Here is a 60,948-nt window from a genome sequence, read left to right as displayed (position 1 = left end):
TTAAATTTTTTTTTTGAAAACAAAGGAGAAATTTTTGAAAATTTTTTTGAAAATAATTTTTTTGAAAAATTTTTGAAAATAAAACAAAAAGAAAATTACCTAATCTGAGCAACAAGATGAACCGTCAGTTGTCCAAACTCGAACAATCCCCGGCAACGGCACCAAAAACTTGGTGCACAAAATTGTGATCTCAGGCAACGGCGCCAAAAACTTTGTACGCACGTCTTACTAAATCGTTTTTCATTCACAACTTCGATACAACTAACCAGCAAGTGCACTGGGTCGTCCAAGTAATAAAACCTTACGTGAGTAAGGGTCGATCCCACGGAGATTGTTGGTATGAAGCAAGCTATGGTCATCTTGTAAATCTCAGTCAGGCGGATATAAAATAGTTATGGAGTTTTCGAAAATAAATAATAAATAAATAGAAAATAAAGATAGAAATACTTATGTATATCATTGGTGAGAATTTCAGATAAAGGTATAGAGATGCTTTCATCCCTCTGAACTTCTGCTTTCCTGCTGTCTTCATCCAATCAGTCTTACTCCTTTCTATGGCTGGCTTTATGTAAGGACATCACCATTGTCAATGGCTACTTTTCATCCTCTCTGGAAAATGGTCCGATGCGCTGTCACTACATGGCTAATCATCTGGAGGCATCACCGTGGTCAATGGCTGCATCCTATCCTCTTGTGAAAATGGTCCAAATGCTCTGTCACAGCACGGCTAATCATCTGAAGTTCTCGATCATACTGGAATAGGATTCACCCTCCTTTTGCGTTTGTCACTACGCTCAGCACTCGTGAGTTTGAAGTTCGTCACAGTCATTCAATCCCAGAGTCCTACTCGGAATACCACAGACAAGGTTTATACTTTCCGGACTCTCATGAAGGCCGCCATCAATCTAGCTTATACCACGAAGATTCTGATTAAGAGATCCAAGAGATACTCATTCAATCTAAGGTAGAACGGAAGTGGTTGTCAGGTACGCGTTCATAGGGAATGATGATGATTGTCACGTTCATCACATTCATGTTGAAGTGCGAATGAATATCTTAGAAGCAGAATAAATTGAATTGAATAGAAAAACAGTAGTACTTTGCATTAATTCATGAGGAACAGCAGAGCTCCACACCTTAATCTATGGAGTGTAGAAACTCTACCGTTTGAAAATACATAAGTGAAAGGTTCAGGCATGGCTGAATGGCCAGCCTCCAAAACGTTATCACAGGATCAAAATTACAATCCAGGATCTTCCAAAGATTTCCAATACAATAGTAAAAAGTCCTATTTGTACTAAACTAGTTACTGGGTTTACAGAAGTAAGTAATTGATGCATAAATCCACTTCCGGGGCCCACTTGGTGTGTGCTTGGGCTAAGCTTTAGCTTTCCACATGCAGAGGCTTCTTTTGGAGTTGAACGCCAGGTTTAACGTATTTCTGGCGTTCAACTCTGGTTTGTGACGTGTTTCTGGCGTTTAACTCTAGACAACAGCGTAGAACTGGCGTTCAACGCCCTTTTACGTCATCTAAACTTGGCCAAAGTATGGACTATTATATATTGCTGGAAAGCTTTGGATGTCTACTTTCCAACTCAATTAGAAGTGCGCTATTTTGAGTTCTGTAGCTCTAGAAAATCCACTTTGAATGCAGGGAGGTCAGAATCCAACAGCATCAGCAGTCCTCCTTCAACCTCTGAATCTGATTTTTGCTCAAGTCCCTCAATTTCAGCCAGAAAATACCTGAAATCACAGAAAAACACACAAACTCATAGTAAAGTCTAGAAATGTGAATTTAACATAAAAACTAATAAAAACATCCCTAAAAGTAACTAGATCCTACTAAAAACATAATAAAAGCAATGCCAAAAAGCGTATAAATTATCCGCTCATCAGGCAGCTATGGTAAATTATATATCAAATCGAAGTCCCGGACGTTAGCTTTCCAACGCAACTAGAACCGCATCGTTTGGACCTCTGTAGCTAAAGTTAGAGCCGTTTGAGTGCGAAGAGGTCAGGCTGGACAGCTTAGCAATTTCTCCAACTTCTTGTATTGCTTCCACTTTTGCATGCTTGTTTTCCATCCTCCAAGCCATTCCTGCCCTATAATCTCTGAAAGCACTTAACACACATATCAAGGCATCTAATGCTAATAAGAGAGGATTAATAATAAGCAAATATAAGATCAAAGAAGCATGTTTTCAATCAAAGCACATAATTAGGAAGGAAAATGTAAAACATGCAAATAGTATGAATAAGTGGGTAAAGTGTTGATAAAATCCACTCAATTGAGCATAAGATAAACCATAAAATAGTGGTTTATCAAGCACCCCCATGAGTAAAAGGTGGTGGAGTTCCCTCATTGTCCTATCTTTTTCAAGTTTTAAATAAGGAATTCTGCCTTTAAGTTTGCATTGCTTAGGTCTATGCTTGCTAGTCTAATGTCACTGCTGCATTTTCACCTTGCTTACTTGCATGCTTGTCCTTTTAAGTCGAATAAAAAGGGATGTTATGAAAAACCAGAGTGAGGTTCAAATTGTGGAGTAAGTTCTTAAGCTTGTGGTGAAGTAATTACTTAGCTAAGTTGGTTCACCAACAAGGTAGGAAGGCAACTATCTGTCCTGAATCATATGCTTGAAACACACCCCATGAGACTAGCTAAATAACAAGATCCTAATAAGAAAAGGGGAAAGAAAAATGAAAGTTGAGAAATAAAGAAAAAGAGTAAGAAATAAGGCTAGGCACCAAGGGTTGAATCTTAAGGCATGTGTCTGTGGTGCTTCTGTGTAAAGGATATACTTGGATGAATAAGCTCTCAAGGGTGCCTTATCACTTGGTAACCTGGGTTAACTAACCCGGGATTATTAGCTGAAAGTCCACTATCAAGAGTAACCTTTGCTATAGAACATTTAGTAACCCAAAGAGGTGCTAGACACCAAGGTCTCAAGAAGAAAAAAAAATAACAAACCATGTACCTGTGGTGTGTATGTATGGGGGAAAGAGACTTGAGGGAGTAAGTCCTTAGGGGTGTCTTAACACCCAGCACCTTGGACCAACTGGTTCGGGAGTGCTGACTGAAAGCTTATCTTAAAGAGTCGCCCTCTCACAAAGCACCTAGTCTAAGAACACAATTAAACCTTGAAAAGACAAAGGGATCAATGAATAAAAGTCTCATAGGGTGGAATCAAGTAAGTATTCCAGGGCATGATAAAGGTCTGAAAGCTAGTAAAGGAATGAACCTAAGTTGCTATGCATGAAACCCCATAAAACCAAGGATATGACTTCCACAATAATGACTCATTTCTCTTGTCATTTCATTCATCATTCTCATGTTTCAGTACTTGCTTAGGGACAAGCAAGCTTTAAGTTTGGTGTTGTGATGCCAGGACATTTTGGCCAGTTTCACTGACCTTTTCTTTACTGTTTTAGGGTAGTTTCATGCATTTTCTTAGTTAATCACTTACATCTTGATTCAAGCAAACATTGTGACTTTTATATGATTTTATGAGAATTATGCATGAATTGAATGATAACATGGATGATGCATGATCTCACGAGTTAGAACCTAGCTTTGATGCACTTTACTTGCTTGATTTCAGAACAAAGAAAGCAAGGAAGATGCCACGTTAATAGCCACGTTAGTCTAACTAACATGACCATTAACGTGGAATGGGAGCTAGCTTGCAACGTTAATGAGAAAAGTGATCGCCAATAACGCCTTCGTGAGCCATCATAACCTACGTTAGTTGCCACGTTAACTACATTAACGTGGAAACTAACGTGGAGGAGAAGTAAAGCTCCAACGTTAGTGGTAAAAGTGAATACCACTAACGTTGGAAAAAGGGGCACACTTAGCCACGTTAAGAGTCACGTTAATTATATTAACATGAACTCTAACGTGGAAGGAACAAAGAAGTGCCAACGTTAGTGACACTCACCTTTGTCACTAACGTTGGACCAAGCCACTATTAGCCACGTTAGTTGCCACGTTAATTACATTAACGTGGAAGCTAACATGGAGGAAAGAAATGATGAGCCAACGTTAGTGACACTCACCTTTGTCACTAACATTGGAGATGGCAATCACTACCACGTTAGTGGCCACGTTAATACAATTAACGTGAGGCACTAACGTGAGAAGGGGCGTTTGGAGCGTTAGTGACAAAGGTAAGTGTCACTAACGCTCTCGAGGCTGAGGCATGCCCACGTTAGGGGTCACGTTAGCTACACTAACGTGGACTCTAACGTAGGGAGGAAGGGCAACAAGCAAACGTTATTGGAAAAGGTGAATGCCAATAACGTTTGCGAAGGACCAAGAGGCAACGTTAGTGGTCATGTTAGTGCCACTAACGTTGAAGTTAACGTGGACCATCTTGGGTTAGAAACGTTAGTGAAAAAGGTGATCGTCACTAACGTTCTCGAACCCACATTTTCACTTAACGTTAACACCACTAATGTTCTAACTAACGTCCATGCCTAACTCACACTTTCTCTGCAAGCAAAGCTGAGCCCACTGAATACTGCAACTGCTTCAACTAAAGACCCAAAGGCCCATATTCAAGACTTGAAGAGCCAACTAGAAGATCAGAAGAGTAGTATATATAGGAGTAGTTTTGAACTAGTAAGGGAGCTTTTGGCATTTTGGAGAACTACACTCTGTATATTTTACTTTCTCTGCAACTTCTAGTTTTAGTTTTCATAATGTACTTTACACTTACGCTTTCCATTCCCATAGCTATGAACAACTAAACCCCTTTCATTGGGTTAGGGAGCTCTGTTGTAATTTGATGGATCAATAATAGTTTTCATTATTCTTCTTCTTTCTTTTCTCTTGATTTTACTAGAAAGCTTTCAATCTTCATCCTATTGAGTAGTTATCTTGGAAAAGAAGCTATTCATACTTGGATCTCTTCGGACCTTGGAAGAGGAATGAAGAGATCATGCTAGAAATGCTTTCTCATGTTGGACCAAATTGGGGTTTGGATGGATATGATGACATATAATCCTACCAATACTTTGATTTGGGAATACATGTGGTATAATCAGTGACCATACTTCATCTCTTCTCATGAGCAATTAGACCAAAGAATTGGCTATTGATCAATATTTGAGAGATTGGGTTGCCAAGGAATTGGAATCCAATCACTTAAGATTGCCAAGGAGATCAATGAATGCATTGATTGAGGAAGAGATGAGAATGAACTTGATCCGGAGAATACAACATCTCCTGAGCCCAATGAATCCCCCATTTCTGATCTTACCCATTCTCTTTACTTTCTGCCATTTACTTTTATGTTCATCTTCCCCTTTTCCATTTAAGATTCTGTAATTTACTTTCCGTCATTTACATTCAGTTCTTTATTTCCAGCAATTACATTTTCTGCCATTTACTTTCCCGCCATTTAATTTCCTGCAATTCTCCAATCAAATTCTACTTAGCTCAACTAGAACATTCCTCCAATTAAAGTTGCTTGACCAATCAATCCCTGTGGGATTTGACCTCACTCTATTGTGAGTTTTTACTTGATGACAATTCGGTATACTTGCCAAGGGAAATCTGTTGAGAGACAAGTTTTCATGCATTACGTGTACGCGTCCCATGCAAGTTCGCAGTATAAATAAATGGGACCGAGAGTCGCGATGGAGATGCGCGGGAGGGGTGCGTGGGGCACAAGCCACCCCACGTGTACGCGTGCTGCACGCGTACGTGTCCCCTAAAAATTTTTCAACCCACGCGTAAGCATCAGCGACGCTGATGAGTGGATAATTTATACTCTTTTGGCATTGTTTTTACATAGTTTTTAGTATGATTTAGTTACTTTTTATTATATTTTTATTTGTTTTTATGCAAAAATCACATTTCTAGACTTTACTATGAGTTTGTGTGTTTTTCTGTAATTTCAGGTATTTTCTTGCTGAAATTGAGAGACCTGGGCAAAAATCTGATTTAGAGGCTGAAAGAGGACTGCAGATGCTGTTGGATTCTGACCCTCCTGCGCTCGAGGTGGATTTTCTGGAACTACAGAGCCCCAATTGGCGCACTCTCAATTGCGTTGTAAAGTAGACATCTTGGGCTTTCCAGCAACGTATAATAGTCCATACTTTGCCCGAGATTTGATGGACCAAACCGGCATCTAAACGCCCACCAAAGACCCTTTTCTGGAGTAAAACGCCTAAACTGGCACCAGAACTGGAGTTAAACGCCCAAATTGGCACCCATGCTGGCGTTTAACTCCAAGAATGGCCTATGCACATGAAAGCTTTAATGCTCAGCCCAAGCACACACCAAGTGGGCCCCGAAAGTGGATTTCTGCACTATCTGCACTTAGTTATTCATTTTCTGTAATCCCTAGTAACTAGTTTAGTATAAATAGAACTTTTTACTATTGAATTAGGGGATTATGATATTATCATCCTTGGACTTGAAGGCTGGCCACATGGCCATGCCTAGACTATTTTCTCTTATGTATTTTCTACAGTAGAGTTTCTACACCTCATAGATTAAGGTGTGGAGCTCTGCTGTTCTTCATGAATTAATGCAAGTACTATTGTTTTTCTTTTAATTCACGCCTACTTCTTCTCCAAGATATACTCTTGTACTTAATGAAGTTAAGTCAGAATGAAGGGGTGACCCGTGATAATCACCCACTATCTTCATTACTCGCTTAGCCAAGATCCACGTGCCTGACAACCACAAAGCAGTTTACATGATGTTCAACGTAGTCATTGGACGACAGCCGGAGTATATTCTCTTGGGTCTCTAATACACGGACCAAGTACGTGAGATTAGGATCTTCGTGGTATAGGCTAGAACCAATTGGTAGCCATTCTTTAGATCCGGAAAGTCTAAACCTTGTCTGTGGTATTCCGAGTAGGATCTGGGAAGGGATGACTGTGACAAGCTTCAAACTTGTGAATGTTGGGCGCAGTGACAGTGTGCAAAAGGATAAGGGTCCTATTCCAACGCAAGTGGGAACCGACAGATGATTAGCCGTGCGGTAGCTGTACCTGGTATTTTTCATCCGAGACGAAAAATCCGACAGTTGATTAGCCGTGCAGAGATCGTACCTGGTATTTTTCATCCGAGAGGATCATACAACTTGCCATGGAAAGGAGCACGCATGATTGGAAGAAGACAATAGGAAAGCAGATGTTCAGAAGCAACAAAGCATCTTCACACGCTTATCTGAAATTCCCACCAATGAATTACATAAGTACCTTTATTTTATTTTATGTTTTATTTATCTTTTAATTATCAAAACCTCATAACCAATTGAATCCGCCTGACTGAGATTTACAAGATGACAATAGCTTGCTTCAAGACGACAATCTCCGTGGGATCGACCCTTAATCACGTAAGGTATTACTTGGACGACCCAGTGCACTTGCTGGTTAGTTGTGCGGAGTTGTGAAAAGTGTGAATCACAATTTCGTGCGCCAAGTTTTTGGCGCCGTTGCCGGGGATTGTTCAAGTTTGGACAACTGACGATTCATCTTGTTACTTAGATTAGGTAATTTTATTTTATGTTTAAGCTTTTATTCTTTTATTTTCAAAAAATAAAAAAAAATTAGCTTTTGAAAAATTCAAAAAAAATTTCAAAAAAAAAATGTTCTTCAGAGTTTTTAAGAATGAATTCTAGAGTTTCATGAGATATGTTGAAGCCTGGCTGGCTATGAAGCCATGTCTAATCTTTTGAACCGAGATTTCCACTTTCCATTGGAGAAAGGACATGTCTGTAATTGTTATGCTGAAGCTTGGCGGGCCATTTGGCCATGTCTAATTCTTTTGGACCGAAGCGTTAGACTAACATTGCACAAATCCTGGAATTCTTATTAAAAAATTTGAATTTCTTTATTTTCTTTTTCTAAAAAATTTTCGAAAAATACAAAAAATTAATAAAATCATAAAACCAAAAATATTTTGTGTTTCTTGTTTGAGTCTTGTGTCAAATTTTAAGTTTGGTGTCAATTGCATGTTTTTAATTTTTCTTAAATTTTCAAAAATTCATCATGTGTTCTTCTTTGATCTTCAAATTGTTCTTGATGAATTTCTTTGTGTGATCTTTACATTTTCATGTTGTGTTTGGTATGCGAAATCGTGATCATTCATTCCTTGGTAACGGCGTCAAAAGCTTTATACGCACGTTCATAATCTTAATTCTTTGTCACAACTTTGCAAAACTAACCAGCAAGTGCACTGGGTCATCCAAGTAATAAACCTTACGTGAGTAAGGGTCGATCCCACGGAGATTGTCGGCTTGAAGCAAGCTATGGTTACCTTGTAAATCTCAGTCAAGCGGATTCAAATGGTTATGGTGAATTGATAATTAAAATATAATTAAAATATAAAATAGGATAGAAATACTTATGTAATTCATTGGTGAGAATTTCAAATAAGCGTATAGAGATGCTTTTGTTCCTCCTGAACCTCTGCTTTCCTGCTGTCTTCATCCAATTATTCCTACTACTTTCCATTTTGAGTGCAGGGAGGTCAGAATCCAACAGCATCTGCAGTCCTTCTTCAACCCCTGAATCTGATTTTTGCTCAAGTCCCTCAATTTCAGCCAGAAATTACCTGAAATCATAGAAAAACACACAAACTCATAGTAAAGTCCAGAAATATGATTTTTATTTAAAAACTAATAAAAATATGCTAAAAACTAACTAAATCATACTAAAAACTATGTAAAAATAATGCCAAAAAGCGTATAAATTATCCGCTCATCACAACACCAAACTTAAATTGTTGCTTGTCCCCAAGCAACTGAAAATCAAATAGGATAAAAAGAAGAGAATATACTATAAATTCTAAAATATCAATGAAACTTAGCTCCAATCAGATGAGCGGGACTAGTAGCTTTTTGCCTCTTGAATAGTTTTGGCATCTCACTTTATCCATTGAAGTTCAGAATGATTGGCATCTATAGAAACTTAGAATTTAGATAGTGTTATTGATTCTCCTAGTTCAGTATGTTGATTCTTGAACACAGCTACTTTATGAGTCTTGGTCGTGGCCCTAAGCACTTTGTTTTCCAGTATTATCACCAGATACATAAATGCCACAGACATATAACTGGGTGAACCTTTTCAGATTGTGACTCAGCTTTGCTAGAGTCCCCAATTAGAGGTGTCTAGAGTTCTTAAGCACACTCTGTTTTTGCTTTGGACCTCGACTTTAACCGCTCAGTCTTAAGTTTTCACCTAACACCTTCACGCCACAAGCACATGGTTAGGGATAGCTTGGTTTAGTCGCTTAGGCCAGGATTTTATTCCTTTAGGCCCTCCTATCCACTGATGCTCAAAGCGTTGGATCCTTTTTATTACCCTTGCCTTTTGGATTTAAGGGCTATTAGCTTTTTGCTCTTGCCTTTTGGTTTAAAGAGCTTTTGGCTTTTTCTGCTTGCTTTTTCTTTTTCTTTTTTTTTTCACCAATTTTCTTTTCTCTCTTTTTTTCTTTGCAAGCTTTTGTATTCACTGCTTTTTCTTGCTTCAAGAATCAATTTTATGATTTTTCAGATTATCAAATAACATTTCTCCTTTTTCATCATTCTTCAAGAGCCAACAATTTTAACATTCATAAACAACAAATTCAAAAGACATATGCACTGTTCAAGCATTCATTCAGAAAACAAAAAGTATTGTCACCACATCAAAATAATTAAACTAGTTTCAAGGATGAATTCGAAACCATGTACTTCTTGTTCTTTTGTTTTTAGAACAGTTTTCATTTAAGAGAGGTGATGAATTCATATGACATTCATAGCTTCAAGACATAGACACTTAAACACTAATGATCATATATTAAAGACACAAACATAAATGAAACATAAAGCATAGTAAACGAGAAACAGGAAAATAAGAACAAGGAGATTAAGGAACGGGTCCACCTTAGTGAGGGTGGCGTCTTCCTCTTCTTGAAGAACCAATGGTGCTCTTGAGCTCCTCTATGTCTCTTCCTTGTCTTTTTTGCTCTTCCCTCATAGCTATTTGATTTTCTCTAATCTCATGGAGGATGATGGAGTGCTCTTGGTGCTCCATCCTTAGTTGTCCCATGTTAGAACTTAATTCTCCTAGGGAAGTGTTGATTTTCCCCCAATAATTTTGTGGAGGGAAGTGCATCCCTTAAGGTATCTCAGGGATTTCATGGTGAGGAATTTCCTCATGCTCTTGTTGAGGTCCATGATCTCTTGTTTGCTCCATCCATTTCTTGGTGATGGGCTTGTCCTCATCAATGAGGATGTCTCCCTCTATGTCAATTCCAGCCGAATTGCAGAAGTGACAAATGAGGTGAGGAAAGGCTAACCTTGCCAAAGTGGAGGACTTATCAGCCACCTTGTAAAGTTCTTGAGGTATAATCTTATGAACTTTCACTTCCTCCCCAATCATGATACTATGGATCATGATGGCCCGATCTACAGTAACTTCAGACCGGTTGCTAGTAGGAATAATTGAGCGTTGAATAAACTCCAACCATCCTCTAGCTATAGGCTTAAGGTTCGGTCTTCTCAATTGAACCAGCTTGCCTCTTGAGTCAACTTTCCATTGAGCTCCTTCTACACATATGTCCATAAGGACTTGGTCCAACCTTTGATCAAAGTTGACCCTTCTAGTGTAGGGGCGTGCGTTTTCTTGCATCATTGGCAAGTTGAACGCCAACCTTACATTTTCCGGACTGAAATCTAAGTATTTCCCCCGAACCATGGTAAGCCAATTCTTTGGATTCGGGTTCACACTTTGATCATGGTTCCTCGTGATCCATGCGTTTTTATAGAACTCTTGAACCATTAAGATCCCGACTTGTTGAATGGGATTAGAGAGAACTTCCCATCCTCTTCTTCTAATCTCTTGTCGGATCTCCGGATATTCGCTCTTTTTGAGCTTGAAAGGAACCTCAGGGATCACTTTCTTCTTGGCCACAACTTCATAGAAGTGGTCTTGATGGACCTTTGAGATGAATCTATCTATCTCCTATGACTCAGAGGTGGAAGTAATTGCCTTCCCTTTCCTCTTTCTTGAGGTTTCTCTGGCCTTAGGTGCCCTTAGTGGTTAGGGAAAAACAAAAAGCAATGCTTTTACCACACCAAACTTAAAATGTTTGCTCGTCCTCGAGCAAAAGAAGAAAGAAAGAAGGAAAAGAAGAAGAAAAAATGGAGGAGAGAGAGAGAGGTGTGTATTCGGCCAAGGGGAAGAAGAAAGGGTTGTGTTGTGTGAAAATGAAGAAGGAATGAGGGGTTTATATAGGAGTGATGGAAGGTTTAGGGTTCGGTCATGGGGTTGGGTTTGGGTGGGAAATGAATTTGAATTTGTAGGTAGGTGGGGTTTTTGGGGAAGAGAGGATGGATGTGAGTGGTGAAGAGGTGATGGGGAAGAGTGATTGAGGTGATTGGTGAAGGGTATTTGGGGAAGAGAGTTATGAAAAGGTGTGAAGAGGAGAGAAGAAAAGGTGGGGATCCTATGGGGTCCACAGATCCTGAGGGGCTCCTGTGGGTCCACAGGTCCAGAGGGGTCAAGGACTTAGTATCCCTGCTCCAATTAGGCGTGCAAAACGCCCTTAGAATGCATGTCTGGCGTTAAACGCCAGCTTGGTGCTTATTTCTGGCGTTTAACGCCACTTCCATGCTCTGTTCTGGCATTAAACGCCAGTCTGGTGCTTGTTTCTGGCGTTTAACGCCAGCTTGATACTTCTTTCTGGCGTTAAACGCCAGTTTGATGCTTCTTACTAGCGTTTAAACGCCAGTAAGTTCTTCCTCCAGGGTGAGCTATTTTTAATGCTGTTTTTCATTCTGTTTTTTTATTTTTCAGTAGTTTTTGTGACTCCACATGATCATCAACCTAAAAAAATATAAAATAACAATAGAAAATAAATAGATATAATTAAATAACATTGGGTTGCCTCCCAACAAGCGCTTCTTTAAAGTCAATAGCTTGACAGTGAGCTCTTATGGAGCCTCACAGATGTTCAGAGCATTGTTGGGACCTCCTAACACCAAACTTAGAGTTTGAATGTGGGGGTTCAACACCAAACTTAGAGTTTGGTTGTGGCCTCCCAACACCAAACATAGAGTTTGACTGTGGGGGGGCTTTGGTTGACTCTGCAGTGGGAGAAGCTTTTCATGCTTCCTCTCCATGGTTACAGAACGAGAACTTTGAGTTTTAAACACTAGGTTGTCCTCATTCAGTTGAAGGACCAACTCTCCTCTGTCCACATCAATCACAGCTTTTGCTGTGGCTAGGAAGGGTCTTCCAAGGATGATGGATTCATCCTCATCCTTTCCAGTGTCTAGGATTATGAAATCAGCAGGGATGTAAAGGCCTTCAACCTTTACTAACACGTCCTCTACTTGTCCATAAGCCATTTTCATGGATTTGTCTGCCATTTCTAATGAGAAATTGGCAGCCTGTACCTAAAAAATTCCTAGTTTCTCCATTACAGAGAGTGGCATTAAGTTTATGCTTGACCCCAGGTCACACAGAGCCTTCTCAAAGGTCATGGTGCCTATGTTACAGGGAATTAAGAATTTACCAGGATCCTGTTTCTTTTGAGGTAATTTCTGCATATCCAATGCATTCAGTTCATTGGTGAGCAAGGGAGGTTCATCTTCCCAAGTCTCATTACCAAATAATTTGGCATTCAACTTCATGATTACTCCCAAATATTGAGCAAATTGCTCTTCAGCAATGTCTTCATCTTCTTCAGAAGATGAATAGTCATCGGAGCTCATGAATGGTAAAAGGAGGTTCAATAGAATCTCTATGGTCTCTAGATGAGCCTCAGATTCCTTTGGTTCCTCAAAGGGAAACTCCTTATAGGTCAATGGACGTCCCAGGAGGTCTTCCTTACTAGGATTCACGTCCTTCTCCTCCTCTCTAGGTTCGGCCATACCAAGTAAGGTTATGGCCTTGCACTCTCTTTTTGGATTCTCTTCTGTATTGCTTGGGAGAGTACTAGGAGGAGTTTTAGTGACCCTTTTACTCAGCTGGCCCACTTGTGCCTCCAAATTTCTAATGGAGGACCTTGTTTCATTCATGAAACTTAGAGTGGCCTTAGATAGATCAGAGACTATATTTGCTAAGCTAGATAGATTCTGCTCAGAATTCTCTGTCTGTTGCTGAGTGGATGATGGAAAAGACTTGCTATTGCTAAACCTATTTCTTCCACCATTATTAAAGCCTTGTTAAGGCTTTTGTTGATCCTTCCATGAGAAATTTGGATGATTTCTCCATGAGGGATTATAGGTGTTTCTATAGGGTTCACCCATGTAATTCACCTTTGCTATTGCAGAGTTCTCAGGATCATAAGCTTCTTCAGAAGATGCCTCTTGAGTACTGTTGGATGCAGCTTGCAATCCATTCAGACTCTGAGAAATCATATTGACTTTCTTAGTCAATATTTTATTCTGAGCTAATATGGCATTCAGAGCATCAATTTCAAGAATTCCCTTCCTCTGAGGCGTCCCATTACTCACAGGATTCCTTTCAGAAGTGTACATGAACTGGTTATTTGCAACCATGTTAATGAGTTCCTGAGCTTCTGCAGGCATTTTCTTTAGGTGAATGGATCCACCTGCAGAATGGTCCAATGACATCTTTGATAATTCAGACAGACCATCATAGAATATGTCCAGGATGGTCCATTCTGAAAGCATGTTAGAAGGACACTTTTTGGTCAGTTGCTTGTATCTCTCCCAAGCTTCATAGAGGGATTCACCTTCTTTCTGTTTGAAGGTTTGAACATCCACTCTAAGCTTGCTAAGGTTTTGAGGAGGAAAGAACTTGGCTAAGAAAGCCGTGACCAGCTTATCCCAAGAGTTCAGGCTATCTTTAGGTTGAGAGTCTAACCATATTCTAGCTCTGTCTCTTACAGCAAACGGGAAAAGCATAAGCCTGTAGACCTCGGAGTCAACCCCATTGGTCTTAATAGTATCACAGATCTGCAAGAATTCAGTTAAGAACTGAAAAGGATCTTCTAATGGAAGTCCATGAAACTTGCAATTCTGTTGCATCAAAGAAACTAATTGAGGCTTTAGCTCAAAATTGTTTGCTCCAATGGCAGGGATTGAGATGCTTCTTCCATGTAAGTTGGAATTTGGTGCATTTAAGTCACCAAGCATCTTCCTTGCATTGTTGTTGGGTTCGGCCATGTCTCCTTCTTTTTCAAAAATTTCTGTCATATTTTCTCCAGAGAGTTGTGCTTTAGCTTCCCTTAGCTTCCTCTTCAGAGTCCTTTCAGGTTCAGGATCAGCTTCAACAAGAATGTTCTTATCCTTGTTCCTGTTCATATGAAAAAGAAGAAAACAGGAAAGAAGAGGAATCCTCTATGTCACAGTATAGAGATTCCTTTATGTGAGTAGAAGAAGAGAAGAATAGAAGAAGGAGAAGAGAAAAAAATTCGAAAATAATTAAAAAGAAAAGGAAAATATTTTTGTTTTTTTTTAAATTAATTAAAATTCGAAAATTAAAAAGAGAAATAAAATTAAATTAAAATTTAAAGCAATTAGTTAATTAAAAGGAATTTTGAAAAAGTAGGGAGGAGTTTTCAAAAATTAGAGAGAGAGAATTAGTTAGGTAGTTTTGAAAAAGATAAGAATCAAACAAGATAAGATTAATTGAAAAAAAGATTTGAAAATCAATTTTGAAAAGATAAGAAGTTAGAAAAGATTTTGAAATTAATTTTGAAAAAGATGTGATTGAAATTTATTTTGAAAAAGGTTTGAAAAAGAAATTTAAAAAGATTTGATTTTGAAAATTAAAGTTGATTACTTGACTAACATGAAACAAAAAGATATGATTTTAAAATTTAAAGATTGAACCTTTCTTAGTAGGCAAGTAACAACTTAAGATTTTTGAATCAATCACATTAATTGTTAGTAAAGATTTTGAAATTATGAAACAAAATAAGAAAAGGATTTTTGAAAATCAATTTGAAATTTTTGAAAATATGAAAGAAAAAGTGAAAAAGATTTGATTTTTGAGAAAGATTTGAAAAAGATAGAATTTTTAAATTGAAAATTTGATTTGACTCATAAGAAACAACTAAATTTTAAAAAGTTTTGAAAAAGTCAACTCAAATTTTCGAAAATTTATGAGAGAAAAGGGAAAGATATTTTTTTATTTTTGAATTTTTAATGATGCAAGAGAAAAACAATGAAAAGACTCAAAACATGAGAATTCAAGATCAAAACACATGATGCATGCAAGAACACTTTGAATGTCAAGATGAACACCAAGAACACCTTGAATGTCAAGATCAACACCAAGAACTTATTTTTGAAAATTTTTAAGAAAAGAAAAACATGCAAGACTCCAAACTTAGAAATTTTCAAACTTTAGACACTAACAAATTGAAAATGCATATGAAAAACAAGAAAAGACACAAAACATAAAAATGCAAAGATCAAACAAAGCAAATCATCAAGAACAACTTGAAGATTATGAAGAACACCATGCATGAGTTTTGAAAATTAAAGAACAATTAAAAAGATGCAACTGACACCAAACTTAAAAATTGACACAAGACTTAAACAAGAAACACAAAATTATTTTTGGTTTTATGGTTTTAAAAGTTTTTTGGAATTTTTTTTTCGAAAATTAATTGCAAAAAGAAAAATAAGGATTTCAAAATTTTTAATGAGAATTTCAGGAATCATGCAATGTTAGTCTAAAGCTCCGGTCCAGGAATTAGACATGGCTTACTAGCCAGCTAAGCTTTCAGTGAAAGCTCCGGTCTAAAACACTAGACATGGCCAATGGCCAGCCAAGCTTCAGCAGATACAAATCAGGCATATAACAACTGATTAGATGAGAGTCCAAGGGCTCTTACCATGATAAGTGGAGGCCTCAGTCCAAAAATTTAGACATGGCTTGACAGCCAGCCAGGCTTCAACAGATCATGAAGAAACTCTAGAATTCCTTCTTAAAAATTTTGAAGAACAGAGAATAATTTAAATTTTTTTTTGAAAATTTTTCGAAAATAAAAAGAATAAAAACAAAAACTTAAAATTAAAATAAAATTACCTAATCTGAGCAACAAGATGAACCGTCAGTTGTCCAAACTCAAACAATCCCTGGCAACGGCGCCAAAAACTTGGTATGCAAAATCGTGATCGTTCATTCCCCGACAACGGCGCCAAAAACTTGGTATGCGAAATCGTGATCATTCATTCCTTGGTAACGGCGTCAAAAACTTTATATGCACGTTCATAATCTTAATTCTTTGTCACAACTTTGCACAACTAACCAGCAAGTGCACTGGGTCGTCCAAGTAATAAACCTTACGTGAGTAAGGGTCGATCCCACGGAGATTGTCGGCTTGAAGCAAGCTATGGTCACCTTGTAAATCTCAGTTAGGCGGATTCAAATGGTTATGGTGAATTGATAATTAAAATATAATTAAAATATAAAATAGGATAGAAATACTTATGTAATTCATTGGTGAGAATTTCAGATAAGCATATAGAGATGCTTTTGTTCCTCCTGAACCTCTGCTTTCCTGCTGTCTTCATCCAATCATTCCTACTCCTTTCCATGGCAAACTTTATGTAGGGAATCACCGTTGTCAATGGCTACTTCCCGTCCTCTCAGTGAAAATGGTCCAAAATGCGCTATCACCGCACGGCTAATCATCTGTCGGTTCTCGATCATACTGGAATAGGATTCAGTAATCCTTTTGCGTCTGTCACTACGCCCAGCACTCGCGAGTTTGAAGCTCGTCACAGCCATCCCTTCCCAGATCCTACTCGGAATACCACAGACAAGGTTTAGACTTTCCGGATCTCAAGAATGACCACCAATAATTCTAGCCTATACCACGAAGACTCTGATCTCATGATCAGGAGGCTAAGAGATACACATTCAAGCTTGTTTGCATGTAGAACGGAAGTGGTTGTCAGACACGCATTCATAGGTGAGAATGGTGATGAGCATCACATAATCATCACATTCGTCATGTTCTTGTGTGCAAATGAATATCTTAGAGAAGAAATAGGCTTGAATTGAATAGAAAAACAATAGTACTTTGCATTAATTCATGAGGAACAGCAGAGCTCCACACCTTAATCTATGGTGTGTAGAAACTCTACCTTTGAAAATACATAAGTGATAATGGTCCAGGCATGGCCGAATGGCCAGCCTCCCAAAGAAGGTTCAATCATCAAAACATGATCAAAAGCTCCTCAAAAGATGTAAATACAATAGTAAAAAGTTCTATTTATACTAAACTAGTTACTAGGGTTACAGAAATAAGTAATTGATGCAGAAATCCACTTCCGGGCCCAGCTGGTGTGTGCTTGGGCTGAGCATTGAAGCTTTCATGTGTAGAGGTCTTCCTTGGAGTTAAACGCCAGTTTGTAACCTGTTTCTGGCGTTTAACTCTGCTTTGCAACCTGTTTCTGGCGTTTAACTCCAGAATAGGGCAGAGAGCTGGCATTGAACGCTAGTTTGCATCATCTAAACTCTGGCAAAGTATGAACTATTATATATTGCTGGAAAGCCCTAGATGTCTACTTTCCAACGCAATTAAGAGCGCACCATTTGGACTCTTTTAGCTCCATAAAATCCATTTTGAGTGCAGGGAGGTCAGAATCCAACAGCATCTGCATTCCTTCTTCAACCTCTGAATCTGATTTTTGCTCAAGTCCCTCAATTTCAGCCAGAAATTACCTGAAATCATAGAAAAACACACAAACTCATAGTAAAGTCCAGAAATGTGATTTTTATTTGAAAACTAATAAAAATATGCTAAAAACTAACTAAATCATGCTAAAAACTATGTAAAAACAATGCCAAAAAGCGTATAAATTATCCGCTCATCAGTGTTTTTTGTTATTTTTCATATGCATTTTCGAATCCATAGTGTCTAAACATTAAAAATTTCTAAGTTTGGTGTCTTGCATGTGTTTCTTTTCTTAAAAATTTTCAAAAATATGTTCTTGATGTTCATCATAATCTTCAAAGTGTTCTTGGTGTTCATCTTGACATTCAAAGTGTTCTTACATGCATTATTTGTTTTAATCTTAAATTCTTATGTCTTGTGTCATTCTGTTGTTTTTCTCTCTCTTCATTAATTCAAAAAAAATAAAAAATAATATCTTTCCCTTATTTTACTCATAAATTTCGAAATTTTGGGTTGACTTAGTCAAAAATTTTCAAAATTTAGTTGTTTCTTGTTAGTCAAGTCAAATTTTCAATTTAAAAATTTTATCTTTTCAAATCTTTTTTAAAAATCAAATCTTTTTCATTTTTTTTAATATTTTTGAAATTTTTTTAAATAAATTTTCAAAATTTTTTTCTTATTTTTATTTCATATTTTCGAAAACTTTACTAACAATTAATGATTTGATTCAAAAATTTCAAGTTTGTTACTTTTCTTTTAAGAAAAGTTCAATCTTTAAATTCTAGAATCATATCTTTTAGTTTCTTGTTAGTCAAGTCATCAATTTTAATTTTCAAAATCGAATATTTTTAAATTTCTTTTTCAAATCTTTTTCAAAATAAATTTCAATCATATCTTTTTCAAAATTTAATTTCAAAATCTTTTTCTAACTTCTTATCTTTTCAAAATTTATTTTCAAATCTTTTTCAATTAACTACTTGACTTTTTGTTTGATTTTAAAAGTTTACTACTTCTTATCTTTTTCAAAACCACCTAATTACTTTTCTCTCTCTAATTTTCGAAAATCACTAACCACTTTTTCAAAAAAAAATTTAAATAACTAATTGTTTTGAATTCTAATTTTATTTTATTTCTTTTAATAAATTCGAATTCTAACTAATAATTAAAATAAAAAAAATATTTTTCTTTTCTTTTAAATTAATATTCGAATACTCTCTCTCATCTCTTTCTATTTATTTTATTTAATTACTAACACTTCTCTTCTTCTTAAAATTTGAACCATTTCCCTCTCTCTGTATTCGAATTCTCTTTATTCTCTCTCTACCTCATTCTTCTATTCTTCTCTTCTTCTACTCATATAAAGGAATCTCTATACTATGACATAGAGGATTCTATTATTCTCTTTGTTCTCTTCTTTTTCATATAAGCAAGAACAAGGATAAGAACATTCTTGTTGAAGCTGATCCTGAACCTGAAAGGACTCTAAAGAGGAAGCTAAGAGAAGCTAAAGCACAAAACTCTGGAGAGGACCTAACAGAAATTTTCAAAAAAGAAGTAGAGATGGCAGCCGAAAATAATAACAATGGTGGAGATGCAAGGAAGATGCTTGGTGACTTTACTACACCAACTTCTGACTTCTATGGAAGAAGCATCTCAATTCCTGCAATTGGAGCAAACAACTTTGAGCTTAAGCCTCAATTAGTTTCTCTAATGCAGCAGAATTGCAAGTTTCATAGACTTTCATTAGAAGATCCTCATCAGTTCTTAGCTAAATTCTTGCAAATCTGTGACACTGTTAAGACCAATGGGGTTAATCACGAGGTCTATAGACTTATGATTTTCCCCTTTGCTGTAAGAGACAGAGCTAGGAGATGGTTAGACTCACAACCTAAAGAAAGCCTGAACTCTTGGGAAAAGTTGGTTAATGCTTTCTTGGCCAAATTCTTTCCACCTCAAAAGTTGAGCAAGCTTAGAGTGGAAGTCCAAACCTTCAGACAGAAGGAAGGTGAATCCCTCTATGAAGCTTGGGAAAGATACAAGCAATTGATCAGAAGGTGTCCTTCTGACATGCTTTCAGAATGGAGCATCTTATGTATATTCTATGATGGTCTGTCTGAATTGTCCAAGATGTCATTGGACCACTCTGTTGGTGGATCTCTTCATCTGAAGAAGACGCCTGCAGAAGCCCAGGAACTCATTGAAATGGTTGCAAATAACCAGTTCATGTATACTTCTAAAAGAAATCCTGTGAATAATGGGATGACCTAGAAGAAAGGAGTTCTTGATATTGATACTCTGAATGCAATATTGGCTCAGAATAAAATATTGACTCAGCAAGTCAATATGATTTCTCAGAATTTGACTGGAATGCAAGCTGCATCCGGCAGTGCTAAAGAAGCCTCCTCTAAAGAAGAAGCTTATGACCCTGAGAATCCTGCAATAGAAGAGGTGAATTACATGGGATAATCCTATGGAAACACCTATAATCCTTCATGGAGAAATCATCCAAATTTCTCATAGAAAGATCAACAGAAGCCTCAACAAGGCTTCAATAATAATAATGGTGGGAGAAATAGGTTTGGCAATAGCAAGCCTTTTCCATTATCTTCTAAGCAACAGACAGAGAATTCTAAGCAGAGCCTCTCTGACTTAGCAACCATAGTCTCTGATCTATCTAAGACCACTCTCAGTTTCAAGACTGAAACAAGGTCCTCCATCAGAAATTTGGAGGCACAAGTGGGTCAGCTGAGTAAAAGAGTTACTGAAATCCCTCCTAGTACTCTCTCAAGCAATACAGAAGAGAATCCAAAAAGAGAGTGCAAGGCCATAAATATACCCAACATGGCCAAAACTATAGAGGAGGAAGAGGCAGTGATTTCCAATGAGGAAGACCTCAATGGACGTCCACTGACCACTAAGGAATTCCCTATTGAGGAACCAAAGGAATCTGAGGCTCATATAGAGACCATAGAGATTCCACTGAACTTACTGTTGCCATTTATGAGCTCTGATGAGTATTCTTCCTCTGAAGAGGATGAAGATATTGTTGAAGAGCAAGTTGCTCAGTATTTAGGAGCAATCATGAAACTGAATGCCAAGTTATTTGGTAATGAGACTTGGGAGGATGAACCTCCATTGCTCATCAATGAACTGAATGCTTTAGTTCAACTGAATTTACCTCAGAAGAAACCGGATCCCGGAAAGTTCTTAATACCCTGTACCATAGGCACCATGACCTTTGAGAAAGCTCTGTGCGACTTAGGGTCAGGAATAAACCTCATGCCAATCTCTGTAATGGAGAAATTAGGAATCTTTGAGGTACAAGCTGCAAGAATCTCACTAGAGATGGCAGACAAATGAATGAAATAGGCTTATGGACTTGTAGAGGATGTCTTAGTGAAGGTTGAAGGCCTATACATCCCTGCTGACTTCATAATCCTAGACACTGGGAAGGATGAAGATGAATTCATTATCCTTGGAAGACCCTTCCTAGCCACAGCAAGAGCTGTGATTGATGTGGATAGAGGAGAGTTAATCCATCAATTGAATAAGGACTATCTTGTGTTTAAGGCTCAAGGATCTTCTTCTGTAACCATGGAGAAGAAGCATGAAAAGCTTCTCTCAATACAGAGTCAAACAGAGCCCCCGCACTCAACTCCTAAGTTTGGTGTTGGGAGGCCACCATCAAGCTTTGAGTCTCTGTGAAGCTCTCTAAGAGCTCACTGTCAAGCTATTGATATTAAAGAAGCGCTTATTGAGAGGCAACCCAATGATATTTAATTATATTTATTTATATTTCGTTGTCATTTTATGTTTTCTTTAGGTTGATGATCATGTGAAGTCATAAAAACAGCTGCAGAATTAAAGCAAAATCAAAAACAGCATACAAAATAGCACACCCTGGAGGACAGGCTTACTGGCGTTTAAACGCCAATAAGGATAGCAGAATGGGCGTTTAACTCCCAATCTGGCAGCATTCTGGGCGTTAAATGCCAGAAATGGCAGGCAGACTGGCGTTTAACGCCAGAAAAGGGTGTCTAGTATCTGGCTGGCGTTAAATGCCAGAATTGGCAGACAAACTGGCATTTAATGCCAGAAAAGGGTGTCTGATGGGCGTTAAACGCCAGAAAGGGGCATCAGCCTGGCGTTTAACGCCAAAAAAGGTAGCAGAGTTGGCGATAAACGCCAAAAATGGCACACAGGGGGCGTTTAAACGCCAGAAAGGTGCAGGGAGCAGAATTTCTTGACACCTCCGGATCTGTGGACCCCACAAGATCCCTACCTATCCCAACTCACTCTCTCTCCTCTTCACACCTCTCCATAACACTCTTCCCCACAACCTCTTCACCACTCACATCCATCTATCATAAAACCCTACCTACCTCATCATTCAAATTCAAACAATTTCCCTCCCAAACCCAACCCCTAATACACGAATTCCCCCTCTCTCTTACCCTATAAATACCCCTTCTCACCACCTTCAATTTCACACATCATACACACTCCTACCCCCTTGGCCGAAACCAACACTCCCCTCTATCTCCTCCATTTCTTCTTCTTCTACTCCTTTCTTTCTTCTTTTGCTCGAGGACGAGCAAACCTTTTAAGTTTGGTGTGGGAAAAAGCTCTACTTTTTGTTTTTCCATAACCATTAATGGCACCTAAGACCAGAAAAATCTCTAGAAAGAGGAAAGAGAAGGCAATTGCTTCCACCTCCGAGTCATAGAAGATGGAGAGATTCATCTCAAAGGTCCATCAAGACCACTTCTATGAAGTTGTGGCCAAGAAAAAGGAGATCCCCGAGGTCCCCTTCATGCTCAAAAAGAGTGAATATTTGGAGATCCAACGTGAGATTCGAAGAAGAGGTTGGGAAGTTCTCACCAACCCAATCCAACAAGTCAGAATCTTAATGGTTCAAGAGTTCTATGCTAATGCATGGATCACTAAGAACCATGATCAAAGTGTGAACCCGAACCCAAAGAATTGGCTCACAATGGTTCGGGGGAATTACTTGGATTTCAGTCTGGAAAATGTGAGGTTGGCATTTAACTTGCCAATGATACAAGAAGATCCTCACCCTTTCACTAGAAGGGTCAACTTTGATCAAAGGTTGGACCAAGTCCTCATAGACATCTGTGTGGAAGGAGCTCAATGGAAGAGAGACTCAAGAGGTAAGCCGATTCAATTAAGAAGGCTTGACCTCAAACCTGTGGCTAGGGGATGGTTGGAGTTCATCCAACGCTCTATCATTTCTACTAGCAACCGGTCTGAAGTTATAATAGACCGGGCTATCATGATCCATAGTATCATGAATGGAGAGGAAGTAGAAGTTCATGAGATCATACCTCTAGAACTCTACAAGGTGGCGGACAAGCCCTCCACTTTGGCAAGGTTAGCCTTCCCTCATCTCATCTGTAACCTATATAATTCAGCTGGAATTGTCATAGAGGAAGACATCCTCATTAAAGGAGACAAGCCCATCACTAAGAAGAGGATGGAGCAAACAAGAGAGCCCACTCATGGACCTCAACAAGATCATGAGGAAGTTCTTCATCAAGAAATCCCTGAGATGTCTCAAGGGATGTATTTTTCTCCACACAACTACTGGGAGCAACTCAACACTTCTTTAGGAGAATTAAGTTCTAACATGGGGCAACTAAGGATGGAGCACCAAGAGCACTCCATTATCCTCCATAAAATCAGAGAGGACTAAAAGGCCATGAGGGAGGAGCTACAAAGGCAAGGAAGAGATATTGAGGAGCTCAAGAACTCCATTGGTTCTTCAAGAGGAAGAAGAAGCCACCATCACTAAGGTGGACCCGTTCTTTAATCTCCTTGTTATTTATTTTTCTGTTTTTGGTTTTTATGCTTTATGTTTTGACTATGTTTGTGTCTTCATTACATGATCATTAGTGTTTAGTGCCTATGTCTTAAAGCTATGAATGTCCTATGAATCCTTCACCTTTCTTAAATGAAAAATGTTTTCTGAAAAAGAAAAAGAAGTACATGAATTTCGAAATCTATCTTGATAATAGTTTAATTATTTTGATGTGGTGGCAACACTTTTTGTTTTCTGAATGAATGCTTGAATAGTGCATATTTTTTATAGTGAAGTTTATGAATGTTAAAATTGTTGGCTCTTGAAAGAATAATGAAAAAAGAGAAATGTTATTGATAATCTAAAAAATCATAAAATTGATTCTTGAAGCAAGAAAAAGCAGTGAAAAACACAAAGCTTGCGAAAAAAAATGGCAAAAAATAAAGAAAAAAAAGAAAAAAAAAGAAAAAGCATGCAGAAAAAGCCAATAGCCCTTTAAACCAAAAGACAAGGGTAAAAAGGATCCAAGGCTTTGAGCATTAATGGATAGGAGGGCCCAAAGGAATAAAATCCTGGCCTAAGTGGCTAAACCAAGCTGTCCCTAACCATGTGCTTGTGGCGTGAAGGTGTCAAGTGAAAAGCTTGAGACTGAGTGGTTAAAGTCGTGGTCCAAAGCAAAAAGAGTGTGCTTAAGAGCTCTGGGCACCTCTAACTGGGGACTCTAGCAAAACTGAGTCACAATCTGAAAAGGTTCACCCAGTTATGTGTCTATGGCATTTATGTATCCGGTGGTAATACTGGAAAATAAAATGCTTAGGGTCACGGCCAAGACTCATAAAGTAGCTGTGTTCAAGAATCAACATACTGAACTAAGAGAATCAATAACACTATCTGAATTCTGAGTTCCTATGGATGCCAATCATTCTGAACTTCAAAGGATAAAGTGAGATGCCAAAACTTTTCAGAAGTAAAAAGCTACTAGTCCTGCTCATATAATTGAAACTAATCTTCATTGATATTTTTGGAATTTATTGTATTTTCTCTTCTTTTTATCCTATTTTGTTTTTAGTTTCTTGGGGACAAGCAACAATTTAAGTTTGGTGTTGTGATGAGCGGATAATTTATACCATTTTTGGCATTATTTTTACATAGTTTTTAATATGTTTTAATTACTTTTTATTATATTTTTATTAGTTTTCATGCAAAAATCACATTTCTGGACTTTAATATGAGTTTGTGTGTTTTTCTATAATTTCAGGTGTTTTCTGGCTGAAATTGAGGGACATGAGCAAAAATCTGATTCAGAGGCTGAAAAAGGACTGTAGATACTGTTGGATTCTGACCCTCCTACACTCGAAGTAGATTTTCTGAAGCTACAGAAGCCCAATTGGTGCGTTCTAAATTGTGTTGAAAAGTACACATCTTGGGCTTTCCAGAAATGTTTAATAGTCCATACTTTGCCCGAGATTTGATGGCCCAACTGGCGTCTAAATGCCCACCAAAGACCCTTTTCTGGAGTAAAATGCCCAAACTGGCACCAGAACTGGAGTTAAACGCCCAAACTGGCACCCAAGCTGGTGTTTAATTCCAAGAATAGCCTATGCACGTGAAAGCTTCAATGCTCAGCCCAAGCACACACCAAGTGGGCCTCAGAAATGGATTTTTGCACTATCTGCACTTAGTTATTCATTTTCTATAATCCCTAGTAACTAGTTTAGTATAAATAGCACTTTTTACTATTGTATTAGGGGATTATGATATTATCATCCTTGGACTTGAAGGCTGGCCACACGGCCATACCTAAACTATTTTCTCTTATGTATTTTCTACGGTGGAGTTTCTACACCTCTGATGAGCGGATAATTTATACGCTTTTTGGCATTATTTTTAGTATGTTTTTAGTAGAATCTAGTTACTTTTAGGGATGTTTTCATTAGTTTTTATGTTAAATTCACATTTCTGGACTTAACTATGAGTTTGTGTGTTTTTCTATGATTTCAGGTATTTTCTGGCTGAAATTGAGGGACTTGAGCAAAAATCAGATTCAGAGGTTGAAGAAGGACTGCTGATACTGTTGGATTCTGACCTCCCTGCACTCAAAATGGATTTTCTGGAGCTACAGAACTCAAAATGGTGCGCTTCCAATTGCGTTGGAAAGTAGACATCCAGGGATTTCCAGCAATATATAATAGTCCATACTTTGCCCAATTTTAGACGATGCAAACTGGCGTTCAACGCCAGCTCTCTGCCCAATTCTGGCGTCCAGCGCTAGAAACAAGTTGCAAAGTGGAGTTCAACGCCCAAACTGGCACAAAAGCTGGCGTTCAACTCCAAGAATGACCTTTCCACGTGTAGACTTCAAGCTCAGCCCAAGCACACACCAAGTGGGCCCCGGAAGTGGATTTATGCATCAATTACTTACTTCTGTAAACCCTAGTAGCTAGTTTATTATAAATAGGACCTTTTACTATTGTATTAGACATCTTTGGATTATCTTTTGATCTATTGATCACGTTTGGGGGCTGGCCATTCGGCCATGCCTGGACCTTCATTACTTATGTATTTTCAACGGTAGAGTTTCTGCACTCCATAGATTAAGGTGTGGAGCTCTGCTGTTCCTCAAAGATTAATGCAAAGTACTACTGTTTTCTATTCAATTCATCTTATTTTGCTTCTAAGATATTCATTCGCACTTCAACCTGAATGTGATGAACGTGACAATCATTATCATTCCTTATGAACGTGTGCCTGACAACCACTTCCATTCTACCTTAGATTGAATGAGTATCTCTTAGATCTCTTAATCAGAATCTTTGTGGTGTAAGCTAGATTGATGGCGGCATTCATGAGAATCCGGAAAGTCTAAACCTTGTCTGTGGTATTCCAAGTAGGATTCAGGGATTGAATGACTGTGACGAGCTTCAAACTCGCGAGTGCTGGGCGTAGTGATAGACACAAAAGGAGGGTGAATCCTATTCCAGCATGATCGAGAACCTCAGATGATTAGCCGTGCTGTGACAGAGCATTTAGACCATTTTCACAAGAGGATGGGATGTAGCCATTGACAACAGTGATGCCCTTGCATAAAGCCAGCCATGGAAAGGAGTAGGATTGATTGGATGAAGGCAGCAGGAAAGCAGAGGTTCAGAGGAACGAAAGCATCTCTATGCACTTATCTGAAATTCTCACCAATGATTTACATAAGTATTTCTATCCTTATTTTAGTATTAATTTCGAAAACTCCATAACTATTTTATATCCGCCTGACTAAGATTTACAAGGTGACCATAGCTTGCTTCATACCAACAATCTCCGTGGGATCGACCCTTACTCACGTAAGGTTTATTACTTGGACGACCCAGTGCACTTGCTGGTTAGTTATGCGAAGTTGTGAAGATATGTTTAGACCATGGTTCTGTGCATCCGTTTTTGGTGCCATCGCCAGGAAATCAATTTCGAACAATAATTCACAACCTGAGTAACAATTTCGCATACCAAGTTTTTGGCGCCATTGCCGGGGATTGTTCGAGTTTGGACAACTGACGGTTCATCTTGTTGCTCAGATTGGGTAACTTTCTTTTCGTTTTCTTTTCAAAAAGTTTTCAAAAATTTTTCAAAAATCTCTTTCAAAAATTTCTCCTTTGTTTTCGGAAAAAAAATTTTAAAATAAAAATGTTTTCAAAAAAAAAATATTTTTCTTCAAAATTTTTAAGAATGAATTCTAGTGTTTCATGAAACATGTTGAATCCTATCTGGCTGTAAAGCCATACCCAAACTGCTTTGGGATTGGTCTTCAACTAATCACCTCAATGGATGTAATTTGCATGCTAGAGCTTGGCTGGCTATTAAGCCATGCCTGACCCTTTGATTGGAGCTTTAGTTTAAAGAGCATAAGATTCCTGGAATTCATATTAAAAATTTTGGAATCCTTATTTTTATTTTTCAAATAATTTTCGAAAAATACAAAAAAATTAGAAAATCATAAAAATAAAAAATATTTTTTGTGTTTCTTGTTTGAGTCTTGAGTCATGTTATAAGTTTGGTGTCAATTGCATGTTCATCTTGCATTTTTCGAAAAAATTCATGCATTCATAGTGTTCTTCATGATCTTCAAGTTGTTCTTGGTAAGTCTTCTTGTTTGATCTTTGCATTTGCAGGTTTTGTATCTTTTCTTGTTTTTCATATGCATTCCTGAATTCTTTATGTCTAAGCATTAAAGAATTCTAAGTTTGGTGTCTTGCATGTTTTCTTTGCATTAAAAATTTTTCAAAAATGTGTTCTTGATGTTCATCATGATCTTCATAGTGTTCTTGGTGTTCATCTTGACATTCATAGCATTCTTGCATGCATTCATTGTTTTGATCCATAACTTTCATGCATTGCATCATTTTTCTTGTTTTTCTCTCTCATCATAAAAATTCAAAAATCAAAAAAATATCTTTCCCTTTTTCTCTCTTAAAATTTTGAAAATTAGATTTGACTTTTTCAAAAATTTTTAAAATCTAGTTGTTTTTATGAGTCAAATCAAATTTTCAATTTAAAAAAAAAATCTTATCTTTTTCAAAATCTTTTTCAAAAATCAAATCTTTTTTTAATTTTTTTTAGTTATTTTCGAAAATTTCAAAAATATTTTTCAAAAATTTTTTTCTTAATTTTACATCATATTTTCGAAAATAACATCATCAATTAATGTTTTGATTCAAAAATTTCAAGTTTGTTACTTACTTGTTAAGAAAGATTCAAACTTTAAGTTCTAGAATCATATCTTGTGATTTCTTGTGAATCAAGTCATTAATTGAGATTTTAAAAATCAAATCTTTTTCAAAAACTAATTTCTATCATATCTTTTCAAAAATATCTTCGTATCTTACCTTTTTCAAAAAAGTGATTGCAAAATATCTTTTCTAACTTCCTAACTTCTTATCTTTTCAAAATTTGTTTCAACTAACTAACTAACTTTTTGTTTGTTTCTTACCTTTTTCGAAACTACCTAACTAACTCTCTCTCTCTAATTTTCAAAAAAATCTTCCCTCTTTTTCAAAATTTCTTTTTAATTAGACTAATTATTTTATTTTTTATTTGAATTTTCGAAAAACTACTAACCTTTTTCAAAAACTATTTTTGAAAATCACTAACTCTTTTTCAAAAATTATTTTCGAAAATTCTCTCCTCCTCTCATCCCCTTCTATTTATTTATTCATCTACTAACACTTCTCTTCATCTCACATCTCTGCTCCTATCATCACCTTTGTATTTGGATTCTTCATTCTTCTTCACCCCTATTCCTTTTCTTCTTCTACTAACAATAAGGAACCTCTTTACTGTGACATAGAGGATTCCTCTTCTTTTCTTTTTCTCTTCTCTTTCTTATGAGCAGGGACAAAGAAAAAGGCATTCTTGTTGAAGCTGATCCAGAACCTGAAAGGACTCTGAAGAGAAAACTAAGAGAAGCTAAATTACAACAATCCAGAGACAACCTTATTGAAAATTTCGAACAAGTAAAGGAGATGGCAGCCGAACCCAACAACAATAATGCAAGGAGAATGCTTGGTGACTTTACTGCACCTAATTTCAATTTACATGGAAGAAGCATCTCCATTCCTACCATTGGAGCAAACAATTTTGAGCTGAAACCTCAGTCTAGTTTCTCTGATGCAGCAGAGCTGCAAGTTTCATGGACTTCCATCTGAAGATCCTTTTCAGTTCTTAACTGAATTCTTGTAGATCTGTGATACTGTTAAGACTAATGGAGTAGATCCTGAAGTCTACAGGCTCATGCTTTTCCCTTTTGCTGTAAGAGACAGAGCTAGAATATGGTTGGACTCTCAACCCAAAGACAGCCTGAACTCTTGGGATAAGCTGGTCACGGCTTTCTTAGCCAAGTTCTTTCCTCCTCAAAAGCTGAGCAAGCTTAGAGCTGATGTTCAAACCTTCAGACAAAAAGAAGGTGAATCCCTCTATGAAGCTTGGGAAAGATACAAGCAGCTGACCAAAAAGTGTCCTTCTGACATGCTTTCAGAATGGACCATCCTGGATATATTCTATGATGGTTTATCTGAGCTATCAAAGATGTCATTGGATACTTCTGCAGGTGGATCCATTCACCTAAAGAAAACGCCTGCAGAAGCTCAAGAACTCATTGACATGGTTGCTAATAACCAGTTTATGTACACTTCTGAGAGGAATCCTGTGAGTAATGGGACGCCTATGAAGAAGGGAGTTCTTGAAATTTATACTCTGAATGCCATATTGGCTCAGAATAAAATATTGACTCAGCAAGTCAATATGATTTCTCAGAGTCTGAATGGAATGCAAGCTGCATCCAACAGTACTCAAGAGGCATCTTCTGAGGAAGAAGCTTATGATCCTGAGAACCCTGCAATAGCAGAGTTAAAATACATGGGTGAACCATATGGAAACACCTACAATCCATCATGGAGAAATCACCCAAATCTCTCATGGAAGGATCAAAAGCCTCAACAAGGCTTTAATAATGGTGGAAGAAACAGGTTTAGCAATAGCAAGCCTTTTCCATCATCCACTCAACAACAGACAGAGAATTCTAAGCAGAATCCATCTAGCTTAGCAAATTTAGTCTCTGATCTATCTAAGGCCACTGTGAGTTTCATGAATGAAACAAGGTCTTCCATTAGAAATTTGGAAGCACAAGTGAGCCAGCTGAGTAAAAGGATCACTGAAATCCCTCCTAGTACTCTCCCAAGCAATACAGAAGAGAATCCAAAAGGAGAGTGCAAGGCCATTGAATTAATTACCATGGCCGAACCCACAAGAGAGGAGAAGGACGTGAATCCCAAGGAGGAAGACCTCCTGGGACGTCCAGTGATCAATAAGGAGCTTCCCTCTGAGGAACCTAAGGAATCTGAGACTCATCTAGAGACCATAGAGATTCCATTGAACCTCCTTATGCCATTCATGAGCTCTGATGAGTATTCCTCTTCTGAAGAGAATGATGATGTTACTGAAGAGCAAGCTGCCAAGTTACTTAGTGCAATCATGAAGCTAAATGCCAAATTATTTGGTATTGAAACTTGGGAAGATGAATCTCCCTTGTTCACCAATGAACTAAGTGATCTGGATCAACTGACATTGCCTCAGAAGAGACAGGATCCTGGAAAGTTCATAATACCTTGTACCATAGGCACCATGATCTTTAAGGCTCTGTGTGATATTGGTTCAGGAATAAACCTCATGTCCCTCTCTGTAATAGAGAAACTGGGAATCTATGGGGTGCAAGCTGCTAAAATCTCATTAGAGATGGCAGACAATTCAAGAAAATAGGCTTATGGACAAGTAGAGGACGTGTTAGTAAAGGTTGAAGGCCTTTACATCCCTGCTGATTTCATAGTCCTAGATGCTGGAAAGGAAGAGGATGAATCCATCATCCTAGGAAGACCTTTCCTAGCCACAGCAAGAGCTATGATTGATGTGGACAGAGGAGAATTGATCCTTCAATTAAATAAGGACAACCTTGTGTTTACAACTCAAGGATCTCTCTCTGCATCCATGGAGAGGAAGCAGAAAAAGCTTCTCTCAAAGCAGAGTCAACCAAAGCCCCCACAGTCAAACTCTAAGTTTGGTGTTGGGAGGCCACAACCAAACTCTATGTTTGGTGTCAAACCCCCATATCCAAACTCTAAGTTTGGTGTTGGGAGGTCTCAACAAAGCTCTGCACATCTGTGAGGCTCCATGAGAGCCCACTGTCAAGCTATTAAAGAAGCGCTTATTGGGAGGCAACCTAATGTTTATTTATCTAATTTTATTTTTGTTTTTCATGTTTTCTTAGGTTCATGATCATGTGGAGTCACAAAATAAACGAAAAATTTATAAACAAAATCAAAAACAGCGGAAGAAAAATCACACCCTGGAGGAAGCACCTGTCTGGCGTTCAATGCCAGAACAGAGCATGGTTCTGGCGCTGAACGCCCAAAATGGGCAGTATCTGGGCGCTGAACGCCCAAAATGGGCAGCATCTGGGCGCTGAACACCAGAATTAAACCCTGGAGAAGAGCTGGCGCTGAACGCCCAGAACAAGCATGGTTCTGGCGTTCAACGCCAGAAATGGGTAACAAATGGGCGTTGAACGCCCAAAATGGGCACCAACCTGGCGCTGAACGCCCAGAGTTGTGTGCAAGGGCATTTTACATGCCTAATTTGGTGCAAGGTTGTAAATCCTTGAACACCTCAGGATCTGTGGACCCCACAGGATCATCTCAAGATCTGTGGACCCCACAGGATCCCCACCTACCTCCACTCACTCTCTTCTCTCTTCTCAATCATCCACTATTCCCAATAAACACTCTTCCCCAAAACCCTTCACCTATCACCTCCATCTCTCTTCCTTATTAACTCTTCACCACTCACATCCACCTACTCTTCCCCATAAACCTACCCAATAAACTCCACCTACCTTCAACATTCAAATCAATTTCCCACCCAAACCCACCCATATGGCCGAACCTTAACCCCCCTCCCTTCCCTATATAAAGCCTTCCATTCTTCCTCATTTTCACACAACACAACCCTCTCTTCTCTTCTTTGCCGAAACACACCTCCCCCCTCTTCTCCATCTTTTCTTCTTCTTCTTCATCTATTTCTTTATTTTCTTGCTCGAGGGTGAGCAATATTCTAAGTTTGGTGTGGTAAAAGCATAAGCTTTTTGTTTTTCCATTACCATTGATGGCACCTAAGACCGGAGAATCCTCTAGAAAAGGGAAAGGGAAGACAAAAACTTCCACCTCCGAGTCATGGGAGATGGAAAGATTCATCTCCAAAGCTCATCAAGACCACTTCTATGATGTTGTGGCCAAGAAGAAGGTGATCCCCAAGGTCCCTTTCAAACTCAAAAGAAATGAGTATCCGGAGATCCGACATGAAATTCAAAGAAGAGGTTGGGAAGTTCTAACAAATCCCATCCAACAAGTCGGCATCCTAATGGTTCAAGAGTTCTATGCCAATGCATGGATCACCAAGAACCATGATCAAAGTAAGAACCCGGATCCAAAGAACTATGTTATAATGGTTCAGGGGAAATACTTGGATTTTAGTCCGGAAAATGTGAGGTTGGCGTTTAACTTGCCTATGATGCAAGGAGATGAACGCCCCTATACTAGAAGGGTCAACTTTAATCAAAGGTTGGACCAAGTCCTCATGGACATATGTGTGGAAGGAGCTCAATGGAAGATTGACTCCAAAGGCAAGCCGGTTCAACTAAGAAGATTGGACCTCAAGCCTGTGGCTAGAGGATGGTTGGAGTTCATCCAACACTCCATCATCCCCACTAGCAACCGATCTGAAGTTACTGTGGATCGGGCCATCATGATCCATAGCATCATGATTGGAGAAGAAGTAGAGGTTCATGAAGTAATCTCCCTTGAACTCTACAAAATAGCTGAAAAGCCCTCTCCTGGGGCAAGGCTAGCTTTTCCTCATCTTATCTTCCATCTATGTTACTCAGCTGGAGCTTCCATAGAAGGAGACATTCACATTGAGGAAGAGAAGCCCATCACTAAGAAAAAGATGGAGCAAGTAAGAGAGCGCATTCATGGAGCTCAAGAGGCGCAGGAAGCTCATCACCATGAGATCCCGGAGATGCCTCATATGCATTTTCCTCCACAAAACTATTGGGAGAAAATTAACACCTCCCTAGGAGAATTAAGTTCCAACATGGGACAACTAAGGGTGGAACATCAAGAGCACTCCATCATCCTTCATGAAATAAGAGAAGATCGAAAAGCAATGAGGGAGGAGCAACAAAGACAAAGAAGAGACATAGAAGAGCTCAAGGACATCATTGGTTCCTCAAGAAGGAAACGCCACCATCACTAAGGTGGATTCATTCCTTGCTCTTATTTCTTCTGTTTTTTGTTTTCTCTATGTTAAGTGCTTATCTATGTTTGTGTCTTCATTACATGATCATTAGTAGTTAGTAACTCTGTCTTAAAGTTATGAATGTCCTATGAATCCATCACCTCTCTTAAATGAAAAATGTTTTAATTCAAAAGAACAAGAAGTACATGAGTTTTGAATTTATCCTTGAACTTAGTTTAATTATATTGATGTGGTGACAATGCTTCTTGTTTTCTGAATGTATGCTTAAACAGCGCATATGTCTTTTGAAGTTGTTGTTTAAGAATGTTAAATATGTTGGCTCTTGAAAGAATGATGACAAGGAGACATGTTATTTGATAATCTGAAAAATCATAAAAATGATTCTTGAAGCAAGAAAAAGCAGCAAAGAACAAAGCTTGCAGAAAAAAAAAAAGAAAAAAAATTAGGCGAAAAAAATAGAAAGAAAAAGCAAGCAGAAAAAGCCAAAAGCTCTCAAAACCAAGAGGCAAGAGCAAAAAGCCAATAACCCTTAAAACCAAAAGGCAAGGGTAAATAAAGAGGATCCCAAGGCTTTGAGCATCAGTGGATAGGAGGGCCTACAGGAATAAAATCCTGGTCTAAGCGGCTAAACCAAGCTGTCCCTAACCATGTGCTTGTGGCGTGTAGGTGTCAAGTGAAAACTTGAGACTGAGCGGTTAAAGTCAAGGTCCAAAGCAAAAAAAAGAGTGTGCTTAAGAACCCTGGACACCTCTAATTGGGGACTTTAGCAAAGCTGAGTCACAATCTGAAAAGGTTCACCCAATTATGTGTCTGTGGCATTTATGTATCCGGTGGTAATACTGGAAAACAAAGTGCTTAGGGCCACGGCCAAGACTCATAAAGAAGCTGTGTTCAAGAATCATCATACTGAACTAGGAGAGTCAATAACACTATCTGGACTCTGAGTTCCTATAGATGCCAATCATTCTGAACCTCCATGGATAAAGTGAGATGCCAAAACTATTCAAGAGGCAAAAAGCTACAAGTCCCGCTCATCTGATTGGAGCTATGTTTCATTGATAATTTGGAATTTATAGTATATTCTCTTCTTTTTATCCTATTTGATTTTCAGTTGCTAGGGGACAAGCAACAATTTAAGTTTGGTGTTGTGATGAGCGGATAATTTATACGCTTTTTGGCATTGTTTTTAGTATGTTTTTAGTAGAATCTAGTTACTTTTAGGGATGTTTTCATTAGTTTTTATGTTAAATTCACATTTCTGGACTTTACTATGAGTTTGTGTTTTTTTCTGTGATTTTAGGTATTTTCTGGCTGAAATTGAGGGACTTGAGCAAAAATCAGATTCAGAGGTTGAAGAAGGACTGCTGATGCTGTTGGATTCTGACCTCCCTACACTCAAAATAGATTTTCTGGAGCTATAGAACTCCACATGGCGCGCTTCCAATTGCGTTGGAAAGTAGACATCCAGGGCTTTCCAGCAATATATAATAGTTCATAATTTGCCCAAGTTTAGACGACGCAAACTAGCATTCAACGCCAGCTCTCTGTCCAATTCTGGCGTCCAGCGCCAGAAACAAGTTGCAAAGTGGAGTTCAACGCCCAAACTGGCACAAAAGCTGGCGTTCAACTCCAAGAATGACCTCTCCATGTGTAGACTTCAAGCTCAGCCCAAGCACACACTAAGTGGGCCCCGGAAGTGGATTTATGAGTCAATTACTTACTTTTGTAAACCCTAGTAGCTAGTTTATTATAAATAGGACCTTTTACTATTGTATTAGACATCTTTGGATTATCTTTTGATCTATTGATCACGTTTGGGGGCTGGCCATTCGGCCATGCCTGGACCTTCATTACTTATGTATTTTCAACGGTAGAGTTTCTGCACTCCATAGATTAAGGTGTGGAGCTCTGCTGTTCCTCAAAGATTAATGCAAAGTACTACTGTTTTCTATTCGATTCATCTTATTTCGCTTCTAAGATATTCATTCGCACTTCAACCTGAATGTGATGAACGTGACAATCATCATCATTCCTTATGAACGCGTGCCTGACAACCACTTCCGTTCTACCTTAGATTGAATGAGTATCTCTTAGATCTCTTAATCAAAATCTTCGTGGTGTAAGCTAGATTGATGGCGGCATTCATGAGAATCCGGAAAGTCTAAACCTTGTCTGTGGTATTCCGAGTAGGATTCAGGGATTGAATGACTGTGACGAGCTTCAAACTCGCGAGTGCTGGGCGTAGTGACAGACGCAAAAGGAAGGTGAATCCTATTTCAGCATGATCGAGAACCTCAGATGATTAGCCGTGCTATGACAGAGCATTTGGACCATTTTCACAAGAGGATGGGATGTAGCCATTGACAACGGTGATGCCCTTGCATAAAGCCAGCCATGGAAAGGAGTAGGATTGATTGGATGAAGGCAGCAGTGGTTCAGAGGAACGAAAGCATCTCTATGCGCTTATCTGAAATTCTCACCAATGATTTACATAAGTATTTCTATCCTTATTTTAGTATTAATTTCGAAAACTCCATAACTATTTTATATCCGCCTGACTGAGATTTACAAGGTGACCATAGCTTGCTTCATACCAACAATCTCCGTGGGATCGACCCTTACTCACGTAAGGTTTATTACTTGGACGACCCAGTGCACTTGCTGGTTAGTTATGCGAAGTTGTGAAGATATGTTTAGACCATGGTTCTGTGCATCCGTTTTTGGTGCCATCGCCAGGGAATCAATTTCGAACAATAATTCACAACCTGAGTAACAATTTCGCATACCAAGCTCATAGATTAAGGTGTGGAGCTCTGTTGTTCTTCATGAATTAATGCAAGTACTATTGTTTTTCTTTCAATTCTCACCTACTTCTTGTCCAAGATATACTCTTGTACTTAATTTAGTTAAGTCAGAATGAAGGGGTGACCCGTGACAATCACCCACTATCTTCATTACTTGCTTAGCCGAGATTCGCGTGCCTGACAACCACAAAGCGGTCTACATGATGTTCAACATAGTCATTGGATGACAGCTGGAGTATATTCTCTTGGGTCTCTAATACACAGACCGAGTCCGTGAGATTAGGATCTTCGTGGTATAGGCTAGAACCAATTGGCAGCCATTCCTGAGATCTAGAAAGTCTAAACCTTGTCTGTAGTATTTCGAGTAGGATCTGGGAAGGGATGACTGTGACGAGCTTCAAACTTGCGAATGTTGGGCGCAGTGACAGTATGCAAAAGGATAAGGGTCCTATTTCGATGCTAGCGGGAACCGACAGATAATTAGCTGTGCGGTAGCTGTACCTGGTATTTTTCATCCGAGACGAGAAATCCGACAGTTGATTAGCCGTGCAAAGATTGTACCTGGTATTTTTCATCCGAGAGGATCATACAGCTTGCCATGGAAAGGAGCACGCATGATTGGAAGAAGACAATAGGAAAACAGAGGTTCTGAAGCAACAAAACATCTTCACACGCTTATCTGAAATTCCCACCAATGAATTAAATAAGTACCTTTATTTTATTTTATGTTTTATTTATCTTTTAATTATCAAAACCTCATAACCAATTGAATCCGCCTGACTGAGATTTACAAGATGACCATAGCTTGCTTCAAGCCGACAATCTCCGTGGGATCGACCCTTACTCACGTAAGGTATTACTTGGATGACCCAGTGCACTTGCTGGTTAGTTGTGCGGAGTTGTGAAAAGTGTGAATCATAATTTTGTGCACCAGACGCGTACGCGTGGGCATGCAAATCGGCGTAAAGAGCGAATTGAACAGAAAGTTAGGCTGCCCCTGTGTTGGAATCGCGCGAGTTGTCACGCATACGCGTGACCGACGCTCGCGCGTCACATTTCTTCTTCTGGCACCCACGCATACGCGTGGGCGATGCGTAAGCGTCGCATGGCTAATGCAGTTTTCATGTGCACGCGTGACTTGCGCGCGCGCGTCGCGTTCCGTTTCTCATTCCTTTCTCCTTTCTTCTCTCCTTTCTCCTTCTTTCTTCCTCCTTTCTTACTTTCTTCTTCTTCTTTTCTTTAACTTCTCCTCATCATTCTCTTTCATTTTGTTTTCCTTATTGCATTTGCATACTTTCCTTCTTGCATTTTAATTTTTTTCATCTTTTTATTTTCTATTCTACATTTCTTATTTTCTCCGTTGGTGTTAAATGTTCTTAGTCAACTGTTATATCTTTTCTGGTATTATTTTGGTGCTTAGTGACTTGTTTTACACTTTTGGGTGATATTATTTATCTGTCAATGCAAATCTTTTATGATACCTGTGTTCCTTTTGTATTGACATGAATTTATATTGTCTTTCATTACCTACTATCGCTTCCCCATTGTTGCAATTTTCGCACTACTGATATGCCATTTGCTTCTACTGTTTTTTCACTTGCATGTTGCAGCTACCATATAATTGAGACCCTCATTATTTGGCATTAACCCACCCATATTTTATTTGTTTTCTATCTTTGTTTCTGGGTTACTTTTCTTCCCTTTTCTCTTCTTTCAGGATGGCTGTAACAACCGTGATTTTCGAGTACATGAGATCTTTTCTGAAAGTACGGATTTCTCCGGAAGATCAGTAAAGGGAACACCTCTGCTATATCATCAAGTATCTCAATCCTAATTATCATTATGTCATCCTTAAGCTAGAACCTCCTCTGAGGCATGCTCGATAATGCAATCACGAAGAACCTAGTTTTTGAACCGTATCGGTTGGCAGTTTTGATTCTGATTTTCGTAAATAGTCTCTGTTTGACGAACCGGACTTGATTCATGAGAGGAGAGAGATAATAGTATAATATTATCATTATATTAGTATTAGAAAATGCTTGAATGACATTATAAGGTTACCTGGTCTGTTTTTGTTAAAAACAGAAAATCGGTTTAACTGGGTTTACGGTTTACTGGTGCATCTTAGCACCAGCACTCTCTGATGAATTTAGCAATGCTAAGGCCTCATTATACATGTTATATTCTCATAATAAATATGTTACTAGTGTCATTTATGCTAGTAGCTCAGAAAATAATTTTTAGAGATGTTTTTAAGAGTATTCCGATACACCTAGTTTTAGTAGTTGTACACCAGAGATATTTTAATATTATTTTAATCCACCTCCAAGCCAACCAATCACAACTCACCTTACACCCCCAAGACCTCCAAGGCTGTCTCATTCCATCATTTTGGCCGAAAATAACAAGAGAGAAAAGAGAGAAACTTTCAAGAACACTTAATCTTCAAAGCTTGATTTCTTCTGAACTAAAACTCAAATCAAAACTCCGTTTTCACCAAAATAATCCTCTCTTCTTCCTCTACATAACCATGTAACTTATCAAGGATGGAAATAAGGTGAGATGGCTGTCTCTCTCCCATTTGAATTCGGTTTTCAAGGAAAACCATACAAAACATATTTTTTCTTGATGTTCTTCATTAGGAATCATGCTTAACTTGACTTGAGGGCCAAGAAACGTGAATTTCCAGCAAGTCTAAGGTGAGATATCTCTTCCTAACATACTGAGTGAGATTTGGTCAGTTGAGAGTTTTTGGATTTAAAGTTGTTCTTGATGTGATTTAGGAGGAAAAAGTGCTTAAGGACCACCTGAAAGTTTAACCGAATTAGGAGCAGCAAAACCAGGTAGGGATTGACGAATTTAATCTTGATTGATTGTGTTTGAGTTGTGTGATTATGATATGGTTTGGCTGTGCTTGAAATTGATTGTTTGTATGAGTAATTCTTGTTGAAATTTTGGTGAAAATTTGATGAAATTTGATGAAATTCAAGCTATGAATGTGTATTCTTGGGCAGCTGGAAAAAACGAAACCCTAAGCTTAAATTGAGGTTCAATTTGTGTTAAAATCATGTAGAAAAGATGGGGTTTTAGTGGCTGGAAATTTATTTTGAATTATGGTAAAAATCGGTTGCTAAAAAGACTGAAAAACGGGTAAAAACAGAGAAAGAATCTGAAGAATTTATGAAGAACATGAAGAACACTTTGAGTGTGATGAAGAACAATGAAGAACACCTTTTTGATTCATAAAAGGGTAAGGAAGTAATTAATTTGGTGTTTGAGGGGTTATATGGTAATTTCTGAAAGTTAGGGTGGTAAAAGTAGAAATATTAAAAGTTACGGGTGGTAAAAAGTGAATTTTAAAGGTTAAAGGTTAAAGTAAAGTTAATTTTCGAAAATTTAATAATAAAATAATAAATAATAATAAAATATTAAATAATAATATTTAATTAAAAATAATATTTTAATAAAAATAATAAAATAATGCGGAAAAGGCAGTTTTCTGTAAAAGCTTTAGAAAGACAACTTTAAGCGCAGAATCTCATAATTACCTTCATAAAACACTTAGGGAGTGGTAAGAACATATTAGTGAGGCAAAGATAAAAGAAAGATAAAAAGTTAAAGAAAAGATAAAAACTAAAGAAAAGTCTGTAAGGTTTTAATAACAGAAAAACAGACAGAAATTAGTGAACGAACTAGGGCAACATAGTTAGTCCTTGAGTTGCGACTAGGGTTAGGTATTATATGAAAAGTTAAACTGTTTCAGTATAGACTTAATGAACCTATACTTGGGACAGGCAAACTATTCATACCGAAATTTACATAAATTTTAAATACATACGTTAAGCAGAGAAATCAGAGCAGAGTAGAGAAACACAGAAAACAGAGTAACCAGAGTAAAGTAAAGAGATAAAGAGAAAAAGAGTAATATAGATACAGATGAAAAGAGTAATCAGAGAAGAGAAAAGAGATACAGAGAACAGAGTAATTAAAATAGAGTAAAGAGATACAGAGAAAAGAGAAACCAGAACAGAGTAAAGAGATATAAAGAGAAGAGTAATATAATAAAGAGATATTTATATATATTAGTTGCTTGATGCAACCCAGAGCTATATTTAATATATATTAGTTGCTTAATGCAACCCAGAGCTTCTGTAGGGAAACTAAGTTACCTACAGCTATTTTCCGCTTCCCCAGAGCAGAGCAGAGTATATATATATTTTCCTGCAGTAAGCAGAGGCTGTCTCAAATGAGCGGCTATTATTATATGCGCATTTATTTAGGAACGGAAAATCGTATTCGGGAAATCGGGATTACTCGTGACCGGATAAATGTCGGGATTGCGGGCAGCCAACCGACACATGAGCTCATGGCCTGCGCTAGGGCTAGACATGCATCATTCTTGTCTGCGCATCATTCTCTGTTGCATTCCTTTCTGTGTGTGATCTACTTCTTTATGTTTGTCTGCTCGTATGCTATTTCTGTGTTTTATTTTCTTGTATTCTTTTGTTTGTGTTTTGCTTTTTGTTGTCTCTACTTTCTCTTTCTATCTTTATCTTCTGTTTACTGCTTCGCTATATTATGTTACTCGTCTACTAATCGACCCCAAATAAATGAACGTAACTAATAACCCCGACCCTACTAAGAACTCCCAAGTTCTTACCCCTTCTCTCTCCCTTCCCCCTTCAGATGGAAGTAAGAGTACCTCACCATAGTTCGCTGATGACCATTCGCAAGAAGAGGATTCTGCTTTAGATAGTCTTCTGAGTCTAGGGTGAGTATTGTTCTCTGTTTATATGTATATACTGTAAGACCAGCCAACGTCTGCATCCCGTTCGTATGCGTACTTTAACCTAAATCCTGTGTACGAGATTCCTATTGTGTGGCTACTTCATGAGGTACCAGAGAGACGTCCTGTGGAAAAGTCTGATCGTGCAGAGGAGTAGCAGATGATGTTCTATCTTTTGATGACGTTCCACTTGACTTGAGTTTTGAAGATCTAGAACGTACTTTCTCTCGCTTTAGTAGTTTAGAGGGACTAGGTGAGTATAGAGTCTAGGCTAGCCTGGGTGCCAGCTTAGGGACTTCTTAAACAGGTCAAGACCTGGGAAGTTGTATGTATGTATATGTATATAGTTATTATCTAGCTATATTTAAGGGTGTTCTAACTAAAGGTCTATACTCTAACAAAGGCTGGATCACTAAATGTTGCTCGCTACTTGTGATGTATTTATGTGTGGTTGTTTATAACTGTTTTATCTGTTATTACTTGTGAATTGATTATGAGTGATTCCGCCTATTAATCCAAACGTTTTCAAAAAAAAAAAAAAAACCTCGCAAATTAACTACGCTTTTAACAACGAATCAGGCTCATATGATAAATAATAGATAATAATTAGGAAGACAAATTGGTAGCGCTCAGTTTCCGGTATGATCTAGACATATTGAAAATTGGGTCGTTACAATTTGGTATCAGAGCGGTTCGTTCCCAGTAGAGCCTGGGGAGTGGACTGACTATGCTTCGTTGCATACTCTGTTGTGTGTCTCATGCGTATAGGATATCCCAGTGATATATGCTGCATGGTTGTCTCTGTGTTTTCATTTTGGGAATTTTCACACTTGACTTGAAGTGTTAAGACTGATCACCTTAACAATGATTGTTTGGTGTGAACAAGACTACAATGGGTTCACGGAGACGAGGCGTACGAGAAGGAATTCCTAATGTTAACTACGAGAGGGAACAGGAAACGTTTATGGCTACCATGAACAACGCGGCTGAAGTAGTGCGTGAAGCTGCGATAACAGTGGCTAGGGCTGTTGAACGTCTTGGAGTGAGAAATGGGAACGAGAATGAATACGGAGAAGATAATGGGAATGATGAGAATAACTTAGGGCATCCTAAAAGACCTATGACCCTTGCGACCTTTCTGAAGGTTAATCCGCCTAAGTTCAAGGGTACACTCGTTGCGACTGATGCTGATAATTGGTTTCGAGGTATTGAACGATCACTGAAAGCGCAGCATGTTCCGGAAGGACAACACGTGGAGTTTGCTACTTATATGCTCGAGGGAGAAGCTGAGTACTGGTGGCAAGGGATACAGCGACTGCTACAACGTAATGAAGGTGACATTCCTTGGGATATTTTTAAAGATGAATTCTACAAGAAATATTTCCCAAGAGCAGTGCGTGATGCTAAAGAGATAGAGCTTATGCAGCTGAGGCAAGGGGGTATGACTGTTGCTGAGTATGCCCGTAAGTTTGATGACTTGTGCCATTTCTCCAAGATTTGTCAAGGGAACCCAGAAGACTTTGAGGAATGGAAGTATTTAAAGTTTGAAGGAGGACTCCGAGAAGAACTGATGAATTCTGTTGTTTCGCTAGAGATATGAAATTTTGCTGAACTGGTGAATAAAAGTAAACTAGTGGAAGAATGTTCAAAGAAGGTGGCGATAGCTCGAGCAAGTCGTAGGGAGGATTCACAAAGAGACTTTGTTCAAAATTTAGTCCCTCAAGGTCGCAACTTTAAAGCCATTGGCCAATTTCAGTGTTGGAATGGAAACCACCGAGATGTCAGCCTTTTAACTCGCAGTAATGGTAGTGACAATAACTGTGACATTGAACAAGGACATGAGAGTCAACCTCACCAAGCCAAAGTGGTGTAGTATGCCCAACTTGTGGAAAGCATCATGGTAGTAGGCTTTGCCGGTTCAGAACAGGTTTAAGTTACTACTGTAATAAGGAAGGACATCGGGCAAGAGACTGTCGAACAAGAATGGTAGATGAGTCCACTAGCAATACTATAAAGTTTGGATTTATCGCTCGAGGTAAAGTAAGGCAAGGCAATGGTAAACGAGTCCGTCAGGCTTACATAAACCCTGCATGTAAGTAATACGGAAAAGAGCATAGTAACAGGTCTTGCCAGTTTGGATCACCTAACTGCTATGCTTGTGGAGAACTTGGACACGTTGCCAAGGATTGTCCGAAGGGATTTAATCGAAATCCAGTCAGAACCCAACAACAAGGACGAGTATTTGTTATCACTATTGACGATGTTGTGCAATCGAACACCCTCATTCAAGGTCAGGTTATGTCAAGAATCGATTTCTAACTGTACTGTATGATTCGGGTGCATCGCATTCTTTATTTCTCTAACTATTGCTCACGAGTTAGGATTATATTTCTTTAAATTGAATTTTACTTGATTGTCCATACACCTGCATCCCAAAATGCTTTGACCAGTTTAGTGTGCTTGCAAGTACCATTCACTATTAGGAACAGGACTTTTTTACACGATCTAATCTGTTTACCTCTAGGTGGTTTAGAAGTTATTTTAGGATTAGATTGGTTATCTGAGTATCATGTTTTCCTTGATTATTTTAAAAGAACTACTGTTATTCCATCTGATAGTCTATGTACTAAACCATTTCTGTCCCACACCTTATATCTGAATTCTGTAAGGGTTACCTTAGGTGGGAGTGATTGTGAGGGGTACGTTCTGTTAGCGGCTAGCTCGAATGATAGTGAATTAAGCTTAGAATGAATCCAAATGGTGAAAGAATTTCCTGATGTTTTCTTCGACGACATACCTGAGTTTCCTTCACAGCGAGAGATAAAATTCAGCATTGAGCTAGTACTTGGAATCGGACCGATTTTTATAGCACCGTACCGGATGTCACCATTGCTTGCAGAGCTGAAGAAGCTGTGAGATAGGATCGTAGTGGCCTATAGAGGTACAAGAACAGAATTTGTGTGCCTAACTCTGGAGAATTGCGACAAAAGATTCTTGCTGAAGCTCACCAAAGTAGATTTTCTATGCATCCTGGAGTGACAAAGATGTATCGAGATTTGAAACAAATGTTCTGGTGGCCGGGCTTAAAGAAAGAAGTAGCTGATTATGTCTCAAAATGTTTAACCTGCCAGAAGATGAAGGTGGAACATCAGAAGCTGTCAGGAACCCTGCAACCCTTAGAAATACCACAATGGAAATGGGAGCAGATTTCTATGGATTTTGTCACGGGATTGCCAAGGACCTCAACTGGACACGATACCATCTGGGTAATTGTGAACAAGTTGACAAAGTCAGCGTACTTCCTTCTGATTCGAGTTGACTATACTTTAGAAAGGCTGGAACGAATATATATTCAAGGAATCGTACGACTACATGGGATACCTTCATAAATTGTCTCAGATTGAGTTTCGAGGTTTATTACTAGATTTTGGGGAGCTTTTCAGAAAGTATTGGAAACAGAATTGCATGAGTACAACATACCATCCTCAGACAGACGAACAATCAGAGCAGACAATCCAGACGTTAGAAGACATGTTACGATCATGTATGATAGACAACCAAAGCAGCTGGGATAAGTATTTGCTTTTAGTCAAATTCGTCTACAACAACAGTTTCCAATAAAGTATCGGGATGGCACCATATGAAGCTCTCTATGGAAGAAGATGTCGCACACCATTGTGTTGGAATGACGATGGAGAAGCTAGTGTCTTAGGTCCAGAATTAGTGTAAGAAACTACTGAGAAGATAAAGGAGATTCGTCGGAAGATCCAGACAGCACAAAGCCGTTAAAAGAGCTATGCCGATAATAGACGTAGACCCTTAGAGTTTAGTGAGGGAAACTATGTCTTTCTAGAAGTAACTCCGATTACTGGAATAGGTAGAGCCCTTAAGACTAAAAAGCTTAACCCACGATACATAGAACCTTTCCAAATACTTTAAAGAGTCGGTCTAGTAGTTTAACAAATATTCCTTCCTCCTTATTTATCAAACCTTCATGATGTTTTTCATGTCTCACAACTTAAGAAATATATTACTGACAAGAGTCATGTTTTACAACTAGAGACAGTACAGTTATGAAATGATTTGACATATCAAGCATCACCGGTTCAGATAGTAGAAAGAAGTGATAAGCAGTTAAGAGGCAAAGTTGTTCACTTAGTCAAAGTAACATGGGAACCAAGAGGAGAGGAAGAGCACACTTGGGAACTAGAAGATAAGATGAAAGATGATTACCCGCATTTATTCCTAGGTAACTGAAATTTTGAGGGCAAAATTTTCTTTTAGGAAGGTAGAATGTAACAACCGTGATTTTCGAGTACATGAGATCTTTTCTGAAAGTACGGATTTCTCCGGAAGATCAGTAAAGGGAACACCTCTACTATATCATCAAGTATCTCAATCCTAATTATCATTATGTCATCCTTAAGCTAGAACCTCCTCTGAGGCAAGCTCGATAATGCAATCGCAAAGAACCTAGTTTTTGAACCGTATCGGTTGGCAGTTTTGATTCTGATTTTCGTAAATAGTCTCTGCTTGACGAACCGGACTTGATTCATGAGAGGAGAGAGATAATAGTATAATATTATCATTATATTAGTATTAGAAAATGCTTGAATGACATTATAAGGTTACCTGGTCTGTTTTTGTTAAAAACAGAAAATCGGTTTAACTGGGTTTACGGTTTACTGGTGCAGCTTAGCACCAGCACTCTCTGATGAATTTAGCAATGCTAAGGCCTCATTATACATGTTATATTCTCATAATAAATATGTTACTAGTGTCATTTATGCTAGTAGCTCAGAAAATAATTTTTAGAGATGTTTTTAAGAGTATTCCGATACACCTAGTTTTAGTAGTTGTACACCAGAGATATTTTAATATTATTTTAATCCACCTCCAAGCCAACCAATCACAACTCACCTTACACCCCCAAGACCTCCAAGGCTGTCTCATTCCATCATTTTGGCCGAAAATAACAAGAGAGAAAAGAGAGAAACTTTCAAGAACACTTAATCTTCAAAGCTTGATTTCTTCTGAACTAAAACTCAAATCAAAACTTCGTTTTCACCAAAATAATCCTCTCTTCTTCCTCTACATAACCATGTAACTTATCAAGGATGAAAATAAGGTGAGATGGCTGTCTCTCTCCCATTTGAATTCGGTTTTCAAGGAAAACCATACAAAACATGTTTTTTCTTGATGTTCTTCATTAGGAATCATGCTTAACTTGACTTGAGGGCCAAGAAACGTAAATTTCCAGCAAGTCTAAGGTGAGATATCTCTTCCTAACATACTGAGTGAGATTTGGTCAGTTGAGAGTTTTTGGATTTAAAGTTGTTCTTGATGTGATTTAGGAGGAAAAAGTGCTTAAGGACCACCTGAAAGTTTAACCGAATTAGGAGCAGCAAAACCAGGTAGGGATTGACGAATTTAATCTTGATTGATTGTGTTTGAGTTGTGTGATTATGATATGGTTTGGCTGTGCTTGAAATTGATTGTTTGTATGAGTAATTCTTGTTGAAATTTTGGTGAAAATTTGATGAAATTTGATGAAATTCAAGCTATGAATGTGTGTTCTTGGGCAGCTGGAAAGAACGAAACCCTAAGCTTAAATTGAGGTTCAATTTGTGTTAAAATCATGTAGAAAAGATGGGGTTTTAGTGGCTGGAAATTTATTTTGAATTATGGTAAAAATCGGTTGTTGAAAAGACTGAAAAACGGGTAAACACAGAGAAAGAATCTGAAGAATTTATGAAGAACATGAAGAACACTTTGAGTGTGATGAAGAACAATGAAGAACACCTTTTTGATTCATAAAAGGGCAAGGAAGTAATTAATTTGGTGTTTGAGGGGTTATATGGTAATTTTTGAAAGTTAGGGTGGTAAAAGTAGAAATATTAAAAGTTACAGGTGGTAAAAAGTGAATTTTAAAGGTTAAAGGTTAAAGTAAAGTTAATTTTCGAAAATTTAATAATAAAATAATAAATAATAATAAAATATTAAATAATAATATTTAATTAAAAATAATATTTTAATAAAAATAATAAAATAATGCGGAAAAGGCAGTTTTCTGTAAAAGCTTTAGAAAGACAACTTTAAGCGCAGAATCTCATAATTACCTTCATAAAACACTTAGGGAGTGGTAAGAACATATTAGTGAGGCAAAGATAAAAGAAAGATAAAAAGTTAAAGAAAAGATAAAAACTAAAGAAAAGTCTGTAAGGTTTTAATAACAGAAAAACAGACAGAAATTAGTGAACGAACTAGGGCAACATAGTTAGTCCTTGAGTTGCGACTAGGGTTAGGTATTATATGAAAAGTTAAACTGTTTCAGTATAGACTTAATGAACCTATACTTGGGACAGGCAAACTATTCATACCGAAATTTACATAAATTTTAAATACATACGTTAAGCAGAGAAATCAGAGCAGAGTAGAGAAACACAGAAAACAGAGTAACCAGAGTAAAGTAAAGAGATAAAGAGAAAAAGAGTAATATAGATACAGATGAAAAGAGTAATCAGAGAAGAGAAAAGAGATACAGAGAACAGAGTAATTAAAATAGAGTAAAGAGATACAGAGAAAAGAGAAACCAGAACAGAGTAAAGAGATATAAAGAGAAGAGTAATATAATAAAGAGATATTTATATATATTAGTTGCTTGATGCAACCCAGAGCTATATTTATATATATATATATTAGTTGCTTGATGCAACCCAGAGCTATATTTATATATATATATATTAGTTGCTTGATGCAACCCAGAGCTATATTTAATATATATTAGTTGCTTAATGCAACCCAGAGCTTCTGTAGGGAAACTAAGTTACCTACAGCTATTTTCCACTTCCCCAGAGTAGAGCAGAGTATATATATATTTTCCTGCAGTAAGCAGAGGCTGTCTCAAATGAGCGGCTATTATTATATGCGCATTTATTTAGGAACGGAAAATCGTATTCGGGAAATCGGGATTACTCGTGACCAGATAAATGTCGGGATTGCGGGCAGCCAACTGACACATGAGCTCATGGCCTGCGCTAGGGCTAGACATGCATCATTCTTGTCTGCGCATCATTCTCTGTTGCATTCCTTTCTGTGTGTGATCTACTTCTTTATGTTTGTCTGCTCGTATGCTATTTCTGTGTTTTATTTTCTTGTATTCTTTTGTTTGTGTTTTGCTTTTTGTTGTCTCTACTTTCTCTTTCTATCTTTATCTTCTGTTTACTGCTTCGCTATATTATGTTACTCGTCTACTAATCGACCCCAAATAAATGAACGTAACTAATAACCCCGACCCTACTAAGAACTCCCAAGTTCTTACCCCTTCTCTCTCCCTTCCCCCTTCAGATGGAAGTAAGAGTACCTCACCATAGTTCGCTGATGACCATTCGCAAGAAGAGGATTCTGCTCTAGATAGTCTTCTGAGTCTAGGGTGAGTATTGTTCTCTGTTTATATGTATATACTGTAAGACCAGCCAACGTCTGCATCCCGTTCGTATGCGTACTTTAACCTAAATCCTGTGTACGAGATTCCTATTGTGTGGCTACTTCATGAGGTACCAGAGAGACGTCCTGTGGAAAAGTCTGATCGTGCAGAGGAGTAGCAGATGATGTTCTATCTTTTGATGACGTTCCACTTGACTTGAGTTTTGAAGATCTAGAACGTACTTTCTCTCACTTTAGTAGTTTAGAGGGACTAGGTGAGTATATAGTCTAGGCTAGCCTGGGTGCCAGCTTAGGGACTTCTTAAACAGGTCAGGACCTGGGAAGTTGTATGTATGTATATGTATATAGTTATTATCTAGCTATATTTAAGGGTGTTCTAACTAAAGGTCTATACTCTAACAAAGGCTGGATCACTAAATGTTGCTCGCTACTTGTGATGTATTTATGTGTGGTTGTTTATAACTGTTTTATCTATTATTACTTGTGAATTGATTATGAGTGATTCCGCCTATTAATCCAAACGTTTTCAAAAAAAAAAAAAACCTCGCAAATTAACTACGCTTTTAACAACGAATCAGGCTCATATGATAAATAATAGATAATAATTAGGAAGACAAATTGGTAGCGCTCAGTTTCCGGTATGATCTAGACATATTGAAAATTGGGTCGTTACAATGGCCACCAGGAAGGGAACCGGCAGACGTTTTCATGGGGCGACAAAAAGTTTCTACGCACATTCTTTGGGAAAAAAGTGTCAGTTAGCATGCTCCGAGGACGGTGCAATCTTTAAGTGTGGGGAGGTCAATACCGACTTCTATGGGTTGGTTATTTCTTTCTCAACACCAATGTCTAATTTTTCTTGTTAAATTAGTTGTTGCATTTGCATGTTTGATTGCATGTTTGTTTGATTTTGTGCATGTTCTTCTACCACTACTTGGTTGAAGTGATAAGTTCTTTTTCAAGACCCTTTATATAGCATTTCACTAATTTAAATTAAAACTTTATTGCTAAACTTGTTTGAAGATTTTTATTTGGAACATGGTTTGATGACAAGTCATCTTAGCCTAGTTTCACTAGTCTTTTTCCTTTGTTTTCATTCAGTTTTATGCACTTTCTTAAGCCATAAGTAAGTCATTTGGGTTGAATTTCATGTTTCCTTTGATTCAATCAACCATGGATAAATTGATGCATTTTCATGAGTTTTTGTGCCATAATTGCTCATATGACAAGAAGAAGAAGAACTCTCATGATTATGGCATAGCTTTGATACAATTGTTGATTGATGATAGGTGGAATAAAGCTTGGAAGAAGGTTGCAAGAATGGGCTTGAAAAGAGGGATCAACGTTTGAGCTAACGTTTGCCTCAAACGTGAGAAGCAGATGAAGAACACCCTGGAGAAGAGCCAACGTTTGCGCCAACGTTTGCCTCAAACGTTGAGGCAAACGTTGGCAGAAGAAGAAGCAGGGAAAGGCAACGTTTGCGCCAACGTTTGCCTCAAACGTGAGGTCAAACGTTGGCGCCAAAAAGAATGAAAAAGAGCACTCCTGGGCACGGTAACGTTTGAGCCAACATTTGCCTCAAATGTGAGGTCAAACATTGGCTACATTTTGGCAAGGAAGAGCATGGCAAAGAACTCCTGATTGATGGTTTAGATGAGCCACGTTTGCGCCAACGTTTGCCTCAAACGTTGGGCCAAACGTTGGCCAAAAATGGAGCTTGGGAAGAACCACGTTTGAGCTCACGTTTGACCTCAAACGTTGGCTCAAACGTGGATGACAGCAAGAAGGGCATCTGCATAATGCCTCACACAAGGGACGTTTGAGTCAACGTTTGCCTCAAACGTGAGTGGTTCATGGCCCGGTTCACAAATGGATTTCTTCCCAACACCAAGAGCAATCAATGGAGGCTACTATCAACCCAATTCCATCAAGACTAAAGGCCCAATTCAAGGCTTAATGATCATTTGAAGAAAGTGTATAAATAGCTTAGGATTTGAAGTTTTAACGGGAGCTTTTTCTTTTTAGAGTTTTCTTTAAAAAAAATTTCATAGTAGAGAGCTTTTGGGTTTTGAGCTGTTTGGAGATTTCTGAGTCTTGGGGAAGGAGAATTGAATTCTCTTCCTCTTAGTTTTCTTATTTTTCAATTTCATCTACACTTGTCTTGAGTCTTGGGTGTTGAAGAATTGAGGAAATTCTGTCTCAATCTCACCTTGAGATCTCTTTGTTTTTCTTACTGCAACTTCTGGAAATTGAACTTGGATTTACATTTCTACATTGCTCTCTTCTTTAATTTGGCATTTACTCTCTAAATTTGGATCTAAGAAGGCATTGAGATATAGACTTAGTTATCTAGTCTCTTGGGTCCTGAGATCTATTGATTTCCATTTTAATTTCCTTGTTTAATTACTACACCAAGTTTATTTTCCTTTTAGTTTTGAGATCCGGTTCGACTAATTACATCAACTACTCTTTATTCTGTTAAGTTTTGCTTTTCCCTGTTTGATTCCTGCAGATTCAATTCCCATTCCCCTTTTATTTTTCAAGTTATTTATATTTCTTGCACTTTAAGTTTCTGCAATTTACATTACTTGCACTTTAAGATTCAGCTCTTTTTCTTTTTGTTCCCTTTAATTTCCTGCAAATCACCCACTCCCCTTTACATTCTATGCAATTTAATTCCTGTCAACATAATTTCACACAATCAACACTTGTTTGCTTGACTAATTCAACCACTAAAATAAAGTTGCTCAATCCTTCAATCCTTGTGGGATCGATCTCACTCCCGTGAGTTTTATTACTTGATGCGACCCGGTATACTTGCCGGTGAGTTTTGTGTCGGATCATTTTCCGCACATCAAGTTTTTGGCGCCGTTGCCAGGGATTAAATAGATTGACAATGATTAAGTGAGGTGGTAGTTTAGATCAAGCACTTTTTCTTTAATTTTGACTAACCGACTAACTGTTTGAGGATTTGCTTCTACTAACCCACTAACTGTTTGAAGTTTTGTCTCAACTGACTACACTCAATTTTCAAAAGTACCACTGTGTGTTCCGCTTGTTGATTTATACATCACAGGAAAGAAGAGAGGCCAGAGGAAAGGATATCATTGAAGAATGATTTTCTGAGAAAGAAGAACACCACAACATGAAGCCGCAACTCATTACACTAATCAAGAACAATTGTTCCTATGGTGGAAATCCATTGGAGGATCCTAAACAGCACATATCCATTTTTCTGAGGACTTGTGGTGCTGTCAATCTCGATGGTGTAAATCATGATACCTATAAGCTTTTGTTATTTCCTTTCTCACTGAGGGATGAAGCAGCACAATGACTTGAAACCTTTTCCCAAGGAAGTATCACTAGTTGGGATGATTTGGTTGCCAAGTTTCTAGCCAAATTCTCCTCATCCCAACAAAACATCAAGATGAAAGAGGGAATACATCCATTCATACAAGGAGAGGAAGAACCATTGTTCAAAGCATGGGAACGATACAAGAAAGCAAGTGACAAAGTGGGTTTCCAAGCGTTCTATGAAGGATTAACCTCAGAAACAAGAAGAGTAGTAGATTACTTCTCAGATGGTCTACTCAAAGCAACAGCAACTCGCTAAGGAACTGCAGAATTCAATGACAAAAGGGTCAATAACCAACACTCATTTGAGAAACCACATAATGCAATTTCAGAAAAGGAAGTGATGAATCTTGAGGGAGTGAAGGCAGTCATGAATCAAAACAAACAGCTACACCATCAAACTCAGCAACAATTGGAGTCAATAGCTAGACAAATTGATTTTCTACACTCTACTACAATGAATGCACAATTTCCACCATGGAAGCCACATTCTTATCTAAGAATGGGGGATTATCAACATCAGGAACAAAGGGGTTCCAACATAGGCAAACCCATGATCACAAACAACCAAAGTCACCAATCCAATAATGCCAAACAAAACCAATGCTCACAAAACATGCACCCTCAATCTCATAATAACCCACAAAATCCACAGAATACCTTTGCAACACCTACCTTTTACCCACACAATGCATGTGAATTTCCTTCGCAAGGTTTTCCATAGCCACCAGTCCATCTCATACATTTGAACCATTCTCAGAAGATCACTAACTTGGAAATTTCAATAGCGAGAATGATGGAGCATCAAGAGGTGACAACAAAGAACCAGGAAGCTTCAATCAGAAGAATTGAGAGGCAGATAGAACAACTGGCCGAGTACCTTGCAGAAATGGGTGAGAAGAGGGCAAATACTTTCCCTAGAGCCACTGAAGACAACCTGAAAGACAATGAAAAAGTTTCTAGGTAGGAGAAATGGAAAGAAATCATGGAAGGAAGTGAGAAGGCCATGGGAAAAGAAACAATGATAAAAAAGAAGCACCACAGAGAAGTTCCTCAAGAAGAAATAGAGGAAAGAAAACCCACAGTGAGAGGAAAAACTCAAAGGCAACAGAGTTTTCAACTTCCATGATCAGAGGATGGAGAATGTCAAGCTAGTGACAATAAAGAAGCGCTTGTTGGGAGGCAACCCAACCTGAGGTAGTTTTCTTTTCATAGCTATTTCAATAAAAATATAGAGTAGTGTTATCTATAGTGCAAGGAGCTAAGTTTGGTGTCACACACCAAAACAATTTAAAGGAGAGTGAAGGATTTTAAGTTTGGTGTTCCACCAAAAATCTAATTTAAAAATACATTTTTACCTTCTGCATAATCAGTGCCAGCTCCAAACACCAGAGAAGCTACTTAACAATTGTTTAGTTTTTAGTTCGAAGTCTGTTCTCTAGATCATAGCTTGCTTTTCTAGTTTATAGTGTGTTTTCTTACTAAGAGCACATGTGGTTTTCTGCATATGAACAAATTGCTATATAAGGCAAGGAACTAAGTTTGGTGTTCGCACACCAATCTAAGTTCAAGAGCCCACAAACATACATGCATGCTAACCATTTTAGAGTGCTTGGGGAATAAGCAACTTTCAAAGTTTATTGTAGGCAGTCACTTGAATCTAAGAAAGGATTAAGCACCATCAGCCAAAGAGACAAAGAGGGATATATAGATCAACAATGGCACTGAGAAGGAGTGAAGCAAGTGAACTCCAACAGGTTTTATTGTTAAGTGACTGTCTTTTATTCAAAATTGTTATGATTGGAAGTGATATTGTACCCCTGTCTGTCTGCATAATATAGTTTTTCTATAACCTAATAATTGAGATGCTTGAATAATCACAACACTATACTCTCCAAACTCGCTTGCACTCAATTTCTCGAGAAGGCATCACATGACAGTTCTTTGAAAAGAAGGATTGAGGAATTAAACAATTTTGAGGCAAGCAAAAGATTAGGAGAAGTGGTGGTTCTAGTTGTGTGATTATGTATTGAGGTTGCATGCTTATGAAAACTTGCATGGGAGCTCATAGGCGGGACATAGAGTTCAAAGAAGTATTGTGGAGATTCTCAAACATTTATTGATCCAAGAAGCAGCAAAAAAAAAATGGCCCAAGGCTCTGAGCATCAATTACTAGGCAGAAAAAAAAAGGAACAAGAACTCAAAGAGTTATTATCCTAGTAAATGCTTGTGGTCGAATTGTGTCAAAGAGAGAGGCTTGAGTAAGTAAATCCTTAGGGGTGCTTTAACACCTAATACCTTAAAACCAACTGGTTTAGGAGTATTGATTGAAAGCTTATCTAAAAGGCCACTTTGAAACATGACACTTAGAGTCAAGGCCAAAGCACAACAACTATAAGCTGCTTCAAGGTGATTACCTATAGAGAGATCTCCATGATATCATTTGGGTGAAAGTCCTAGGACCTAAGACTTCCAATATGTAAGGACTAGTAAGCACTGAAACTCTTGCATGAACATATAATTTAGAGTTCACCCCACTGTCACTTAATCACTTCACTCACAGGACATTACAAGTTATTCTTCAATCCATCTTAGTCGAAGGAACCTTTGAACATAATTCTGTTCTTGCTTGGGGACAAGCAAGTTTTAAGTTTGGTGTTGTGATGACAAGTCATCTTAGCCTAGTTTCACTAGTCTTTTTCCTTTGTTTTCATTTAGTTTTATGCACTTTCTTAAGCCATAAGTAAGTCATTTGGGTTGAATTTCATGTTTCCTTTGATTCAATCAACCATGGATAAATTGATGCATTTTCATGAGTTTTTGTGCCATAATTGCTCATATGACAAGAAGAAGAACAACTCTCATGATTATGGCATAGCTTTGATACAATTGTTGATTGATGATAGGTAGAATAAAGCTTGGAAGAAGGTTGCAAGAATGGGCTTGAAAAGAGGGATCAACGTTTGAGCTAACGTTTGCCTCAAACGTTAACTCAAACGTGAGAAGCAGATGAAGAACACCCTGGAAAAGAGCCAATGTTTGCGCCAACGTTTGCCTCAAACGTTGAGGCAAACGTTGGCTGAAGAAGAAGCAGGGGAAGGCAATGTTTGCGCCAACGTTTGCCTCAAACGTGAGGTCAAACGTTGGCGCCAAAAAGAATGAAAAAGAGCACTCCTGGGCACGGCAACGTTTAAGCCAACATTTGCCTCAAACGTGAGGTCAAACGTTGGCTACATTTTGGCAAGGAAGAGCATGGCAAAGCACCCCTGATTGATGGTTTAGATGAGCCACGTTTGCGCCAACGTTTGCCTCAAACGTTGGGCCAAACGTTGGCCAAAAAGGGAGCTTGGGAAGAACCACGTTTGAGCTCACATTTGACCTCAAACGTTGGCTCAAACGTGGATGACAGCAAGAAGGGCATCTGCATAATGCCTCACACAAGGGACGTTTGAGTCAACGTTTGCCTCAAACGTTGACTCAAACGTGAATGGTTCATGGCCCGGTTCACAAATGGATTTCTTCCCAACACCAAGAGCAATCAATGGAGGCTACTATCAACCCAATTCCATCAAGACTAAAGGCCCAATTCAAGGCTTAATGATCATTTGAAGAAAGTTTATAAATAGCTTAGGATTTGAAGTTTTAAAGGGAGCTTTTTCTTTTTAGAGTTTTCTTTAAAAAAAATTTCATAGTAGAGAGCTTTTGGGTTTTGAGATGTTTGGAGATTCTGAGTCTTGGGGAAGGAGAATTGAATTCTCTTCCTCTTAGTTTTCTTGTTTTTCAATTTCATCTACACTTGTCTTGAGTCTTGGGTGTTAAAGAATTGAGGAAATTCTATCTCAATCTCACCTTGAGATCTCTTTGTTTTTCTTACTGCAACTTCTGGAAATTGAACTTGGATTTACATTTCTACATTGCTCTCTTCTTTAATTTGGCATTTACTCTCTAAATTTGGATCTAAGAAGGCATTGAGATCTAGACTTAGTTATCTAGTCTCTTGGGTCCTAAGATCTATTGATTTCCATTTTAATTTCCTTGTTTAATTACTACACCAAGTTTATTTTCCTTTTAGTTTTGAGATCCGGTTCGACTAATTACATCAACTACTCTTTATTCTGTTAAGTTTTGCTTTTTCCTGTTTGATTCCTGCAGATTCAATTCCCATTCCCCTTTTATTTTTCAAGTCATTTATATTTCTTGCACTTTAAGTTTCTGCAATTTACATTACTTGCACTTTAAGATTCAGCTCTTTTTCTTTTTGTTCCCTTTAATTTCCTGCAAATCACCCACTCCCATTTACATTCTATGCAATTTAATTCCTGTCAACACAATTTCACACAATCAACACTTATTTGCTTGACTAATTCAACCACTAAACTAAAGTTGCTCAATCCTTCAATCCTTGTGGGATTGACCTCACTCCCGTGAGTTTTATTACTTGATGCGACCCGGTATACTTGCCGGTGAGTTTTGTGTCGGATCGTTTTCCGCACATCATGGTTTATAGCTAAGAACACACAACCTGTGAGATTTTGAGCTTAATTATATGGTTATATTATTTAACCATAATATTTTATTCTTGTGTGATTTCTTCCCTATGATTGCAATCTATAGTTTGTTCCATTCTATATGTCCATTGTTTAGTGTATATTTATGCATACATATGATTGAGGCCATCATTTGTTATTAGCTCACTTATCGCAAATAGCCTACCATTTCAATTACCTTTGTTTGCTACTTTGAGCCTTTTAATCCCCCTTTGTTCTATATTTTACCACATCACTAGCCTTAAGCGGAAAAACAATTAATTACCCCAATTAAATCTTTGATTAGCTTAAGATAGAGATTGTGTATCAATTAAGTGTGGGGAATTGTGGGAACTTGGGTTGATGAAATTGTGTTGACAAAAGTATTGGGAATTTGGGTGCATACTCATGTGAGACCAGAAAAATCATGTGCATTGATAAGTTATGTTTGCTTTCATGTTTAAAAAAATTATTACAATATAAATAATAAATTAATAAATAGGAAACAAAATTACCCCAATGTTAAGTTTAATAAAAGATCAATGCATATGTGGTGAAATTGAAGAAAATTTGGTATATGAGTATGTGAAATATACAAAAGTGTGATTTTGGGTAGCTAGGCATGATTTTAGAATTACATAGAGTGTGTGTGTGTGTGTGTTAGGTGAGAATTTAGGTTAGTCAAAGATTCAAAGTATAACTCACTTGGCTATACATGTATCCTCACCCTTACCTTAGCCCCATTACAACCTTAAAAGCCCTCATGATGTTTGCATTTGTACATTAAATATTTGTTGATTGGTTAGATGAAGAACAAAGTTTTAGAAAGCATGACTAGAGGATATTAGAGTGAATTAACCCTGGACACTTGAGCGATTAAAGTGCATATACACTTCCAGTGAAAGGTCAATGCTTGATTTTGTGTTCCAGGCTTTCATGAGCTATCTTCTTACAGGTTTACTTGTCTCTTATTGTGTGATTTGAATTAATGAAATCTGATTTATGTTTGTCTTGGGGAATTTATTTACTTTTAAATCAAGTAGGAAAGAGCATTTTGCATTTAGTTGCATTCATATAGATAGGTTGCATTTCATAAGTTTTACCATTCCTCTTCACTCCTTTATAGCTTCTCTTGAGCTTAGCATGAGGACATGCTAATGTTTAAAGGTGGGGAGATTTGATGCACCACTATTTCGTGGTACATTTTGTACTTAATTTAGTGAATTTTATCCACTAAACTCACACTTATTCATATAATTCACATGTTTTACATTTTTCTTCCTAATTTTGTGCTATGATTGAAAACATGCTTCTTTGGCCTTAAATTTGCTATGTTTAATCCCCTCTTATTACCATTCGATGCCATGATATGTGTGTTAAGTGATTTCAAGGTTTACAGGGTAGGAATGGCTTAGAGGATGGAAAGGAAGCATGCAAAAGTGGAAGCAATACAAGAAATTGAAGGAATTGCTGAGCTATCAAGCCTGACCTCTTCGTACTAAATCGACCATAACGTGAGCTACAGAGATCCAAATGAGGCGGTTCCAGTTGTGTTGGAAAGCTAACATTCGGGGCTTCGAAATGATATATAATTTGCCATAGTTTCTATTCTGTTAGGCAATGCGCACGCGTGGATCACGCATACGCATGACCTTGCGAAAGTTCAATAGCGCGTACGACGCATACGCGTGACAGAGCCAGATGCTGGACGCATCAGAAAATGCTAGGGGTGATTTCTGGGCTCCTTTTAGCCCAGTTTTCGGTCTAAAAAATACAGATTTGAGGCTGCAGAGTAGGAAATAACATTCATTCATTCACACAACACTTCATACACATAATTTTAGGTTGTAGATGTAGTTTTCTAGAAAGAGAGAGGCTCTTTCCTCTCTCTAGGTTTTAGGATTCTTAGGTTTAGCTATGTTCAATTTTAGATTTCTACCTTACTTTGATATTAGTTTTCTTCTACTCTTATTAGCTCTAGCACTTTAGTTTATCTATTTATCTTGTTGGTTTATTTATTTTCCAATTTAGTTTATGAATTCTCATGTTAGATTTGATTTTCTATTTAATACAATTTGAGGTATTTCATATTTATTACTTCTTCTATTATTTTTGAGTCATTGATTTTTGAAATTGGTTGTTTGGATTTAATATTCCTTGCTAGTTTTCTATGCTTTTATGTTGTGCCTTCCAAGTGTTTCATAAAATGCTTGGGAGGATTTTAAGTTAGATTTTTATATTTTTGGCTTTGGTTGAGTAATTGGAGACTTTTGAGTTATCAAACTCCTTTGTTGGTTGATAATTGGAAGTTGCTAGTTGATTTGGATCCCTCTAAAGCTAGTCTTTCCTTAGGAGTTGACTAGGACTTGAGGAATCAAATTGATTTATCCACTTGACTTTCCTTCATAGTTAGAGGTTAACTAAGTGGGAGCAATGGACAATTCTCATCACAATTGATAAAGATAACTAGGATAGGACTTCTAATTTTCATACCTTGCCAAGAGTTTTCTTAGTTATTAATTTGATTTCTTACCATTTTATTTCCTTGTTCCTTATTTCAAAAACCCAAAAAGATACTTTTCTATAACCAATAATAAATACACCTCCCTACAATTCCTTGAGAGATGACCCGAGGTTTGAATACTTCGGTTTAATTTTATTAAGTTTGTTTTAGTGACAACAAAATTTTTGTATCAAAGGATTATTGTTGGTTTAGAAACTATACTTGCAACGGAAATTTATTGTGAATTCTTTACCATCAAAAATTCCTCTCATCAGTGTGCGTGGCCTTCAATTCTCCAAATGCTCATTTCTTCATAAATTCTCCACTTTGCATGCTTTTCTCTTCACCTCTTCCATCCAATACTTGCCTTATGAATCTGAAATCACTCAACAAACATATCAAAGCATCGAATGGAATTAAAGTGAATTAAATTTAGCTATTTTAAGGCCTAAAAAGTATGTTTTCACACTTAAACACAAATTTAGGGAGAATTACAAAACCATGCTATTTCATTGAATAAATGTGGAATAAGTTAATAAAATTCCCTAAATTAAGCACAAGATAAACCACAAAATTGGGGTTTATCAATCTATGATTTACTAAAAATCTATATAACACCTCCATTCTAAGTTGGTTTATAATGAGCAAATATACAACACTTCTCAGCATATAAAAATCTTCAATCCAGTATAATGAAGGGACAAAAATAAGCATTTGACTACCATTTCATGTTAGCATGTTCACCTAAACTAGATTTCCATAACACCTGTTGTACGAACTGTTGCATATAAAACATCATCCTATATAACAGTGAGAGACATATGAGATATTTTACAACATTTTCATATTGACGGTTCTATAAAAGAAAAAAATATAGTGTGTTTGGTGTGGTGACTACATATCTGGTAACTTTTGCAGCATCACAATTGACATTATTAATATGCTTTTCACTACTAGAAAATTAAATTGAATCATGGATAAAAACAAGTTAAGGACAGCAATCATAGCAAACTGTTGATCAGATTTATAGAGAAGAAGACAAGATATGATCATTACACTACAAGAAAAATACCCATTCAGCCACACTTTTTAAAGCTACATTTGAAAAGCGTAGCCTATTCATAGAATAGGCTACGCTTACGCTTTTCTCTGTGTTGCCTTTTTATATGAGAAAAGGATACACAATTGTGGCATCATTTAAAAAGTGTAGCCTTAGGTATTTTAGAAATCACTTATAAAGCGTAGCCGTAGGTTGATATCTATAGGTTCACTTTTTGTATCAATGGGGACGCTTTTAAAAAGTAGCCTATTTATTAAGTTTTGGGTACGTTTTAAAAGTGATGCCTAATGTGTCTAGAGCAAAAAATTTGACACTTAGTAAATTTTTTTCCTCTTTTCCCTGAAAGCAAAGTCACACTTAGTAAAATTTTTGTCATTCCCTCCAAACCTCACTGATCACCTCTAAAGCACGCACGTTCATCCCCTTTCGTAAACCCTCGAAAGCTCACTCAGCATCCATTGACCCTCTTCACTCTGCCTCCAAAGCTCACCATCAATCGTCGCCCCCCACTCACTCTCTTCACTCTCGCCATTGACCCTCTCACTACAAGAAGAAACCCTCTCAATCAAACCCCAAATACGTTCTACCATCGCACCATCCACTCGAGAACCATCGGCGTCACCACTCTTCTTCCACACTCACCGCCCCTCTTATATTTGCCTAAATTGAAGGAAGAACCTTCTCCACTTCCTTTTCCCCTTCTCCACTTCGCTGCCTTCGCCCTTCTCCACTCACTGTCGCCCCTCTTCACCTTTGCCCATCTCCACTCTCCACTATCCACTCACCACTTCACCTTCGCTCACCACTCGCCGCTGCCGCCGCTCCTCATCCTCTTCACCTTCGTCGCTGCACCTTGGTCGTCTCTGCGACCACCGTCGCCGCTTACTCTCGTGGAATCTGCTCTCACCGTCGCTGCTCAACCTTCGAATCTGCGCTCACCGTCACCGCTCACCCTGGTCGTCTCTGCGGTCACCGTTGCCACGCACTCACCGCTCTGCATCGTCGTCTCTGCGCTCACCATCGTTGAGAAGGTATGTATTGATTTTTATTTTGTTCTAAAATTTGGGAGGTTTAGGGTTCTGATTTTAGGATTTTTTATTTAGGGTTCTGAAATTCAAGAATGTGAACTTTCGTTACTGAAATGACCAAGTAAATCCTAAACCATGTAATAAGCTTGATAAGTAACGTATA

At 37.9% G+C, this 60,948-nt stretch overlaps 3 non-coding genes across 3 annotated transcripts; 1 reads left to right on the top strand and 2 right to left on the bottom strand.

Annotated features, from left to right (window-relative positions):
• The first annotated feature begins 13,640 nt into the window (after window positions 1-13,640).
• On the top strand, window positions 13,641-13,748 carry LOC112753947 (small nucleolar RNA R71). The gene has a single exon (XR_003178307.1). It is a non-coding gene; the product is annotated as a small nucleolar RNA R71 (small nucleolar RNA).
• Window positions 13,749-19,576: 5,828 nt separating this feature from the next.
• On the bottom strand, window positions 19,577-19,684 carry LOC112752995 (small nucleolar RNA R71). The gene has a single exon (XR_003177399.1). It is a non-coding gene; the product is annotated as a small nucleolar RNA R71 (small nucleolar RNA).
• A 9,652-nt stretch (window positions 19,685-29,336) lies between these two features.
• On the bottom strand, window positions 29,337-29,444 carry LOC112753210 (small nucleolar RNA R71). The gene has a single exon (XR_003177603.1). It is a non-coding gene; the product is annotated as a small nucleolar RNA R71 (small nucleolar RNA).
• Between the last annotated feature and the right edge of the window lie 31,504 nt (window positions 29,445-60,948).

The sequence above is a fragment of the Arachis hypogaea genome, chromosome 15, assembly GCF_003086295.3.
Source record: "Arachis hypogaea cultivar Tifrunner chromosome 15, arahy.Tifrunner.gnm2.J5K5, whole genome shotgun sequence".
NCBI lineage: Eukaryota > Viridiplantae > Streptophyta > Magnoliopsida > Fabales > Fabaceae > Arachis > Arachis hypogaea.
This window is presented reverse-complemented; position numbering and strand designations above follow the sequence as displayed.